Here is a 72,089-nt window from a genome sequence, read left to right as displayed (position 1 = left end):
ATGGAGTCAACAGTTGAGATAGCCTAGGATAGATTAATCCTTGAACCTTGAGAGATAGCATCGAACAACAATTGACTAAGCTCATTCAACATGCATCTTCAAACTTTTGATTTTCTTTTTTACGTCTTTCTTTTTCGGGAGAAAGGCGGTACCCTCCACTAAAATGACGGAAATGTTTTTGATTTTTTTGCTTTTTTTGCATTTTTCGAGTCGCACGATCACATTACAATGCACACACGAGTCATGTACACATTGAGTCATGTCGTGCCATATCACTTTGATTTGAGTCTAACACATGTGTCATTACATCTCGAGTCAGTCAAACATATCGAATAAAGTTTATGCCTTGAGTCGTGTCAAGTCAATGAGTCAAGAAATGTTAAGCCTTAGGTCAACCTAAGATGATTAAAGAAATTGGCAAAGTTCTATAGTCAAAATAAATACAGGTGCAGCAGAACAGGGAAGACCCTATCAAAGCGTTCGGCGATAGAGTCAATTCTTGGCGCCAGAGATATTTCAGCAGCGACAGAGTTCGAAGCCTCTCCAAAAGTAAATAAGTGATCGACTTGATGAAAAGATCGTCTCACTTAGCTTAAAGCGCCTAGGCATTGGCTCAAAAGCAGAAAAGGCACCGACGTATAGGTTCAAAGCAACGAAAGCGCCGACGTACAGGCATAGCGGAAGCAAAGTTCGAGCGAGCTTTAAAGATCGACAAGTGTTGGTATTCGGTAATTTTTTTTGGAATATTATCAAAAAAACTGAGGATGACTTCAAGTAAAGTTATTTTCGACAGCATTCGCTAAGATTGTGGAAGTTGTCACCAAAGATTTTAGAAGATAGCACGAGATGGGCGGTCTTCGACAGCATTCGCTAATATTGTGGAAGTTGTCACCAAAGATTTGAGAAGATAGCACGAGATGGGCGGTCTTCGACGGCATTCTCTAAGATTGTGGAGGTTGTCACCCGAGATTTGAGAAGATAGCACGAGATGGGTCGTCTTCGACGGCATTCGCTAAGATTGTGGAGGTTGTCACCCAAGATTTGAGAAGATAGCACGAGATGGGCAGTCTTCGGCGACTTTTGCTATCATTGGAAAGGTTGTCACTATGATTCAAGAAAAGGCTCAAGATGTAGCAACATTGATCGACGGCGTTCCCTATATTGCAGAAGATCGTCAAAACAAAAAGCAAGATGGCGTTCCCTAGATTGTGGAGGGTTGTCACAAAAAACTAAGAATTATTTTAAGAGAAATAATTTTCGATGATATTCCCTTGGACGTGGAATATTATCACAGCGGAGAAGGTAGTTTCAGGCGAAGCAATCTTCTAATTAGAAGCAGTTACAAGGCGTAGCAGTTTCAAGCGGGATGGCATTCTCTAGCTTGCAGGAGGTCGTCAAAACAACAGCAACAGTAGCAATCGGTTACTTTCAGAGACGTGTGCTCGACGGTGCAAGATACGCGTTTCTTAACTCTTTTAGGATCGGCGTTATAAGATTGATTTAGGATCGCAGAACGTTCCGAATCATTCTCCATCCCTATCGATACTTTGGCTTTCGTTTTCAAAACTTGCGTTTCTCCAAACTCAGTCAAAGTGGGGGCTTCTGTAGACACCCATTTGTGCCTCCCTAAAACCAAACCCAGTGATGAGTACCTTTCACGTCCGAAAGTGTGGAAAGGTCTAGTGTTGCGGAAAGTTTTATTTCTTTTCTTTTCTCTTCTCTCTGTTTTTGAAAACTTTATTTTAAGAAAACAGCCAATCTAGTTTGGTTGGTCCATGATATGGGTCCAATAGTGGTGTAGTTGGATGGGGTTTGCAAAGACCTATCCAACGATATATTATAAGCCCAATTCCGATGAATATTGAGGAAGTTATGGCCAATTTACTAAACTAGGCCCGGTTTGAGCTTTAAGTACGGCCTAATGATCTAGGGGAGGGCCTAATATGATTTATCATTCCTAATGTAATTAGGAACGGTTTTGGTCTTCTAGAACATTCTAGAAGGTTTTTATCATTCTTAATTCAATTAGGATTCTTCAGAGTTTTAATTAGATCAAATAGCATTTTCGACTGAAATTATATTATTTTATCTTCCAGTACAGGAATTTTATCAGAATTTCGAAAACGCGTTGAAATCCAAATTGGCGTCCAACTCAGGCCTTGGCGCCTGGAATCAGGATTGGCGCCAGACGCCAGCCATTGGCGCCTGGCGCTGGCCACTGGTCCTGGCGCCAATGAGCCAAGGCTGGTGCCAAGGTGGTTTTGCAATCTTCAGACTCTGTTTTGATAAATTATCTTTTTTGGATAATTTTCTCTATAAATATCGTATTTAAAAATCCGTTTTGATTCACCAAGAGTCACCAATTCTCTTTATTCTTAAGTTTTCACCAACTATCTTCATCATCGATCATCAACTCTCTTCATTCACAAATAATCCTTTTCATTCATTCTTTCTTTTCTAAACTTTGCTTTTTAATAAAAAATTCCGCATTCACAAGATCTAGAAACACCTAGCAATATTCGAAGTTGCCTTCGCCCTAGACGTGAAAGGTTTCAATTTCTTAGGGTTTGGTCCCAAAAATCTCTTTCAATTATTTAATTTAATTGTTTTGTTTTATTATTTTTCCTTGAAGTTCCTAACGTGTGTATTTTGTTATTAGAAAGAGGTACGAGGCATCCAAGTAAGTACTTTAATGGTTTTAATTGATTTATGATGTAGAAATCATGCTTAAGTTGTTATTATGATTCCTAATGTTATGTTAGGGCGTTTTGATCTTCCTAGTATCATGTCTAGGGTATCTTTAATATTAAGTATGATTAAAAGTATGATGCTTCCTATATTCTTCCTAATATTTATGATTATGATTGATATTTTTGTTGTTAATGATTATGATTATTTATTATGTTGCTTGATATGCATATTATTTTATTTGTTATTGCTTGATCACACCTTTTATTGCATGTTTAAAGAGAATTGGTACTTCAATCACGCTTAATAAGATATTAATAATCTTGTTAGGGTTAATATGATTATAATTTCAAGTGATCGCCAATAATAGTTTATTTGTGCATTAATATTCAACCAACATAGATTAAACAGGTTTAGGGTTAAATCTATTGAATGCATGTTAATCAGAAAGCGCACATGAATACGAGCAGAATAAAGTAAAGGCCTATTATTAGGGCAGGTTTAATCTCTTTTAGGTTGGATTTGTACCATCATCCCCGAACTCTTATTTGGTTCATGACCTTATGGTGTTGACGATCTCTTGGATCGTTAAGGGGTGTAACCTTCACCTCGTGAACGGTTTACAAGTTCCTTAAAAACTTGTTGGCGACTCTTTTGCTCTATCTTCTTCCCTTTTGGACACCACCGTACTTTAGTGTATGATCACAGTGGGGTTCAAGCTAGTGGGATTTTTAAGGCTTGAATTTATTCCCTACACCGGGCAACCCTGAGGAGCAAGTTCCAGGCTAGGATGGATATCTACAAGGAATGCAGCGAATGGAACTCAACCCTAGAACGTTCCCAATACCACGTGAAGGCCAACGTCTTCTTGTGAAGCAGAAGTGATTCAAAGATGAACATCTTTGAGGTAAGTGTCTCGTCTTTGAAGTCTTGATTATATGCATGATAATATGTGTAAAGGTTTCTTGCAGTATTTCTAGTTAAATTTTAGATTTTGTTTTCAAAGTTTTTAAATCAATTTTGTGTAACCTCAAATTTGATTTATAGTGTGAAAAGTATTTTTCAGATTTACAAATTGATTTATTTTTAAAGAATCGGCTTACTAGAAATAGTTCAAGGAACGTATTGTGTAGAATTATGCATATTTGGTCTCTTGGAACCTGGATTACCCCTGTATGGAAACTCAATTCTTTGGGCAAGGTAATGAACGTATATTTTGAATATTTGCCAAAGAATGACCTTATCATGTGTATGTATTATTTTAAATATTTATTATATAGACACATGATGTTTATTGTTAGTAAAGATAGTTGGTTTAACCGTAGTTGTTTTAATTATGGATTATTGACGTCTATTACTAACATGAAGGTACCCAATATATATTGGGTAACCAAAGCCAAAAGATGACTGATTTTGCAGGCTACGTGAGTAGAAACAACTTATCAATAACGATGATCTTTGGTTGTTTGTATATAAGGAATTATGTGCAAGTTCCTCTCACTAGAAAGCCTTTATAAGAGGTTTGTAGTAGGTGAAGCGACAATATGGATAAGTGAGTAAGTCGCCTATACATCTCTCTATAAATATTGGTCATGTGCTTTTGGTATGTATTAATCCTTCACAAATTCCTATTGAAATTCAATTCCTTATTCTTATGAAGGTTATTTGTGAATGGATGTAAAGAGAAGTTGTTTTGATAGTTATAATGTATGCCATGACAAAATAACTTCTCTTCTAGTTTTGTGCAAGTTATTATTGATTGTTTTGTAGGTTTGTCCATATAGATAAATCGGGGCATAAAAGTTTGTTACTTTAGGAACTCAATGCTGAAAGGAGTTGGAACTTGGTGAACATGAAATGATAAAACAGATTAGGGATATAGGAATAACTAAGCTTCTATATCAAGGTGCTATATGAGTTAGAGTATAAATTTCTATTCAGCTTCTTATTCAAGTTCCAGTCAAGTTCCTATTGTTAAAGTTCCCTGGAACAAAGCATTAATTCCTGTAGCAGACTCATATGAAGGATTATGGGTTAAGATGATTATCTTTGACTGCGTGTTGAAGATTCATAATTTCGTTCATGGAGCAACATCTAAAAGGGATATTTCTTACAGGATCTTTATGCTGAAATACTTTTATGCTTTAGGTTTTATCTACCTCTTTTGACTAACCTACTGACGTTTTAAAGGCACAAAGGAATCTCTTGGGTTGTGAACTTTCAGGTTATATCTTTTGAATGATAATATGAGGGACTTTGACAAGGTGTTGAAGAATGTGAGATTAAATCAACATGTTCCTCTACCCAAGATACAACGGTCTAAAGGACCGGATGGACATGTTCGAACTTTATGTCAAAAGGAACATGGAAGAGTTGAAGGTTTATAATAGGAGGGAACTCTCATTATCTCGACAGCAAGGATCCAAAAGAGATGATGATAGCCAAATCAAGGTATCTCTTGCTATAAACCTGCAATGGAAGAACTTTGACTTATAATACTAACACGAAAGGTAAAATTTCTACATAACAGGAAGTTAGTAAGTCAAGTTCCTATCCCATTGCTTGTAACTCTAGTTGTTTTATGGCTTCAAAATGACATCATCAATAAAGAGTGGAAATGTCACATATGAAGGAAGTCAAAAAGGGAACACATCATTTGTGGATCTCAAGGTGATTCCTAACAACAACCTGACATTTCTAGGTTTTATTGAAGATGAGATACCTCTATGCTTCAAACTGTGAACATGTTAATCTTTTCATGCTTGATAAACCTAGTAGGAACTCGATAATAGGTACATGTATATGTAAGTTCCAAACAGGTTAAGATCGAGAAGCATGAGAATGAAACACATGTTACATTCTCTTTCAACATCAGGTAGATGGTAAGCAACAATAATACATTGGATCTTAGTGATATGGATATGTTTACCATGTGATATGTAGAGACTAATTGAAAGAGATGTCTTGTTTATAAGTAATGAAAGCAAATGAATACTTGGTTACTTTTATTAATATAAGAGATGATGAACTGTTTGTTGAAAGTCTTTTCTATCATAGGGTATGTAGCTAAGTGTTCATCATTTATGAAGGTATAGATCTAACAATGGAACCTAGTTCCAATAATAGTTGATGTTTGTTGCAGGAACACAGGATTGACAACAAGTTTCAAACTTTGAATCATGAAAGACACGAAGAAAACAATGTTATATGCTAATGGTCTTTGCAGGTTCTTTGGAATAGTTTTCAATGTCTCTTGCTACATCATCAACACTGAAGCAATAGATCTTTGATGAACAAGACACCCTATATTCCACTTAGGGATGTTTGATGATAGAAGTTCCAAGGCGATTTATCCATAAACTCCTAGACTAGTAAAACATAAAAAGTCTACACTATCATGTCAATGTGCAATAAGTGAACATATTTTGAGACTGACAGGTTTGTTCCCATCAAACAGGTTATAAAAGATGAACTCATGTGTTCTTGAAGAACTAACGGAGTTCCTAGTAAAGAAATAGGTCACTAAGGATAATAGCAAGGGATAGCTACATATGTTGAGGAACTTTGAGATGTTAAGTTCAAACTCATGCAGCAAAGGTCAATGAACTCAATACAAGAAAGCAAGTTCTAACGAAGTTCTAGAGCTGAGATAATATTTGTTTTGACCAGCAACATCTCAACAAACTATGGAACTAAAGTGTCTTTCATGCATATATATATAACCAAAGGGAAAACCTCAACAACCAAGGATCAGAGAAGAGCCCGAGATATCAACCGAAAAAGATGGACTTCATAACTCATAGTTGTATAAAAAATAAGTCTGTTTTTAAGGTTGATGTAAACATGTAATTGGTTGTTATCAGGTTAGATGTGCAGCAGGAACTTAATAAGCTTAAAAGGAAGAAGATGCATGTCACATCCTGAAACTATTCTAGAACACCTAAAAAGGGTCGGAGATCAAAAAGGGTGTTCTGGAAAAAGCTTGTTGAGTAAGGCACGTGAATGGAACAAGGCCAGGTTGGTTCTTAAAGGAAACAACCAATAAAAAGGTATGTATTGTTTTTAAGGAACTTATTGCTCGTGTAGCTAGACTTGAAGGTAATTGAACATTATTTTATCTTGCTGTTTATATGGGATTAGAGTTGTACCACATGGATGTCTTGGATGTCTTTTGTATAACATTTTGTTATAGATGTCTATGTGGAACATACTCTAGGATAGATTGCTATCCAAGTTCCTTCTTGAAAATTGAGCTTTAAAATTATCAATTTTTGTTTTCAAGATGGATTGAGTTATTAGTTGTACTTACTTACACTGATTATATTTTTGGTACAACTAACGAGTCATTGTGCATTGGTTTTTGCTAATATATGATAAGAAAATATATTTGTAAGCATTAACCACTGACAATGGAACTTGAGTTAGAAGTGGAAGTTCATTTTAGATTCGAAATCATCAAGGAACAGAACAACCACTTAAAGAACTCCAAGGTAAACCATCATATCAACCTATGTATTAATAGTTACATCTTTATTGATATGAGACTACATAAGATATAAGTTCCTTTCACATGTTGGCATTAGATGAATTGGATTGATATATCTTTCGTATGGATGTAATATGTGAATTTGTGGATTGATTCTCTTATGGTTGTGTCTTGACTTATCATATTCTTGTTTATTGCTTAATGGAACAAGACTCGATGAAACATAACATGAGTATAAAGTATTTTTCCCTTAAGTTATGTAAAGTTGGGGTTCCTATGCATGTTAAACATAAAGTAAAGAATGTGCGCTTATTGTTTATGTGTCACACTTAGTTCCTGTGTTGTAAAAGACATACTTACTTGCCTAAGAGTATTAGAGGTCTCATAATAGAACTATGGGTGCTGTCAAACACAAAGTTCCTAAGTTTCCAAAGGAACAATGGAAGAAACTTTGATGGAACAAGACAGGTAAGTTCCAAGACCGTTTGTAACTCACTTGTTTAAATTTCAGAGGGAACTAACCTATCTTTTAGCCAACTTTCAAGCATCCACGCCATATATCTTCGATCGCAACATTATTCTACAACTCTAAGTTGTGTGTCCGTGTTGCATATACTTTAATTGTCCCATATTCAGAAATTGAAGATTCTTATTCACCCAATTCAATTCCCTCTTTCCGTTCACACACTTTTACTTCTTATTCTTGATTCCCATGTGCTCTAAGTTTGTTGATCATCTTTATACGATTTGATGAAACATGAAAAATGGTGATTATATGTTGAGGGGAAGTTGAAATAAAGAAAGAAGTAAGTACTTGAAAAGGAAGAAGAACAGTAAGGGACTCAGGGGGAATAAGGTAGGAACTAAGAAATCAAAATGGTTCAAATCTGGTTGTGGAACTCAAGTGTATGAGTTAGTAATATCTTCGTTAATTTAAAATGTATTATTCCAGGAAAGCATGCAAAATTTGTATAATGACACCCTTTAAAAAAATAAAAATAAAAAATAAAAAATAAAAAAAAAAGAAAAAGAAAAGGGTGATCAAATATTTAATTTCCTGGATATCTAAAGGTGAAGAATATTGACTTTTATGTGGAGTACTCGTATACTTGGTGAGCTAGTGAAGGAACAACGACAAACGTTGAAGGAACTTGACTATGATGAAACCGAAATCTATCTAAGTTCCAATATGTAGAATGTTCCTCAAAAAGTTGGTGGTTGAAGTAAGGGAACTTGGTTATCAATTGGCAAGATGAATATGTGTTGTGTTCAATAGGAGATTCAAGAGTTTGAGGTGAAGTACAATGTGGCGTTCCTCATCTCAAAAGGTCTAAACGAAGAGCACAAATTCCACTTCACGTTCCCTCTACTTATTTTGTTTCATATGCTTCTTTATATATCCTTTGCGCTTTCATTTGTCTATTCATGCAATCCATTTCTAACTTTTTAGCTCTGATCTTTACTTGATTTTTAACTTCTTATTTGTCAAGTTCAATTAAGGGTTTTGAAGTTGGGCCTTGGATTGTGAGTTGGAAATTGGTGTGGAAATGGTATTCGTGTTTGAAAAGTGAGTACCTTGAGGCTTTTAGGAACAACAAGTGTTTAACCAGTATATACTTACTTATTATATGGTGGTAGGTGTGACATATGACTTTAAGTGTGTATATTTTACGAAAAACAAACATGTGGAACAATACCCTTTTTGATAATGACAAAAGGGGGAAAAATATGTATGATGCTTATGGTATGCAGTAACTAAATCTAAATTTCTTACATCATGATCGTTGAAATTATATATTGATAATGATGTGTATTACTAAGTTCCTAACTATGTTAAGTTCCTGTGTATGTTCTTAACTTTGTTATATGTTATTTCCTTGAAAAACTAAGGGGGAATAAATGTACAACGATTATCCTTTAATATGTGATAAGCATCATTAGTTTGTCATCATCAAAAAGGGGGAAATTGTTGAGCAATTAGGTTTTGATGATTATAAACTAATGATGATTATCTATCTAACGTGTATGTTAAGTTGTGCATAGAAAGATCAAGTTATGCTTGGAACAGGATACAAGGAACCTGAGTAATGACAGGTATATATGTAAGGAACTTGAGCAATATAGGATAAGCAATAGAGGAAGAAGAACAACGATAAGTGTTATGGTTGATAAGCATGATGATGGCTAAGGAACCATGAAGGTAACTATGTAAACATGTGTTTGCATATGTTAGCTTCATAAGGTAAGTATCCTATACATATATAGGTCATGTATGTGTAGGAGTCTTTTAATTTAGTTTGGTTTTATTTACTGTTTTTATAAATGAAAAAACTAATCTTCTGAGTTACTTTGTTATCCTCAGAAGTTTGCTCAGTTTGTCATCATTAAAAAGGGGCAACTTATTGACCCTTATGAGGTTTTGATGATGATGTTAAGAATTGAGCAAACTTCCATTTAATAAGGATTTTCTAGTGTTGTGATGTTTGCAGGTTCAGTAAGCGTTGAGGGCTGAAGTAGGAACTGAAACAGAGGAATTTTAGAGGATCCATGAGGATACAAGTAAAGTTAGAAGAAGAGTTTCAGAAATGGAACTTCCAGAAGTTTCTTAACATAAACTTCAAAACGGGTTGTAACGACATGGTTTCGGTGCAATGCTGTGGCAAACCCTAAGATCTAGAATATATCAAGACTACAGGATTCGAGAACAAGAGTTTCAGAGAAGCAACATGAAGACAGAGAAATAGAAGTATATTGCTCTAGGATTCATGTAAGTATGTTGGACATAAAATTCGGTCTAGAACAAGTCTATATAGAACCAAGGTGAACTCCAAACAGTCAATGAAATCAGAGTAACTGACTTGTCAGGAACTCAGAGACTGTCAGAGTTTAGGAACCTAATAGGAACTTAAGTATGCACGTCGTTAAAAGTCGATTTTAATGATATATATATTTACCTTATACGTGCATATCTTTTAGGGATTTGGTTTTACTGAATAAAGATATTTATCTTCTAATAATTCCCTTTTGGAAAAAGATAAAATTGTTTAAAAAGTATTTTAAACAGAAAGATAAGTTTTGAATAAAATCTGATTTTATGCTAAGTTTATCTTATTATTAATGACTGTTTTTACTCTTAACAAAAAGATATATTTTCGGAAAACTGATTTTTAGAAAATATCTTTTAAACTTATCTTTTCAGAAAATCTATCTTTTTCAAGATGAAATGAATAATTCGAGTGTACTATAAATATGCTCATATGAATTCATTCAAAGTTGAGGCTGACGAAGTGTAGTTGTCGTGCTTAATGGTTTTATCCTTCACCATGAAGCTAAGTCAGTCCTCCTAGTCAAAGTTCCTATCAGGTTTTTAGTTACAGTACATCTAGTGAGTTCCAGATAGATCTTGAGTGTTCAACATATTATTTTTATCTGTTTATTCATAGAAATGTATTTAGGGATATTCCCGAGTGTGTCTTGGGTTGCACGGTGAGTGAAAGGAACCTGAGAAGTGTCTTGGGTCACCTAGGAAGTGTCTTGGGTTAAGGGAGAAAGGTGTCTTAGGTCTGGCAGGAGGTGTCCTATCATATAGTCAAGTGTCCGTGGTGGAACTTGCAAAGCAAAGGTTTGTGTAATAGGTTGTACTAGGAGAGTTGCCTATTATAGTGGAATTTGTTTATAAGTCCCAATAGGGCTGAGGTTTTACTTCCAGTTAGGCACTGGATGGTTTCCTCGTACAACCTATTACGTTTTGTTTTTAATTTCCGCATAAGTTCCGCGATTGGAACCTACTACCATTCACCCCCCCGCCCCCTCTTGTAGTAGTTCATCTAAAATAACAACTGGATATCCCTAGCACTACTAATGCTTACTCTACTCTTTTAGAGATAATGAGATTGCTGAAATAGTTTCTATCGAGAGTGATGTCCCCCTCAGGGGAAATGATTATTCTTTCATGGAATATGAGGGGTCTTAATGACTCTAGTAAGGTAACTTCAGTTAAGAAGTTACTTTATGAGCAATATATGGATCTTATTAGTATCTTAGAAACTAAAGTGAAAGTGAGAAATAGTGTTAAATTACAGAAAAAGTTTGGTCCTGCTTGGTCTTGGTATTGTAATTACTCTAATTCTCATAGAGGTAGAATTTGGGTTGGCTGGCTACTAGACAAAGTGACTCTGAATATCTCTCTTCTCATGAGTAGTTTATTCATGCTGAAATATGCACTAAAGACTTGCAGCGTCATATTTTGTGTTGTTTTGTGTATGGCTTGCACTCTATTCATGGTAGAGTTCCTCTTAAGACTAATATTGGTAATTTCACTACTATTTCTGCTCCTTGGCTTCTCATTGGTGATTTTAATTCTGTTCTTAATGATGGGGATAGGATAAATGATAACCCCATTACTGATTATGAAATCACACATTTTAAGGACTTTATTGAAACTCTTGATCTTTATGAAATCAAGAGTAAGGGTTCCTTTTACTTTTGGTCTAATAAAGGCCATGGTGATAATAAAACTGCAACTATAAATGACATGGATCTAGATCAAGTTTGGTTATTGAAAGAAATGGTGTCCTGCGAACAAGTGTATTATTCTGAGAGCGGGTTCAGAATTATTAGAAAGCTAATATATTCAACAAGGTCAAGTGATCGGAATGCCTGGGTGGAGGTCGCTTTCAATCAGTAATATTAATGTATAATTACTATTACAGCTTAATCTTGACTGAACCCTTCGGGTCACACCCTAGCAAATATACGAACCGACTTGACGAATTAATTCGGAAGAAATTAATTCGTCGCCCGAGTGTTAAACATTTAGACGTCAGAATTCGAGCTTAGAGCGTCAAAACCGAGCGTCGGAAGTCGAGTCAAAATAATAAAAGACGAGACACGAAAATAATAAATCAACAAGACCAAAATACCCCTAGCATCGGAATGCCCTGAGTAAACCAAGTGCTAGGGGCATTTGGTATAGCATGGTGGCTAGCATGTGCACCAACCCAAGCCTAGGCTGGCTGGTGCGTGCTAGCACACCAATGCTAGCATCGCATGCTAACAGCGCTGGCCAACGCGCGCAAGAAGCATCGGCACTCAGCAGCAGCCCGCATCCTTGATACGCGGCTTGCTGGCCGAGTGCACAAGCAGCCCGCACAAGTCGTGCTGGGCTTGCTGGCCAGCAGCGCCAAGCAGCCTGCACGCTTGTAATGGGCCTGCTGGTAGCCGCACATGGCAGCCCACCTTGGGTGCCTTGGTGCCCAGGTGTGGTTCCATTTGGCGCATTGTAAGAGGAATCTTGAGGGTTGAGATGTCCAGTTTTTGGAGAGGGAATGGGGAGCAAGTTTGGTTCCCCCTCCTCCAAATGGTCCTCACCTAACCTCTCTCATGAGCTTACCACTTGTTGATTTATTACTAGTTTGATTATTTATTTTATTTTAGCTTTAAAATGAAATGGAAAAATCAAATTCTCCTACATTGATGGGAGAGTTTTTTCACTCTCTTGTTTTCCCTATAAATACCAAGTTGGGGTATTGGGAAAATCACTTGAGTGAGAGTTGAAAAAGGCATCACCATTGTGAAAACCTTTGAACTCATTTAATCACTCGGGTTTTGGTCGGACCTTGCTAACTCCAAGGTAGCGGACCTTAAAAGTCGGTGTTCGTCCTTTGTGGGTAGATACCGTTGGAGGCTCGGTATTTTCAGAGCTAAAGCTTTCAAGTAAGAGCCCATTAGGTCGAGCGAAGCACGCGTCAAAGTAAATTCCGATTATATCCTTTTATATTTATTTGTTATGATTTAAGGTTTTATTAATTGCGAGTGGTTCTTTGAGTCGGTGTCATTTCCGCGGTAAGTTGGACTTACCAAACCAGAAATGCTACTAACCAATTTTGTGTAATTCAGGATGCAGTTTTTGCCAAAAAACGAACAGAAATGCTATTTTCGAGGGTTTTTTTCATTTTTACGAAAATTTTAAGTCTTTCTAACCTTGAAAATTAATTGCATATTTATGGTGGTTATGTAATTGGTTCAATACATATTTTATATGCAATTGTAAACCTCTTTAGGCATGGTTACTTTGTAGTAATTTGTGCTTGAATGCTTGGTTTTATTTTTTCACATAATTGCAAACTAATTGCATTAAGTGTGAAATTGTTGTTCTTTGAGGCTTCCAAGTATTAAAGATTCAATCTTTAATTATGTTAAGTGATTGAAACTTTATATTACTAAATTCCATGAATTTTTGTTAAAATTTATTGATTTAATCATTTTCTAGTTGATTGGAATCATAAAGTTTGAAACTTTGTGATAGAAAATTTGTTTATCTTCATATTGGAAGATATAATTTTTCAAGGATTCACAAGTATTAAAGTTGAAGTCTTTATTGAATTTATGTTCATTTTTCCAACTTTCTCTTATTTTGTCAAAAACTCAAAGTTAATTTAAATTAATTAAATTAATAGTGAGTATTTTCCCTATTATTTTTGTTGCACCAAGTTAAACCAATTTAATTAAAGAATAGTTCTTGGAAATTATTTTGGTTACATGCACTTTAAAATTTTTATTTAAGTTAGACTTGTTTAAATTTTTAATTTTGCTCATTAAATTAGTTTTAAAATTAATTTGTAATTAATTGCAATAGTCACGCAAAATTTTCGGATCAAATCTCGAGGCTAATAGGCACGCAAAACAAGGCATGAGCTCCCTTGGCTAACCGGGCTGCATAGTAGCCCGCATGTGGCTGCCAAGGGGCTCCCATTCCCTGTGCGTGCAGCCATTGCGTGGCTAGTGCGCATGGCCGCAAGCAACAGCAGCACAAAGCGACGCAGCACAGCAGTAGCACGCTGCCATGTGCGTGTGTGTTGTGTTGCGTGTACTTAGTGCACGAGCACATGGTACATCGTTTGGGACTTGGTGCATGCATCATGTAATTAGGGGTATGCGTAAACGTTGCTTGCGAAGCAATGTAGTGCAATGAATTCGTTCAACATGGCCATCAAGGGCCACGTTTTTTATGTGTGAAAGTTCGTTGATGTGGGCGGTGTAACGCTTAGCGACATCGGGCCCACTCCCACGTTCATTGAGCATCTAACGGATGTGCGAAATGTAAGCACTCCATGTCTTAGTGCTAGGCACTTAGACATTTTGGACTACGTATTTTTGCTTAAAAATTGTCGTTTTAATTATTTTATTAATCTAATTTGTTTTAATTATTTTAAAAAATTTTGGAGGCTAGGCCTCGGTATTGAGCGGCATTCGCAAAATTTATTTTGACAAATATTGGGATTTACCAGCTTAATTAATTGGATTAATTAAGTTGGATGCGGAATTTAGTGGGAGGTTCAAATGTTAAATTGCGTTTATTTACATAACCGGTTAAAACAACTTTGACTAGTTTTAATTAGGCGTGTTAATTGGATTAACCACCTAGATTAGTTACTAGTTCACGTGTGGTTTTGCATTGTTACTTGTTTATCGTTATAAAATGCATGAGCCATTCACAAATAGTGAATGGATTAATGGAATGTATATTCTCTCACAGGTTTTATGAAATGGAAACTAGTGGGGCCCGATTAGGATAGAAAATACGAATTGCGATCCGTGATGTATTTTTGTAAATCTAAATACGGTCTGCATACCGTTGAGTATTTATGTACCTTAATATTTACATTAGTCCTAATCGTAGATACTAGTAGTTGCATTTAATTATGGTCAAGTCTTGAAGATGGAGTTTCTTCGAATACGTAGCCATGAAGTTGCAAATGAAGACCTTTTGAAGATTTGAAGATATCAAGGGGTCATGCTAGTTGCCAAATGCATCTATATTTATCTTTTTTGATATATATATGTATATGAATTATATGTTAGATGCATGTTTAGGATTTCGAATGTTGTGATGATTAATTAAGTTCACTTAAATCAACCAACATAGAAACCCTGGGTCCCTAAATATTGAGTAAAAACTTGCCATTCCAAAACAACACTTACCGGCCGAACGAGGGTAGTGGTGGGCTACGCCAAAGCAAGACATCACTACCTCTCCAGGAAGTAAGGCATACCGGGTATGCAAGTTTGTTTTGGTTGTACTCAACGATATGAGTGATGGAGTCCTAACATGTCGTGGCAAAGTGAATAAATTATTGAGAGAACATTAGATGCGACAATTTATTCAACCAAGAGTGGCTTAAAGCCATTAGCAAAGTGTTGCTTACCTTAGGAGATTGAGTGTTAAGACAAGCCAAAGCATGCTTAATCACTCTTTGTTTCTTCGGATCTTGGAATCGACTTATTCTCACCAAATTGGGGACAACTTTAAATGTGTGAATAATACGTTTTAAATAAGTTTAATTAAAATGCATGAATTCAATCTTATTTAAATTTTATGAATGGTTTTTCATTTCAAAATTCTTTCAAATGTAGAATCATGTCTTCAACTATCGACAACAATCTTATGTTCCCAGAACTTCCCGAGAAGTTATCATTTAGCTTAAATTTGGTAAACTTCAAGGAATAGGAAGAGGATCTTCGTTTAACCCTCCGCAATTTCTAACTAGAGCATATCTTGGACACTCCCATCCCGAGTTTCTACTCAAAAGGGATTATGAGCGATATGGCCCATGAGGAGTGGAGTTATGATTGCAAAAGAGTCTCTCGACTCATGGAAAACTCCATTCCAGAACAGTGGAAGAAGAAATTCTCCAACTACCTTCTAGATGTATTTCTCAAGGCTCTAGAAGTTGTGGTCAATTTGAGGGTAACAAATAGCGACAAGGGCAACTATGATGGACTCGTGGAAGAAGTAACTAGGTCATTGTCGAACATGAGGATCAAGCCACCGCAAGATGGATGTCTTAGCAAAGAAAGGAAAATAGTATGGCACTACAAGAAAATAACAGAATTGCAACGGACAAACTTCGTCAGAACTTATCCAAAATCTTTCGAAAAAGAGGGTTCCGATGAAATTCCGTCGGAAGCGTCCGTCGAAAAACACTTTGTAGGAAATTGGACGTTTTTCGACGGAATTTCTGTCGTAAAGCTCATTTGCGACGGAAACTACATTGTCGGAAGTTGAATTGACCTTAAACATGGGCTAGGGTCTATAGTGCAAGACTTAGACCCGGGATGCCACCTCAAGCCCATGTGCAAAAGATGACAAGGTTATTTAACCATCTGGAACTGATTGGTAAACCGGTGGAGGATGAGCAAGTGGCTCATATGCTTCTAAGCTCACTCCATTCGTGGTATGTTGCAATTAAGATGCGACTTACCAACAATCAGAACAAACTGTCCTACAAGGAAGTTGTCTGAGAGCTCTAGAAACCTATTCTTGCAAGGCGTCTACGTTTGCTTTAAGTCTCAAGAAAAAGGAGTTCAAAAACAAGGCAAAGATGCGCTGCTTCTATTGTAGTAAGCAAGGCCACTACAAAAGAGAATGTAGCGAGTATCTAGAAGATGAGGCAAGAGGAAAGATAGCCTCAATCTCAAGTATCATCCACACACTTGAAAATAAGCAATTTATAAGGTATTAGATACCGGAAAATTGACTCAATTTATGCTCTTATTTCAGGAACAAAATGAGCGATGTTTTTCAAGTAGTCATGAGTACACAAGTGGAAGATGAAGAAAGTCTATCCAAAGAAAGCTTGTAATCTCATGTATTTTGTCTAAAACTTGTTAAGTTTTATCTACCATACTTTGATCTTGTGACGTTGGACGTCATTTTAAGCCTTGATCACAAGACCTTTTGTTTAAATGTCTTGTTTATATTTATGGAAATTACACCTTTTGTGTGTTTAGACAAAATTGTTTATGATAATACTAAAAGAGCTAAGACCATGGAGTCAAACCAAAATTGCATTGTCGTCTTGGCCACCTTAACATCAAACGCATCAAGAGACTTCTACAAGAAGGTGTTCTTGACTCTTTCGATTTAGAATCGTTTGAGAATTGCGAGGGATGTTTATTAGGCAAGATGATCAAGCAGCCATTCTCCAAACTAGGAGAAAGGGCAGGAGACTTATTAGGTCTAATATACACTGATGTATGTGGACCAATGAGCTCAACCACAAGAAATGGACACCGATATTTTATCACCTTCACAAATGACTATAGTAGATATGGTTATGTCTACCTAATGTCACATAAATTTGAATCGTTTGAAAAGTTTAAAGAATTTCAGAGTGAAGTTGAAAATCAGCTTGGCAAGAAAATCAAAGCCCTTCGATCGGATCGAGGTGGTGAATACTTGATCCAAGAACTCGATGACCATCTGAAAGAAAAAGGTATACTTTCAGAATTGACACCTCCAGGAAGTCCTTAATGGAACGGAGTATCTGAAAGGGGAAATCGAACCTTGTTGGACATTGTACGATCAACAATGGGTCTTAGTGATCTTCCTATCTCTTTCTGGGGACACGCACTTCTAACTGCGGCACTAACACTGAACCGTGCACCATCAAAAGCTGTAGAAAAGACTCTATATGAATTATGGACAAAGAAACCTCCTAAGTTGTCTTTACTAAATATATGGGGATGCGAAGCATATGTCAAGTAATTGATTTTTGACAAACTTCATCCCAAATCTGACAAGGTTTACTTTGTGGGCTACCTTAAAGAAACCAAAGGGTATTACTTCTACAACAAATCGAAGAACAAAGTGTTTTTTGCTCGCGATGGTGTCTTTTTGGAGAAGGAACACCTTTTCAAAATGATAAGTGGGAGGAAAATCGAACTCGACGAAGTTCTTGAGGATGAGCAACAAAATAAGAATGACAGTCAAAGTGCTCAAACAGCATCTGTTGACGTAGGTAAAAATGATCAAAATGTGCAAAGTCAAACCGACAATGCAAATGCTCAATTCATTACCCTACGTAGGTCTCAGAGGCCAAGATCTCAACCTGATAGATATCTTGGTTTAGTATTAACCGAGATATTAGAGGACGTCCTCATTATGGATGGAGATGAAACGGCAACCTACAAGTAAGCGACGGCAAGCACCAACTTTGCTAAATGGCATGAGGCCATGAGATCTTAAATGGATTCCATGTTTGAAAATCAAGTCTGGGACTTGGTTGACTTACCCGAAGGTTATACACCTAACGGATGTAAGTGGATTTTCAAGATGAAAACCGACAAAGATTGGTGGTAAAAGGTTATAGACAAGTTCATGGTATTGATTACGATGAAACCTTTTCACTAGTTGCAATGCTTAAATCCGTTCGAATCCTCCTAGTGATTACTACATATTTTAACTATGAAATATGGCAGATGGACGTCAAAACTGCCTTCTTAAATGGTATTTTGGAAGAAATTGTGTACATGACACATCCAAAAGGTTTTTTCGACCAAAACAATGCTGGGAAGGTTTGTAAGCTTAAGAAGTCCATTTATGGACTAAAGCAAGCTAGCAGAAGTTGGAATCTGCGATTCGATGAAGCCATCGGTAAGTTTGGTTTTATCAAGAATCCAGATGAATCTTGTGTTTACAAGAAGGTCAGTGGGAGTGACATCGCCTTCTTAGTCTTATATGTCGATGACATATTGCTCATTGGAAACAGCATTTCGTTGTTAGAGTCCGTAAAGGCCTGGCTTGGAAAATGTTTCTCAATGAAAGACTTAGGAGATGCTCAGTACATAGTAGGCATCAAGATCTATAGGGATAGATCAAAAAGGATGATCGGATAAAGTCAAAGTACTTATATTGATAAGGTACTTGCTCAATTTGGCATGGAAGGGGCCAAGAGAGGTCACCTGCCGATGTCACATGGCATAACCCTGAGCAAGAAACAGTGTCCACAGACACCTAATGAGCGGGAAAAAATGAATCTGATTCCATATGCTTCGCTTATTGGATCGATCATGTATGCCATGATATGTACTAGGCTAGATGTATCTTATGCCTTGAGTGCTACGAGCCATTACCAATCAGATCCAAGAGAGGCATGTTGGGCTGCGGCCAAGAATATCCTAAAGTACCTAAAAAGGAACAAGGATAAATTCCTGGTATATGGTGTTTCAGAAGAATTAGTTGTTGAAGGTTATACTGACGCAAGCTTCCAGACAGACAGAGACAATTTCAAATCGCAATCTGAATATGTGTTCTGTCTAAATGGAGGAGCGTTCAGTTGGAAGAGTTCCAAGCAGAGTATAATTGCAGATTCTACAACTGAAGCCGAGTACTTAGCAGCTGCTAAAGCGGGTAAGGAGGCTATTTGGATTCGTAAGTTCATTGGTGAGATCAATGTTGTACCCTCCATAAAGGGTCCAATAGCCCTCTATTGTTACAACAATGGAGCTATTGCTCAGGCCAGAGAGCTGAGGGAACATCAGAAAGTCAAACATGTCAAACGGCAATTTCACATGATTCGAGAATGGAAATTAGAAGGTGAAATCAGAATTTGTAAAGTTGGAACGGATGACAACGTAGCCGATCCACTTACTAAACCTTTGCCTCAAAAGAAGCACAACAAGCACGTTGGGGCAATGGGAATCAGGCATTAAGGAGACTAGCTTTGATTTCCATGTTTAGTGTGTTAGTTAAAATTTTGAACATTTAATGTAAGACACTAAGAAAAATCATTCAAGTTTTGGAGTAATATAAATTTCATGCAATATTTTATTACTCTGTTTGCTATTTAATGCGGTGTAGGATTAAATAATGAGTCCATTCGATTCTTGGAATATTCAAAATAGGGTATCAGGACCAGTCTTGATAAGGAAACACCTATTAAGTGAACAATGAATATTATAATCGAAAATTGTCCCTAATCGAGGCCATTTAAACAATGGAAAATTAATGACCAATTGAGATTAGTGTGTAGTATGATTTATAGCACTGTTTCTTGTGCTACGAGAACATGATTGTCATAAATCATTTGCACAGGTATTGGTTTAGAACCATACTGGATCGATCTATGAGAATACTTTAAGAGATTAAAAATCGTCATAAAGTATACTTCTCATTATGGCTAACGGAACTTATTTCCTTGACCATGAGTATTGTGAGTTCTCTTGTTTGAGTACTAGTCCGTTTTGATGTTGTCAAATGTCTGCTGTAATAGGGGATTATAACGAAAACACTCGGGCGGCTAAGTCCTCTCAGTAAGAGGAGCTACATTACAAGACTGGGAATGTCCCCCTACTAAAATAAGGAAGATTTCTTTGTTGTATACAAGGCCTCTCGTAGAGCGAGACTATAAAATGTATGGTCACGCTCTGATGGATTTTAGAAATCATCTGTTTATTGATAGTTGAACTTGCAATCGAGAAACAATTCTGGACGTAATAAGGATGACGAAATAATCTTACCTTATAGTTCATGAAGAAGACATGAAGAGACATAGGAAAAAAGTGATACACTAAATGCTCACTTGTCCAGAAGGACAAGTGGGAGATTGAAAGGAATGGTGTCCTTCAAACAAGTGTATTATTCTGGTAGCGGGTTCAGAATTATCAGAATCCTAATATATTCAGCAAGGTCAAGTGATCAGAATGCCTGGGTGGAGGTCACTTCCGATCAGTAATATTAATGTATAATGAATATTACAGCTTAATCTTGACTGAACCCTTTGGGTCACAACCTAACAGATATACGAACCGACTCGACGAATTAATTCGGAAGAAATTAATTCGTCGCCTGAGTATTAAATATTTAGACGTTAGAAATTCGAGCTGAGAGCATTGAAATCGAGCGTCGGAAGTCGAGTCAAAATAATAAAAGACGAGACACAAAAATAATATATCAACAAGACAAAAATACCTCTAGCATCGGAATTCCCCGAGAAAACCGAGTGTTAGGGGAATTTGGTATAGCATGGTGGCTAGCATGCGCACCAAGCCGAGCCTAGGATGGCTGGTGCGTGCTAGCGCACCAATGCTAGCATTGCATGCTAGCAGCGCTGGCCAACGCACGCAAGGAGCATCGGCACTTAGCAGCAGCCCGCATCCTTGATGCGCGGCTTGCTGGCCGAGTGCACAAGCAGCCCGCACAAGCCGTGCTGGGCTTGCTAGCTAGCAACTCCAAGCAGCCGGCACGCTTGTGCTGGGCCTTCTGGCAGCCGCACATGGCAGCCCACCTTGGTGTCCAAGTGTGGTGCCATGTGGCGCATTGTAAGAGGAAGCTTGGGGGTTGAGTTGGCCGGTTTTTGGAGAGGGAGTAGGGAGCAAGTTTGGTCCCCCCCCTCCTCTAAATGGTCCTCACCTAACCTCTCATGAGCTTGCCACTTGTTGATTTATTACTAGTTTGATTATTTATTTTATTTTAACTTTAAAATAAAATAGAAAAATCAAATTCTCCCACATTGATGGGAGAGCTTTTTCACTCTCCTGTTTTCCCTATAAATACCCAAGTTGGGGTATTGGGAAAATCACTTGAGTGAGATTTTAAAAAGGAATTACCATTGTGAAAACCTTTAAACTCATTTAATCACTCGGGTTTTGGTCGGACCTTGCTAACTCCAAGGTAGCAGACCTAAAAAGTCGGTGTTCGTCCTTTGTGGGTGGATACCTTTGGAAGCTCGGTATTTTCGGAGCTAAAGCTTTCAAGAAAGAGCCCATTAGGTCAAGTGAAGCACGCGTCAAAGGTAAATTTCGATTCTATCCTTTTATGTTTATTTGTTATGCTTTATGGTTTTATTAATTGCGAGTGGTTCTTTGGGTCGGGGTCGTTTCCACGGTAAGTTGGACTTACCAAACCCCAACATTTGTCTGCTTATAGCTCTACTGAAGTTATTTATCTTCTCCTCTATTATCTAATCATAGTCCTGTTAGGGTAAAAGTCTGTAGACATTCCTCTGGGAGAGGTAGACCTTTCAGATTTCTAAACTGCTTGGTTGATCATAAGGAATTTTATCCTGTAGTTGAAGCTAGCTAGAAGCAGGTTTATATCTCTACATGTATGACTGATGTGTGGAAGAATCTTAAGGATGTTAAGCATGGTCTTGTGGACCTTAATACTAGGAATTTTGCTAACATTGCTAAGAAAGTGGACCATGCTAATAGTACTCTTACTTAAATTCAAGAAAAGCTTACTCTGGATATTTCTAATCCTTCTTTGCAGCTTCAGGAAACTGCTGCTATTGAAAAGGTGAAACACTAGATGCACATTCAAGAGAATATATATAAGCAAAAATCCAAGGTTGAGTGGATTAAGTTGGGGGATTCTATCTCTCAATATTTTTTTTTCTATTATGAAGCAAAGGCAAAGTAGAAATAGAAATGATTCTATTTTTACTGATTTTGATATCCTCTTGAAAGATCCTATCCTTGTTGAAAATGAAATTGTTAACTTTTATAAGGTTCTCTTAGGTACTAGAGTTTCCTCCTTGCCTGTTGTTGATATTCAAACTATGAGAGCTGGCAAACGGTTTGATAGGGATGCTATTAACATTCTGGTAGCTGATGTTACTCATGTTGAGATTCATTCTTCTTTAGCTAGCATTGTTAATGACAAGGCCCTTGGTATTGATGGCTTTGATGTTGTCTTCTTCAAAAACGCCTGGCATCTTATTAAGCATGACATCTACGCTGTTGTTACTCAATTTTTTACTCATGGTGTTATTGCTAAGCAGTGGAGTTATACCACAATCACTTTGGTCCCAAAAGTTCAAAACCCTTCTTATGTCAAGGAGTATAAACCTATAGCTTGTTGTACAATGGTCTATAAGCTTATTTCTAAAGTTCTCACTAACAAGATTGCTCAGGTTATGTGTTGTTGAGTAATTAGGTTTTGATGATTGTAAACTAATGATGATTATCCATCTAACGTGTTTGTTAAGTTATGCATAGAAAGAACAAGTTATTCTTGGAACAGGATACAACAACCTGAGCAATGTCACATATATATATATATATATAAGGAACCTGAGCAATATGTGATAAGCAATAGAGAAACAAGAACAATGATGAGTGTTATGGTCGATAAACATGATGATGTCTATAGAACCATGAAGGTAACTATGTAAATAGGTGTTTGCATATGTTAGCTTCATAAGGTAAGTACGTTATGCATACACGAGTTGTATATGTATAAGAGTATTTACATAAGCTTTAAGTTTAATTAGTTCTCTCACTTGAATTTTGTTTATTACAAACAAACTTCAATCTAATGTTTCTCTTAAGTGTTTATGTGAAGACAAGAACTAACTTAGGTGAGTCAATGGGTCGGAACATAGAAGACTCCAAGAAGAACAAGAGAGAATGAATGAACCTAAAGCAGGTTCTCCCACAAGAACCAAACCACGAAGGAACCAGAAGATATTCTCTAACGAGATGCGGAAGGAACCTTTGGCAGGCTTTCCCAAAAGAGCCGGAGCATGTTCCCTAACAGATACATGAAGAGTTCCCTAACAGGAACTTAGTTCTCTAACAAGAACTCTCTAAGTTCCCTAACAGGAACGTTCCCTAACAGGAACTTAACGTTGCCCCGAGATCTAGAATACATTAATACTACAAGATTCCAGAACAAGAGTTTCAAAGAAACAGCATGAAGACGGAGAAATCGAAGTATATCGCTCTAGGATTCATGTAAGTATGTTGGACATAAAAGTCAGTCTAGAACAAGTCTAAAGAACCAAAGTGAACTCATGATAGTCAACGAAATTAGAGTTACTGACTTGTTAGGAACTCAGAGATTGTCAGAGTTTCGAAACCTAATCGGAACTTAGGTCTACACGTCGTTAAAGGTCGCAGGTCAAAATTAATAATATAAATATTTACCTAATACGTGAATATCTTTTAGGGATTTGATTTTATAGAATAAAGATATTTATTTTCTAATAAATCCCTTTGGAAAAAGATAAGTTATATTTGGAAAACATTTTCAGCAAAATAAGTTTTAAATAAAATCTATTTTTATGGCAAGTATATCTTTTGTAAAAAGATATGGTAAGTATATCATTTTTAAAAAGATATGGTAAGTATATCTTTTGTTAAAAGATATGGTAAGTATATCTTTTGTTAAAAGATATATTAGTATATTTGGAAAATATAAGATTTAGATAAAATCTGATTTTATGGTAAATATATCTTATTATTATTGATAGAATATATTCTTAACAAAAGATATATTTATTGAGAACTTATTTTTGGAAAATATCTTTTATTTCTATCTTTTAATAAAACTAATCTTTTACGAAAATAATAATTTTGATGTACTATAAATATGCTCATATGTATTCATTCAAAGTTGAGGTTGACGAAGTGCAGTGGTCGTGCTTAAGGGTTTCATCCTTCACCACGAAGCTAAGTCAAACCTCCAGGTCGAAGTTCCAGTCAGGTTCCAGTTGCACTTCGTCCAGTAAGTTCCAGAAAGATCTCGAGTGTCCGACATATTAGTTTTATCTCTTTATTTATTGGTATGTATTTAGAGTTATTCTTTGAGATCTTGTAAAAGGGAAAAAAGGTTTTGAGTGTTTTATGTATTGGGGTGTGAGAGTTCGTGAGGATTCTCATTATAATTGTAAGAGTGCAATGTGTTGGCTTCTAGGTGAATCTGTGAGTTTTGTACTTAGTTGTACTTTGGCAGTACGTGTAGTACTTTGGTGGTACTAGTGAATCTAAGTGTGGTGCTTAGATTGGGTAGGAAAGGGTCCTATCAAGTAGCAAGTCCAGTGAGGAACTTGTGAAATAAAGGTCCGTGTCTAATAGGTTGTAACTTGGTGTTTTCCCTATTATAGTGAAGTTTGTGTGTTTGAAATCCCTAAGGTAGGGTCGAGGTTTTACTTCCAGTTGGGCCTTGGATGGTTTCCTCGTAAAATCCGCTTTGCATTGTCTAATTCCTAACAGCAATCAGTTTTATATTCCGCGAAAAGTAGGCACTAGGAACATACTTCAATTCACCCCCCCTATAGTAGTATATCATCCGAAATAACAATTGGTATTAGGGCCAATGCTCTAGGTAAAACCGGGTAACTCTGAGGAGCAAGTTCCAAGCTAGGATGGATATCTACGAGGAGTGCAGCGATTGGAACTCAGCCCATGAATGTTCCCAACACCACATGAAGACCAAAATCTACTTGTAAAGAAGAAGTAATTCAAAGATTAACATCTTGGAGGTAAGTGTCTCGTCTTTGAATTCTTTGTTATATGCATGTTATTATGTGTGCGATTTCCTTGTAGTATTTCTAGTTAAATTGTTGATTTTATTGTTAATGTTTTAAAATCAATTTTGTGTAACCTTAAATCTGATTTATAGTGTGAAAAGATTTTTCAGATTTATAAATTGATTTATTAATATAGAATCAGTTTACTAGAAATAGTTCAAGGAACTTATTGTTTAGAATCATGCATATTGGTCTTTAGGAACCTGGACTACCCCTGAATGGAAACTTAATTATTTAGGCAAGGTAATAAACGTATATTTTGAATATTTGCCAAAGAATGACCTTATCATGTATTTTAATTATTATGAACATTTGTTATGTAGACACATGATGTTTATTGTTAGTAAAGATAGTTCGCTCAATCGTAGTTGTTTTAATTATGGATTATTGACGACTATTACTAATAAGAAGGTACCCAATATAAATTGGGTAACCAAAGCCAAAAAGTGATTGATTTTGCAGGCTATGTGAGTGGAGACAACCTATTAATAATGATGATACATTGGTTGTTTGTATATAAGGAATTATGTGCAAGTTCCTCTCACTAAAAGCCTTTATAAGAGGTTTATAGTAGGTGAAGCGATAATATGGAAAAGTGTGTAAGTCGCTTATACATCTCTATGTAAATATTGGTCATTTGCTTTTGGTATATATACTAATCCTTCACAAATTCATGTTGAACTTCAATTACATATTTCTAAGGTGGTATTTGTGAATGGATGTAAAAGAGAAGTTGTTTTGAAGCTTATAACATATATCTTGACAAACTAACTTCTCTTCTAGTTTTGTGCTAGTTATTAATGATTGTTTTGTAGGTTTGTCCATTGAGATAAATCGGTGCATAAAAGTTTGTTCCGTTAGGAATTTGATGCTTAACTAGTTGGAACTTGATGAACTTGAATTGATAAAATAGATTTAGGCTACAGGAATAACAAAGCTTCTATATCAAGGTGCTATAAAAGTTAGTGTACAAGTTCATGTTCAGCTTCTTATGCAAGTTCCAGTCAAGTTCCTATTGTTCAAAGTTCTTTGGAACCAAGCATAAATTCCTGTAGCAGACTCTTATGAAGGATGATGAGTTAAGATGATTATCTTTGACTACGTGTTGGAGATCAATAATTTCGTTTATGAAAACGACATCCAAAAGGGAGTATTCTTACTAGAACTTTATGTTTCAATACTTTTATGCTTTAAGTTTTATCTATCTCTCTAGACTAACCTACTAACCTTTTGAAAGCACAAAAGACTTCTCTTGGGTTTTGATTTTTCAGGTTATATCTTCAGAATGAATATTTGAGGAACTTTGAGAAGGTGTTGAAGAACTTGAGATTAAACCAACACATTCCTCTACCCAAGATACAATGGTCAAAAGGACCAGAAGGGCATGTTCCAACCTGATATCAATAGGAACATGAACAGTTGAAGGGGCATAGTAGGATGGAACTCGTAGTATCTCGACGGCGAGGTTCCAAAGGGATGATGATTGTCAAATCCAGATATTTCCTGCTATAAACCTACAATGAAAGAACTTTGACTTATAAGACTAACACAGAAGGTAAAATTGTTGCATAACAGGTGATTAGTAAGTCAAGTTCCTATAACATTGTGAACATTTTTCTTGTCGAGTTTTTAATGCACTTTTTGGTGTTTAAATGCTTGTAACCCTAGATGTTTTTACGAAATATTTCTATGCTTCAAACTATAAACATGTTAATCTTTTTATGCTTGATAAACCCAGTAGGAACTCGATAATAGGTATATGTATACGTAAGTTCCAAACAGGTGAAGATTGAGAAGCATGAGAATCAAAACATGTTATATTCTCTTTCAACATCGGGTAGATGGTAAGCAACACTAATCCATTGGATCTTAGTGATATGGATCTGTTTATCATGTGATATTTAGAGACTAATTGAAAGAGATGTCTTGTTTATAAGTAATGAACGCAAATGGACACTTGGTTATTGTTCTTAATAGAAGAGATGATGAACTGTTTGTTAAAAGTCTTTTCTATCAAAGGGTATGTGGCTAAGTGTTAATTATTTATGAAGTTGTAGATCTAATGATGGAACCTAGTTCAAGTCATATTTGATGTTTGTTGCCACAGGATTGACAATAAATATTCAACCTTGAATCATGAAAGACACGAAGAGAACAAAGTTATATGCTAATAGTCTTTGCAGGTTCTTTGGAATAGTTTTCAATACCTCTTGCTACATCATCAACACTGAAGTAATAAATCTTCGATTGACAAGACATCCTATGTTCTACTTAGGGATGTTTTATGATAGAAGTGCCAAGGCGATTTATCCATAAACGCCTAGAATATTAAAGCATAAAGAGTTTACACTATCATGTTTAATGTGCAATATGTGAACATATTTTGAGACTAACAAGTTTGGTCCCATCAAACAGGTTATAAAAGATGAACTCACAAGATCTTGTAGAACTAACTGAGTTCCTAGTAAAGAAATATGTCACTAAGGATAACAGCAAGGGCTAGCTACAGATGTTGAGGAACTTTTAGATGTTAAGTTCCAACTCATGCAGCAAAGTTCAATGAACTCAATACAAGAAAGCAAGTTCCGACGAAGTTCCAGAGCTGAGATAATATTTGTTCCAACCAGCAAAATCTCAACAAACTATGGAGCTAGAGTGTCTTATATGCATATGTAACTAAGGCCGAGCCTCAAGACATTGAAGCATTAGAGGATGGAGCTTGAAGGTTAGATGTGTAACAAAAACTCAATGACCTTAAAAGGAAGAAGGTGTTTGTTACATCCTAAACCTATTCTAGAACACCTAAAAAGGGTCGGAGATTAAAAAGGGTGTTATTGAAAAAGCTTGTTGAGTAAGGCACGTGATTGGAACAAGGACATGTTGGTTCTTATAGGAAACAACCAATACAAAGGTATGTATTGTTTTTCAGGAACTTGTTGCTCGTATAGCTAGACTTGAAGGTAATTGAATATTATTTTATCTTGCTGTTTATATGGGATTAGAGTTGTACCACATGGATGTCATGGATGTCTTTTGTATAACTTTCTGTTATAGATGTCTATGTGGAACATACTCTAGGATAGATAGTTATCCAAGTTCCTTCTTGAAAATTGAGCTTTAAAATTGTCAATTTTTGTTTTCAAGATGGACTAAGGTATTAGTTGTACTTACTTACATTGATTATATTTTTGGTACAACTAACGAGCCATTGTGCATTGGTTTTTGATGATTCTATGATGAGAAAATATATTTGTAAGCATTAACCGCTGATAATGGAACTTGAGTTAGAAGTGGAAGTTCATATTAGATTTGAGATCATCAAAGAACAGAACAATCACTTCAAGAACTCCAAGGTAAGCCATCATATCAACTAAAGTTTTAAAATTTATATTTTTACTGGTTTAAGACTACATAAGATATAAGTTCTTGTTCACATGACGGCATTAGATGAATTGAATTGATATATTTTTGGTATGAATGCAATATGTGAATTTATGAATTAATTAACTTATGGTTCTGTCTTAACTTGTCATATTCTTGTATATTGCTTAATGGAACAAGACTTGATGAAACATAACATGAGTATAAAGTATTTTTCCCTTAAGTTATGTCAAGATTGGGTTCCTATGCATGTTAAACTTGAAGTAAAGAATGTACGCTTATTGTTTATGTGTCACACTTAGTTCTTGTGTTGTAAAAGACATACTCACTTGCCTAAGAGTATTAGAGGTCTTATAATAGAACTATGGGTGCTGTCAAACACGAAGTTCCTAAGTTGCCAAAGGAACAATGGAAGAAACTTTGATGGAACAAAATAGGTAAGTTCCCAGACTGTTTGTATCTCACCCGTTTAAATTTCAGAGGGAACTAACCTATCTATTAGCCAACTTTCAAGCATCCACACCATATTTCTTCGAATGCAACATTATTCTACAACTATTAGTTGTGTGTCCGTGTTGCGCTATACTTATTTCATATTTTCATATATTCGAAATTCTACCGACCCTATTTCCTTATCTTTTCATATAGCCATACTTCTTATTCTTAATTCCCATGTGCTCTAAGTTTGTTCATCATCTTTTTATGGATCAATGAAACGTGAAGAATGGTGATTACATGATGAGGGGGAAGTTGAAGAAAAAGAAAAGAAGTAAGCACTTGAAAAGGAAGAAGAATGGTAAGGAACTAAGGGGGAATAAGGTAGGAACCAAGAAATAAAAATGGTTCAAAGCTGGTTGTGGAACACAAGTGTATGAGTAATTATTATCTTCATTGATTTAAAATGTGTTATTCTAGGAAAGCATGAAAAATATGTGTAATGATACCCTATGTTAAAAATAAAATAAAATAAAAAAAAAAAAAAAAGAAGAAGAATAAGGGTGATCCAATATTTAATTTCCTAGATATCTAAATATGAAGAATATTGACTATGTTGATGTTGTGTACTCGTATACTTGGTAAGCTAGCTAGTGAAGGAGAAACATTAAACGTTGGAGGAACTTGACTATGAAGCTAAAATCTGTTTAAATTCCAGTAAGCAGAATGTTTCTCAAAGTAGTTGGTAGTTGAATTAAGGGAACTTGGTTATCAATTCGCAAGATGAATATGTGTTGTGCAGGAGGTTCAAGAGTATGAAATGAAGAACAAATGTGGTGAATCTTATCATCTCAAAAGGTCTAGAGGAAGAGCACAAATTCCACTTCATGTTCCCTCTACTTATTTTGTTCCGTATGCTTCTTTATATATCCTTTGAACTCGCGCTTTCATTTCCTATTTATGCAATCCATTTCTAAATTTTTAGCTCTGTTCTTTAATTGATTTTTATCTCCTTATTTGTCAAGTTCAATTAAGGGTTTTGAAGTTGGGCCTTTGGATTGTGAGTTGGAAATTAGTGTGGAAATGGTATCCGTGTTTGAAAAGTGAGTACCTTGAGGCTTTTAGGAACAACAAGTGTTTAACCATTATATATTTACTTATTATATGGTGGTAGGTGTGACATATATGACTTTACGCGTGTGTAATTTACGGAAAACAAACGTGTGGAACAATACCCTTTTTGATAATGACAAAAGGGGGAAGAATATGTATGATGCTTATGGTATGCAATAGTTAAGTTTAAAGTTCTAACATCATTATCGTTGAAAGTATATATATTATTAATAATGGTGTTTATTGCTCAGTTCCAAACTGTGTGAAGTTCCTTTGTATGTTCCTAACTTGTTCTAATGTTATCTCGTTAAAGAATTAAGGGGGAATAAATGTACAGCGATTTATTCTTTAATGTGTGATAAGCATCATTAGTTTGTCATCATCAAAAAGGGGGAAATTGTTGAGTAATTAGGTTTTGATGATTGTAAACTAATGATGATTATTTATCTAACGTGTTTGTTAAGTTATGCATAGAAAGAACAAGTTATTCTTGGAACAGGATACAAGGAACCTGAGCAATGTCACATATATATATATATAAGGAACCTGAGCAATATGTGATAAGCAATAGAGAAACAAGAACAATGATGAGTGTTATGGTTGATAAACATGATGATGGCTAAAGAACCATGAAGGTAACTATGTAAATAGGTGTTTGCATATGTTAGCTTCATAAGGTAAGTACACTATGCATACATGATTTGTATATGTATAGGAGTATTTACATAAGCTTTAAGTTTAATTATTTCTCACTTGAAGTTTGTTTATGACAAACAAACTTCAATCTAATGTTTCTCTTAAGTGTTTATGTGAAGACAGGAACTGACTTAGGTGAGTCAATGGGTTGGAACATAGAAGACTCCAAGAAGAACAAGAGAGAATGAATGAACATAACGCAGGTTCTCCCACAACAACCAAACCACGAAGGAACTAAAAGATATTCTCTAACGAGATGCGGAATAACCCTTTGTCAGGCTTTCCCACGAGAGCCGGAGCATGTTCCCTAACAGGTACATGAAGAGTTCCATGTTCCCTAACAGGTACATGAAGAGTTCCCTAACATGAACTTAGTTCTCTAACAAGAACTATCTAAGTTCCCTAACAGGAACTTAACATTGCCCCGAGATCTAGAATACATCAATGCTACAAGATTCCAGAACAAGAGTTTCAAAGAAACAACATGAAGACGGAGAAATCAAAGTATATCGATCTAGGATTCATGTAAGTATGTTGGACATAAAAGTCAGTCTAGAACAAGTCTAAAAAACCAAAGTGAACTCATGATAGTCAATGAAATTAGAGTTACTGACTTGTCAGGAACTCAGAGATTGTCAGAGTTTCAAAACCTAATCGGAACTTAGGTCTACACGTCGTTAAAGGTCGCAGGTCAAAATTAATAATATAAATATTTACCTAATACGTGAATATCTTTTAGGGATTTGATTTTATAGAATAAAGATATTTATTTTCTAATAAATCCCTTTGGAAAAAGATAAGTTATATTTGGAAAATGTTTTCAGCAAAATAAGTTTTAAATAAAATCTAATTTTATGGCAAGTATATCTTTTGTAAAATGATATGGTAAGTATATCTTTTATAGAAAAATATGGTAAGTATATCTTTTGTTAAAAGATATGGTAATTATATCTTTTGTTAAAAGATATATTAGTATATTTGGAAAATATAAGATTTAGATAAAATCTGATTTTATAATAAATATATCTTATTATTATTGATAGAATATATTCTTAACAAAAGAAATATTTTTGGAAAACTTATTTTTGGAAAATATTCTTACCAAGTAGCAAGTCCATTGAGGAACTTGTGAAATAAAGGTCTGTGTCTAATAGGTTGTAACTTGGTGTTTTCCCTATTATAGTGAAGTTTGTGTGTTTGAAATCCCTAAGGTAGGTTCGAGGTTTTACTTCCAGTTGGGCCCTGGATGGTTTCCTCGTAAAATTCTCTTTGCATTGTCTAAGTTCCTAACAGCAATCAATTTTATATTCCGCGAAAAGTAGGCACTAGGAACATACTACAATTCACCCCCCCTCTTGTAGTATATCATCCGAAATAACATGGGTTCTGTTGTTAGTGAAGCTCAAGCTGGTTTCATTCCTAGGAAGCATATTGGTGATAATATTTTTCTTGCCACTGAGCTTATTAAGGGGTATTCTCATAAGTTTATCACTCCCAGGTGTATGCTTAAAATTGACTTGAGGAAAGCTTATGACTCAGTGGAATGGAGCTTTTAGAAAACGATTATGGAAGAGACTGGTTTTCCTCACAAGGTGTTTGGTTGGATCATGGCTTGTGTTTCTTCTATCTCTTAATCTATTATGGTGAATGGTTTTCCCTGCAAACCCTTCCCTGCTCAGAAAGGATTGAGGTAAGGTGATCCTTTGTCTCCCTTTCTGTCTGCATCGTGTATGGAGTATCTTTCCAGATGACTTGTTGAAATGACTCGGGATCCTAATTTCATCCTAGATGTGAAAAACAGGGAATTACTTATATGATGTTTGTTGATGACCTTCTTTTATTTGCTAGAACTAATGTTATCTCTGTTCAACTTCTTCTGGGAGCTTTTCGAAAAACTTCTAGTGCTTCTGGTTTATCCGCTAACCTCAATAAAAGTGAGGTTTATTTTTTAGGGTTGCCTGAGAATGAAAAGAATAGCTTACAAGCTATTCTGGGGATGAGTAGGAGTAGTCTTCCCTTTAATATCTTGGTGTTCCTCTATCTTCTAAGAAGCTGATTATTTCTTAATGTAGAACTTTGATTCAGAAGGTTACTGTTAGAATTGAGAGTTGGCCTGCAAGGCATTTATCCTATGTTGGCAGAGAAGTGTTCTCTTTGGTATCCATGCTTACTGGGCTCAAATTTTTATTTTGCCACAGAAGGCTCTTAGGGAAATTGAATCCAGGTTTAGGGTGTTCCTTTGGACTTTTAAAAGCAACTATTCTAAAAAAGCTCCTATTTTTTGGGCTCATATGGCTCTTCCTAGAGCATGTGGGGGTTGGAATATCACTTTTCTTAGTGATTGGAATAAGGTTGTTATCAATAAGATTCTATGGGATTTGGCTCATAAATCTGACAATTTATGGGTTAAATGGGTTCATACTTACTATTTTGACAATAAAGACTTATGGTGTGCTCCTGTTCCTAACAAAGACACCTGGGTGCTCAAGAAAATTATGTGTTGCAGGAATATTATTGATAATGTTGGTGGTTGGTCTTCAGTTATGCATTCTAGTAAGATGAGTATGGCTAGAGTGTATGCTTAGATTAGGCCTCGGGCTGCTAAAGTGAGCTGGAAAAGAATTATGTGTAATAACTCTATTTAACCTAAAAGGATTTTTATTACTAGGTTAACTTTGATGAACAGATTGGTTACCAAAGATATGCTGATTCAATGGAACTTGAACTGTGACCCTGCTTGTTTCTTCTGTTAGAATTGTAATGAGTGTATTTCTCATATGTTCTTTCTTTGCCCTTATTTTAGAAGTATATGGTAGCAGGTACTTGATTTGCTGAAAATTCAGGGTACAACTCATAATTTCCAGTTTGAACAGAGCAATGGATTCTCAAGAATTGCAAGAGAGCTAATAACAGCAAAGGAAGGGTTTACATGATGTGTTTTGCTGAAGTTATTCACAACATTTGGCTTTAGAGGAACAGTTTTATGTTTACTGGCAACTATCAGCCTGCAGACTTAGTTTTTAGAGAGATTATGTATAAGGTGGTTGTTAGATGTACTGATGTTGATAGGAAGTTGCTGTATTTTTTATTGTCTGGTCCTTGGGGTGACAGTTTGTGTTCTATCCCCAATGAGCCTGGTTTTGTGTCTTTTTTTGGGTGTTTCTTTGTTTCCCTCTCCTTTTCCTTTTTGCCTCTGCTTATGGGCCCTTCCTAAAAGGTATTACTTGCTAGTTGGTAAAAAAGTTAAGGAGAGTTAGGGCTTTTAGCAGTTTTGAACTCTTCCTAGAAGGTGGCTTAATTGTTCTTCTGCCTCTTGGGTTGGTTGTCCCTTTCTATGGGCTTGTGGTGTTTGTAGGGTGTTTGTGTGGCCTTTATTGGTCTTGTGTAGTTTGTGTTGGTCTCAACTTAGCTTTTTGTAAGTTGTTTCCTTTCTCTTTGGTAATAACATTTCTTATTTACCAAAAAAAAAAAACAAAAAAACCTACCTTTACAAGTACAAATTTAATAATTTATATACTATATGTTTGGCATTTTTGGTAAATTAAAATTTTATTACCAAAAGGAGAGCAAAATTACAACTTATAAAAGCTAAGTTGCAAAACTCAAAATTACACAAGCCTGCAAACTAGGCACACCAACACCCCAATAGTTCATATTTACAATAGTGTCATCTTCTAGGATGGGTTCACTAATGAAACAAGAACAAAACCTATCCCCCACATCTAACCACCTTCTAGGAAGGGTGCCAGAAAAAGGGGACAGGATAACCACAAAAAACCAAAGGCCACCCTACACTTAACTATAGGGCATACCTTACAGAATTGAAGGATTAGACAAAATAGGCTAATAAACCTAAACATCAAACAAACAATCTGAACACAGCTAAAACAACAACCAGCAGGACTAGACAGCAACTAAAACACCAAAACAATTACAGAAACAACAATGATCTATCATATTCATTACACATGTAAGCAACTTTAAAGACAATATCCCTAAAATCAATTTCATCAGGAACCCAACATCCATTGAAAAGAGTATTATTCCTCTGAATCCAAACACGGTGAACTGTCTCAGCCAAAAATATCAAATGCAGTCTCCCTTTTGAGCTTGATTTTCTGTAAAATTTCAAACTCCAAACAATCTTAGAGCCAAAACCTTGATAGTTTCCCGCAATTTAAAACATTCATCACCATTTGGCAGATTCTTCTAGAATAACTACACTCAAAGAACAGGTGATGAACACTCTTAGCATCTACAAGGCAAAGAACACAAACTGAATCATAATGAATATTCCAAGATAGAAGCATGTCTTAAGAATCTATTCCATAGAGCCAGTCACAGAATAAAAATACTCTTTGGATATGCCTAGTTATTACAAACAGTCTTTTCTACGACACTTTGGGAGCTTGAGGTCTCAAGAGCCTGTAAATCTTCTTAATCTGCACCATAAACACTTTCCTCACATTATCCTAGCCACTAATATCATTTATAACTTGTCTACACTTAATAATTCTTACCAGAACCTAGGAACTCTTCAACATCAGCCTACCAACTGTTTCTATGCTTAGTAGTAGACATGTTCGACAAAATTAACTGTAGTTGTTGGCTATTAACTTATGAGTAGCTGTTAGCTATAGAGGTAACTATGAGCCTGTGAGCTGTCAAGTAGTAGATATTAGAGGTTAGCTGTGAATGTAGTGGTTCATAATATGGGTGTTTGGTAAAAGTAGCAGTTCATATTGTGGTGGACTGAAACAAATAATACTGAGTCTAAATGATAAAAACTAAAAAAAAATACATTCATTAGAAAAACTAAAATTAAAACTAAAAAATAAGGTTGAATGGTACTTTAAAATTTCAAAAGCTATCTTTTTTAGCTTTCAAAAGTTACCTCTACCTCTAACAGCTAGTTAAAACATTACTTTACCAAACACTAATATTATTTTAGCGTAGTGTTTTGACTAGATCTAAAAGCTAACAGCTACCTTAAAAGCTAACGTCAAACATACTCATAAACTAGTATTGTTTATCTCAGGGTATTTTTGGGAATTTATTTAGATTATGTTGGGGGATATTCAGAAGTTCAAACTTTTGCAATTGACATTAACCACAAAATGGAAATTTTGAACCAGCTTCAATGGAAAAATCAAAACTCACGAATAGCTAACGACAAAGACTTATCCTTTAGGGTTGATCATTCCCTTACTTTAATATTACTCTGTATATATTTCTTAAGGTGTTCATTAGATTCAATGTCAAAACCACTGAAAATGGTAGTTCAGGTTAGTTCCATTGAAGTTGCTTGTGAGCTTTCTCTCCTCCATTAAAGACAATATGTTGAATTGACTTTAAACTTTCAACAATTTTAGATTTGCTTCATATTTTATTATTATTGTAAAAGTTTATTTAATGATCTGGCACAGAAATTTGTGCAATTTATTAGTACAAAATTGTCACATACTATGAAGTATGTTTCTTTTCCATTTAAACGAAGAAAAGATCTCAAATCCTTACAAATACAAATTGAATTCAAATTTTTGATCATCAAAACAAGTATAAATAAGGTTCTTTATCTAGATTTATTGAGTAAAATCAAATCTGAAAAAATAAATATACACAAAAGATTATTTGAAAATTAAGAAATTGAGTTCCTTCATTCATGTAAACTCACAATGATAATACTAATAAAATGCTGCACCTTTTTGACCAAAGATGGAGAAATTTTTTACACTTGAAGCAAAATTCCTTCCTTATGCACCCCAAATTCCCACTTAAAAAATATCAAATTTAAATCCAAATTCTAAGAGGCAAATACAAGATTTAAAATTGTAAACAAATCATACACAAAACCCAACCTAATTTCCCCAATTATATAACATACACCAACTTCAATTAGTTGCACATGTTCTATCTTTACTCCTCTTAATTACTTGTTGATTTTTGTTCAAAAGTAGCAAATCATTGAAACAGAGTATTATATAGAAGTTGATTCCAAGTATCAGGCAACCCAGGCAAACACCAATGACTACAATCTTTTCCTCGGCCGCTATATTTAGAAGGATGTGCATCAATTCTGTATTGTGATAGAGATGTTATATCAAGCCAATACACTGGTTTTTGTATTCTACTTATTACTTTCTCCACCACAGCCCATTCTGGCGGGGTGCCCGCCGGGTATTTTGTGCCGGAGAAGGGCTTCGTTTCACTCGAGCATGATCTTGATGGTTCATCCCAATCACTTCCACTGCATTAACGAGTAACATATAATTTTTCATCATGATTTTTTTATATACAGTAATACAAGGAATACCTCACCTATCAATCTATCATACATATATGGGGTGGGGTGAGAATCAAACCCTGATCACACTAGGAGGAGACAGAGGAACTAACTATCCCTCCGTGCACTCCTTTATCCTCTCGTTATCATGATTATTACTACCAAATTACAATCATCATAGAATTGTTACTTTAATTAACGAGAGTATTCAAAAGATGTTACTTATGATTAAAAAAATATTTATTGGTGATTTTGTTGATTTGATAATGATTTAACTTACCTACAATTTGGTGATAAGAGTTTGAAAGGTATTTCCTTTTATTTTAATTTTAATAATTCATCTCTTATAACAAGACTAAATGACTTTTTTGGACTTAAAACTTGTTAACCTCACCTATTGATGGTATTTTCTAAATAGCTTGGGCCTAATATGTGACCACACTATTATTGCATTCAATTTAGTGAAAAATATAAAAATTAAACCACACATTTTTATTTCGGGTGTTTTTTGGATTTCCTCGGATACTGGTCACGCTCTCCTGGCAACGAGACGGTCCACCTGCAAAATAACGAATATTCCGGTAAACGGAATATTCTCCTCCGACGATCAAGTTAGTGATCAGAACGGAAAAGGCTAGAGAGACAAAATGTAGAGAGAAGTTGGAGCTATTTAATGCTCTGTTGTGTATATCAATGTCTTGAAAGAATCCCCCCCCATCATAAATGATTGGGGTATTTATAGGGGTGGGGCTCGTGCCCCTTTTTAGGGTTTGTACCCTAGATTGGTGTGGCGGGATTGGCTGCACAATCAGTGAATGCCACGTGTTGCCCTGGGGGCGCCGTTTTACGGCTTTCATTGGTATCTCTCGGGATTTGGGCCCTGATGTCGCTAGGGCTTTTTGGTGTACTTATTGAAGAGGGAACACATGCCTTAAACACATGGCATCTTCTCATGAAAACACGTGTCACCCTCTGACTGGGCCACGTGTTGCTACAAGATTGGCCTGAGACCTTAAGGGCTCTGAATTGCGTGGCATCTTCCCATGGTAACACGTGTCACCATATAACTGGGCCACGTGTCATTATGGGATAGGTTCACGTATACGAGGTATTTTTACCCTCAAAATTTGCCCCTCAAAGGGGGTGGCTAGTACGCTTACAAGCCGACTCCTTTGATCTTAAATAGCCTTGGTACGTACAGGTGTATTGGGGTTGTGTCATTTCTCTGTCCGCCTGACAACTTTAGACGGAACGTCTATCTATACAAAGGACGTGGACGAAAGTAGGCCGTCTCACTTTTAGGAGTTGCGGCCGTCTTGCCATTGCGAAGGGAGCTTTAGCTCTGCTAACTTTCCTTTGGACGCGTCGTTCATTAGGTCGTCATCTTTTCCGCCTAATTTAACGGAGTCGCTCCTTGTCCCTCCAAATTCTAGGTCACATTTTCAAATTATAACCGTTCAGCTTTGTTTAGGCGGGAAAGATGAATTTACTGTCTTACCCCCATAAATTTTGCCTATATATACAAGAGGTTTGACCTCATTTTGGCACTTTGGAACTTTACATTCTCTAGAGAGAAGTCAGAGCTTCTAGAGAGAGAAAGTGAGTTTTTCTTTAAATCTTCAAGTGCTCCACCGTACAGAGGTATGCCGCCTGAATTCTTTTCTTTGTATTTTTATTTCTTTGTTTATTTAAAATCAGGCTCAACACTCGGCTTCGTCCGGTTCTCCTCATGAGGCCAGACGTTCGCCTGGGACTGAGGAGTCTAGAGTGGACGGAGACGAGTTGTCTCCTTCATGGAGTGGGTCCATTTCTAGTGCGTACCAACTCACATCCACCCATTCTTCTCTGTCCCTGCAGTCGAACATGGCACGGACAAGGCAGACGCATCATCTTTATGCGGCAAGAAATCCAGACGGAAGTCTGGTGAACCCTAGACCTCCATATGACCCAAATAGTTCCAACTTAGAGACTCCTTCTTCCACTCCTACGACCGCTTCCACGGGCACTCATTGCTCGGCCGTGGAAGTAACTTCCTCGTTCGAGGAGCGCCAAAGAACTCAAGACGATTCTGCTACGGGGGGAACGTCCGGGCGAACTCCGGAGTTGAGGTTCCCCCAATATGCCAACTCGGTCATGGAGGGGGCCGAGTTGCTACTCTGTGAAGGGCCTCCTTCCTCTTCTTGGGCGGACGCTGATACGTCCGTCCCAACTCCCTCAGAACTCTTTCTCCGATATGGCAGGTCGGACAGACCAAGAACAGGGGTCTCAATTAATGAACTGTCCGACTTGCCCCCTCGCACAGCCTCTCCTACGGGAATTCAGACGACCGGTGATAAAGGCAAAAGACCCCTTGAGGATATTGTTTCTCCTCGAGGCGGCCATAGTTCTAGGAGCCGCAGCTCAACGGAGGTAGTCGATCTGGACAGAGTGTTGTCTTCCGAGTTTGGCAGCATTCCTCAACGAGAAGAGGATGAGGTTGAGAATGCGGCCGAGGGCAAAGCAGCGGCCGCTGGAGGCGAAGAGGCGATCGAGGAGGATGTTGCCAATATTGACAACTTCAAGGATCCGTTCGCCTGTACGGTGGGTAGCACAGCCTTGGGCTACCTGAACTACAAATTCGAGGATTACAAGGCATTTCTCCACCTTGGGGAGGGATTCGAGATCCAGCCTCTAAGGAAATCCCGCGCTCTGGCCGCTTAGGAGGAAGAGAGGCCGCGCCAAAGATCATTTAGCGTCTACAGGGCGGCCATAGACGTAGGACTCCGCTTCCCCCTTCATCCTTTCGTCCGCACGATTTTGGACGAGTATGACATAGCCCTCTTCCAGCTGATGCCAAACAGCTGGTTGAACATTTTTGGGTACTTAGTGACGTGCATCTGCAAAGGCTTCAAGCCAGACTTTGCAGTTTTCTGTGAGATGCACTCACTGACTAAGCTGGACGCGGATACGGACGGCTGGTTCATCTTGAGCACCACTAGAGACTACATGATGGTGGTGGACCGCGTCTCTAAGTGGCGCGACTGGAAGCACCGATTCTACCGCATCAAGACCAAAGATGTTGAACTTAACTTGCGGATGAATCGGTTCAATGCTGAGCGCATTCAACTTGGACGCGGGGACCTCAAGCCTGATAAGCCACCCGTCCACCCCAGCCAAGAGTACCAGCTTGAATATTTCAAAGTCAAGCGGGTGAGAAGGAACGGCAAAACTGAGCGCGTTCCAAGTAACTGGATCCCTTTATCCAGCTGGCTGCGGGATCCCACATTTATGTCCGCTTATGGCCTGTACAAGAACCTGCCCCAAGGTGGGCGCACGGACACATATACATATACAGATTATTTGAGTTTGAAGAATTTTCTAACACTTTCCTTTTCTCTTTCAGCTGAGGCATACAAGATGCTTGACTCAGAGCAGAAAGGGGAGGTTAACATGATGGAGATTGACTTGGCTCGGTACAAGGCTCGCTAGAAGCTGTACGAGCAATCTAAAGAAGTAAGTATATCCATCTTGATTTCTTTCTTTCGGTCGTGTATGTATTACGGAAGAGATCTTCTTCCTAACTTGGCACGGCCTATCAATTATATTATTTTGCTTCCTTTTTGCTAACCTTTGCCTCTACAGCTGGCCACTCCAACCCCTAGGTCCAAATGGAAGCAGTCGTCCCCTGCGTCCAAGACGGACAAGGACGGCAAGACGTCCAAACAAAGGAAGACGGTCGCGTCCAAGACCACTTCCACTTCTGCGGCCAAGACGACGTCGCGGACTGCCTCTAAGTAGTCCAATAGATAGCAACCCCGACTGAGTGATAGCGGGGCCTCCAAGTCCATAGATCCGGCCGCCAAGTCGGGTCATGTTAGGTCAGAGAAATTGGATGATGGGGGTAAGTCGATCCCGGCAAAACCGACCGGGCCAGAATTGACTCCGCCCGTCCAAAGAGTCAATGAATCTGATTGGCTTGAAGCCAGTCAGTCGGTCGGCGATCAGCCAAGCCGGACGCGTGAAGAGGATGACGAGCCTGCGCCGCCTTCTCCATTCACTTTCAACCTTCCTACCCCTCCAAGCTTCTCTGACGGTCAGTCCGAGTGATTTCGGATTTTATACTTCGTTTCTTCTTTTTTTTTTTACTTAGCTTAAATTAAACTCTTTGCGTCCGCATACAGACATTGCAGAGGAGCTACAAATGAGGCTGCCCGGCCAGTCCCTTAATGGGGCGGACAAGAAGGCTATGCGGGAAGCCATAGCCCGGGCCGTCCCTGCTGAGCAGCGAGATAAGCTGTGGGGGATACATGAGGGATTCCTCGGCCCCATGATCAATTGCAGCGCTGAGGTAACTTTTACACTCAAATGCACTTAGTCAATTTTTTACTCTTACTTTGCTAACACATTTACCCTGTACGCAGCTCTTCCTGCGCCTGAATGCCTTCCTTGAATGGAAGGACAAGGAGAATGAGCGGCTGAAGCATGCCTGGGCCCAGATTCAGAAGACCCAGGATGCCATTACTGGGGAAGCGGCCGTCCAGCGTCGGTATTTAGAAACCCAAATCAACGCGCTGTCCGACAAGGCGCGGCGGCAGGCGGAAGATTTGGTGAAGCTGGGCGAGGCCCTTCAGCAAGAGTCCGTGGCCAGAGATGCCATGAGACAGGAGAGGGATCAGGCCCTGCTGGACTGCCAGCGCCGGAGGAAAGGGTTCGAGGCCTCCGAGAAGCTTCAAAGTGATGTGGACTTGGCCCGAAACCACTTGAAGGAGGCCTTGGACGAGGCGGACGCCCTAAGAGCCGAGGTGGAAAGTTTAAAGAAGTCCGTTGAGGACTTAACTCTCCAATTGCAAACACCTCGAGCCCCTAGTGCGGATGAGGTAGTCCGCATTGAGCAGAATGCTGAAGACAGGCTGAAGAGCCACTTCTGTGAGGCTTTTGAGCTTATGGTGGACGCAGGAGAGGCGGCCTTTTATCAAGAACGCTTCACCAAGCGTCTTAACTTTGTCTGCCTCAAAGAGGAGGCTAGGAAGGCCAGACAGCCTTCACCCGAGCTTGACGTCACGCCAACTACCTCAAAAGAGGAGGAAGACGAAGTAGTGGCGGCCAGCAAAGATGGTGAGGCTGAGAGCAAGGAGGCGCCTGCTGATGACACGTCCCTTGCCACCGCTCAGGAGCCCGGCCCAGGCCAGAGGCCAGCTTCTACTCCGGCTGCCCCGTGATTTCAACTTTTTCTGCCTTTGTTAATTATTTTATTTTTGCTCTGTATCCGCCACCTTTTTGAGCAATTTTCATGTAAAGCACTTTGCCGCCCTTTGAGCGGTCTTTTATTAATTCATCTTTCAGGTTTTGCTTCATACTTTGCAACTTTTACACTTAAGTTTTTGCATTTTCGTACGCATACTTTTTCACGTTTGAGCGATTTTATGTACGCGTATTTTTGTATCTTCGTACAATTGTGGGGTATGCCCCTTTATTAGGCGTTCTCCTAGTCCATATTTTGGGTGGTTTGATTGACTTGGTAGAGTTTATACCCTAGATGGTATGACTTCTAACAAGTTAATCAAATCATAATAATGATTGCCCTTGGACTAGGTGGTACGATGAATCAACACATTAATTAACCGTTTAATTGGCTTTATGTGAGTTTGTCCCTTGAAACTATCACTCGGACGCACTCAGAAAATTCCAAGTATGATCTCAACTTAAAATTTTCATGTTCGGCTGGGCTGGAATGCCTAGGTATGCCCTTGCCCCATTATATGGGTTTCACAGGGTACCTTACCTTTTTCGTCCGCCTTAATTAAGGGCGGACGTATTCATATGACTCGGGATCAAGTTGCCCGTTCTTATTTTATTTAATTTACTTTTGTTTTGCGACCGAGTTGCTATGTTGCAAGCAACCTACTCGCAAATTTCACGCGGCATATCCGTATAAGTTATGACTGTGTAAATAAGCATAAATTTAATGGAAAAAAAATTATAACAATGTTTGACTTTTCATTAATTTGTCAAAATTACATTATTGTGGCAGTACGGCTTACATTGCTCGGTCAACAGACCTAGCTATATACACAGCTTTTGGCTAAGTACTTAATATCTCTTCAGATTGTCAGTGTTCCATGTACGCGGAATGGGTCGGCCGTTAATGGCTTCAAGACGGTAAGTCCCATCTCGGACCTCTTCCCTGACTCGATACGGCCCTTCCCAATTTGGGGTCAGCTTCCCATCCTTATTTGCTCGTCCCACAGCCTCCATCTTCGTTAAGACCAGATCTCCCAACTTTATCGGCCGCTTTGACACTCGGCGATTGTACGCCCTTGTCATCCGTAGATGATAGATTTCGTGTCTAAGTGTTGTGTTGCCCCTAGCTTCAGGAAGGAAATCTAGGGCGGTCTTCATGGCTTCCCAATTGGCCGCTTCATCATATAGCATCACCCTAAGTGTGGGCTCATACATTTAAATTGGAAGGACCGCCTCGGCACCATAGACTAAGAAGAAGGGAGTTTCTCCTGTGGAACTCTTGGCCGTGGTTCATATGGACCACAGCACATTGACTAACTCATCAGCCAATAAGCCGCCTGCTCTTTCAAGCTTGCGCTTAATTCCATTGGAGATCAATTTGTTGTATGCCTCTACCTGACCATTTGCTTGTGGTCGGCCGACTGAAGCAAAGCAGTGAGCTATGCCTTGGTCTTCCAACCATTCTTTTAGTTGAGGCGTTTTGAACTGGGGTCTGTTGTCAAACACCATAGACTGAGGAACGCCAAAGCGTGTACTGATACTCTTCCATATGAAGGCGGAAACATCCGTCCATTTGATGCCCCGAACAACATCGGCCTCTACCCATTTTGTGAAGTAGTCTACTGCTACAAACACATACCGCCTTTGGCCGGACGCGGGTGTGTACGGTCCTAAAATGTCCATCCCCCATTTGGCAAAGGGGAGCGGACTACTGATGGCTGAAAGACTGTTGGCGGGTCGGTGAATTAATGTTGCGTCTGACTTTAAGCTCAGCCACACTTCTTTACCATTTCCATTGCGTCTGACTTTAAGCTCAGCCAGTAGTAACCCAGGCGGGCAGCCTTTTCAGCCAAAGCTCGTCCTCCAATGTGAGAACCGCACTGCCCCTGGTGAAGATCATCCAAGACATCATGCCCTCTCTCAGGAGTGATGCATTTCAGGTACGGTTTTACAAATTCCTTTTTGAACAACTCTCCTTGCTTAATTTCAAACCAGGCCGCTCTCTTTTTCATCAGCCAGCTCTCTTTAGGATCGGCCGGGAGTAATCCGTCCTTTAGGTAAGATATGATCCCGTCCATCCAAGTGGAGCTTCTATCAATGGCATGTACTGGTTCAGCGTCAATACTCCTCTTTTCTTTCACTTCCCAAAACACTGACCTGGGAGTATCACATGATGCTGAGGATGCTAACTTAGAAAGGGCGTCCGCCTGATGATTGGACGAACGATGGACCTGCTGAAGAGTAAAATGATCTAGGCTCTTAGCCTTCTCTTTTACAATCTTCAAGTATTTTATTATGGCCGACTCCCTCGCCTCGAAGTCTCCATTCACCTGGCCGACTACAAGTAGGGAGTCCGAGCATACATCAATTTTTGTCGCTCCTGCCGCCTTACACATTCTTAGGCCGGCCAAGAGGGCTTCGTACTCGGCCTCATTATTAGAGGCTTGAAACTAAAATCTCAGGGCGTACTCAAACTTATCTCCCTCAGGAGACTGGCATATAACACCTGCACCACAACCAGTAGCTGTTGCGCTACCATCCACGAACACTTTCCAGATTTGATCTCCGGCCGTCTGAAGATCCGGTCGAGTCATTCCAGCTAAAAAATCAGCAAAGGCTTGCCCCTTGATTGCTTTTCTTGGCTCAAATGTAATATCAAAGCCTCTCATTTCCAAGGCCCATTTAAGCATACGACCACTTGCCTCTAGAGTTGTAAATGGCTTCTTCAAAGGTTGGTCGGTGTAAACCACAATTAAATGTGCCAAGAAGTATGGCCGCAGCTTTTTGATGCCATGTATAATGCCAAGCCAAATTTTTCAATGGGAGGATACCTTAGCTCAGCGTTATGTAGCACGTGGCTTATAAAGTAGACAGGGATCTGGCGGCCGTCCCGTTCAGCAAGTAGGACGACACTTAAGGAGTGTTTAGAGATGGCAAGATAGATGAATAGCTTCCCGCTCTTAAGTGGACTGACAAGCCGAGACAATGTATGTAGATGGCCTTTTAGTTGTACGAAGGCTTCCTCGGCCTCCTCTGTCCACTCAAACATGGCTTTCTTCTTTATGGTTTGAAAAAAATAGCGGCACTTATCCCCTGATCTTGACAGAAATCTACCAAGTGCGGCCAAACAGCCGGTCAATCTTTGGACTTCTTTAATTGTCCTTGGTGACTTCATGTCCATGACGGCTTGGATTTTTTCAAGGTTGGCCTCAATTCCACGTTGATCAATTAAAAATCCAAGAAATTTACCGGACTCAACACCAAAGACACATTTCTTTGGATTTAACATCATCTTATGCCGCGTGAGTTCGGTGAAAGTTTCTCGTAGATCATTCAAATGGTCGGCTGACTCTTTTGACTTGACAATCATGTCATCAATGTACGCCTCCATATTCCGGCCGAGCTGATCTCTGAAGACTGTAATAACTAGTCGTTGAAAGGTAGCTGGGGCATTCTTAAGGCCGAATGGCATAACTTTGTAACAATACAACCCCTGCTCAGTCACGAACGCTGTTTTCTCCTAGTCTTCTTCCCATAATGGAATTTGATGGAATCCGGAGTATGCGTCCATAAAACTCATCAGGGCATGCCCGGCCGTCGAATCAACCAGGCGGTCGATTTTGGGCAGGGGAAAGCTATCCTTAGGGCATGCCTTGTTTAGATCGGTGTAATCCACACACATTCTCCAAGTTCCATTTGGCTTCTTCACAGGGACCACATTGGCCACCCATTCTGGGTAATAACATTGCCGAATGAAACCGACGTCCAGAAGCTTCTTGACTTCTGTTGCGGCCGCTTGATTCCTCTCTTCTCCATGATTCCTTTTCTTCTGGCGGACAGGTTTAACGGCCGGGTTTACAGCCAATTTATGCACGGCTAGGTCAGGGCTTATACCTGTCATCTCGCCGACATCAAATGAAAATACATCCTTGAACTCTCTCAATAATTGACTTAACTCATCCCCAAGCACACCCAAAGCTATTGTGCCTACACTAACCGTCCAACCTGATTGATCGGGGTCAAGCACTATATCTTGGTGGCTGCCGGCCGGCCGAGGTCGTAAATCCTCTAGCCGACCGACAGTCATTAATTGCTATGCTTGCTCTATCTTGGCCGCCTTACGCTTTTGGCCGACCTGCTGTGTTGGGAGTGAGGTTCCTTCTTCTTTTGGCTCGGACGATTTTGGTCCGCGCGTTGTAGGCTTAACTGCCAACTGATTACATTCTTTTGCCATCTTCTGACTTCCTTGGATTGTGCCTATTTTCCCGTCCGTCCTCTGAAACTTTAGCAGCAATAAGTGAGGCACAATGACTGCTTTTGCTGCATTCAGTGTAAGACGGTCGAGTATGACATTATATCCAGTCAGTTCTTTCACAACCAAGAAGTAGACAACCATATCTCTTCCTTCCCCTTTTTGCCCGAATCGGACAGGTAAGTCTATCCGCCCCACTGGGTGGATGACATTCCCCCCAAATCCAACCAACGGCTGAGTGATGTCCTGGAGAGCATCCTTTGGGAAGCTTAGATTCTTCAAGGCGGCCAGGCTGATGATATCAGTCGCGCTACCCGTGTCGATCAATATTCGTCCGACTTTCAAGTTGGCTATCTTCATAATGAATACCATGGGATCATTGTGCAAGGCTTTGACCTCCCCCCGATCGGCTTCACTAATGATTACTTCGGGGAAAGGTTCGGCCTTTACTGAGTCCATTTGCATCACCTTACCCAAGTTGCGGGCGTCCTGCTTGATCCCTCTCATAATGGGACCGCCTGAGGCAAATCCTCCTGATATCACAGCCACAAAACCTGAATCAGTGATGTTGCCGTCATCTTCCTTATCTTTGTTCTTATCATTCTTCTGTCTTTGCTCGGACATGTTGTTTGTCCGTGTGTAAGTGAATTTGGACTTCATCACATACGAATTTAGCATGCCCTTCTCGGCTAGCTTGTCCAGCAGTCTCTTCAAGTTGATGCAATCGTTCGTGTCATGTCCCACATCCTTGTGGTAATGACAATACTTGTTCTTGTTCCTATACTGAGCCCGGCCTCTCAACGGCTGTGGCTTCTCAAATTCAAACGTATCCTTGATTTCCATCGGGATAGAATAGCAATCCTTGTTGAATTCAAACTGAGGCTCGTACGCCTTGACCTTCTTGGACTTTTGCGGCAGGGCATCAGCCACCCAGACTTCCTTTCTCTTTTTTCCTTCTTTCTTTTGGCCGGCCGAGTCTTGCTGAGAAGGTTTTTTCTCAGCCCCCTTGGCCGGCGCTTCTGTTTTTGTGAGCGAACAAAAGTCCGTCGCCTCAATATAAGCTTCGGCTTCCCGCAGAACACCTGCGTATATCCGAATCTTTTTCCTTACGAAGTCAAATTTAAAACCATTGTGCCTTAATCCCCGGAGAAATTCAGAGTAAGCCATTTCATCGGCCAAATTATGAATTTGGGCTTTTTCTTGGTTAAATCGCTGGACGTACGAGGGTAAGCCCTCATTTTTTCCTTGGACGATTGTCGCCAAGTTAAGGCTAGTCTTTCAAGACAATATGTTGTATGAAAAATTTCCCACGAACAGCAAACTAAGAGTAGTAAAACAATTGATACATCCGGCCGGCAAACTGTTGAACCAATCCTGCGCCATACCTTTCAGAGTGGCCGGGAAACATTTGCACCAAGTAGCGTCATCTACGCTTTGCAAGTACATCAGGTTCCTGTACGAGGTGATGTGCTCTTCTTGGTTGCCCATGCCATCATAGGCTCCCACAAGTACACTCTTCACCTTTGGTGGCTGAGAGGCATTTAAGATATCTTGCGAAAACGGGGGCGGCTTATCTCCCAGGGTAATTAGGCGCATCTTCCAATCGATGGGTTGCGGTTGCACGGACGGTTTAGTCAGATAGGGACCCTGCCCGTACACCTGCCCGTATGGCCCATATTGTCCGTATGCCTGGGGGTTCGGCTGCATCATGCCATTGAACCCCTAAGGAGGCTGATATTGCAGTGATTGGGCTATAATAGGAGTTGGAGTATGAAAGACTGGAATAGGAGTTGGGGTGCGGACCGCCTGACTTCCGCTGCATCAAGAGAATGATGTGGGAAATCATCCAGCATAGTTGGGGTTGAGGCCGTGTCTGAGTAGGCGGCGCGCTCCCGCTGCTTATGCCGAAGGTAATCTCTTGCGTCCTTCCATCGTCTGGACGGCTCAGGCTCCTCTCTTCGAGGCTGCCTACCCCTCCCCCCAGCCGACTGCGTTTTCGCCAGCAAGTCAGAGAAATTAGTCCTTGGCACTCTCGGGGACCTTCCAGTCGGCCTTCGAAAAGGAGTGTTTCCAGCGTCCGTTGCATGGACCGCTTTGCTGTGCGTCTTCTTTGCAGCCCTCTGCTCCTCTCTCCTGGGCGGCTGCCTAGAGGTAGAGGCTCCATTGTTTTCAATCTCTTTTCTGAGTTTGTTAAGCGCGGCCTTAAGAGAGGTTGCGGTAACAGGAGGGTCATCAGCTTCTTGAAATGTGGCTATTAGAGGATCGCTAGTACGGATTGTAGGGATTAAATCCTCCACATGTCCATCCTTGCCTGGATTAGGTGTCTGATCGTCTATCGCCATAGCGTACGAGTATCCTCACAGACGGCGCCAAATGTTTTGGGTGTTTTTTGGATTTCCTCGGATACTGGTCACGCTCTCCTGGCAACGAGACGGTCCATCTGCAAAATAACGAATATTCCGGTAAATGGAATATTCACCTCCGACGATCAAGTTAGTGATCAGAACGGAAAAGGCTAGAGAGACAAAATGTAGAGAGAAGTTGGAGTTATTTAATGCTCTGTTGTGTATATCAATGTCTTGAAAGAATCCCCCCCCCATCATAAATGATTGGGGTATTTATAGGGGTGGGGCTCGTGCCCCTTTTTAGGGTTTGTACCCTAGATTGGCGTAGCGTGATTGGCTGCGCAATCAGTGAATGCCACGTGTTGCCTTGGGAACGCCTTTTTACGGCTTTCATTGGTATCTCTCGGGATTTGGGCCCTGACGTCGTTAGGACTTTTTGGTGTGCTGATTGAAGAGGGAACACATGCCCTAAACACATGGCATCTTCTCATGACGACACGTGTCACCCTCTGACTGGGCCACGTGTCGCTACAAGATCGGCCTGAGACCTTAAGGGCTCTGAATTGCGTGGCATCTTCCCATAGTGACACGTGTCACCCTATAACTGGGCCACGTGTCACTATGGGATTGGTCCACGTATACGAGGTATTTTTACTCTCAACAATTTTAATACTTCCCCTATCCAAGGAGACAAGATTGCCCCAAATTCACTTTATTAAGGAGAGACAGGGTTGTAAATTTACCTTGTAAAAACTACTCCTAAAATATAAGGTAATTGCCCCGTCAAAAGTATATATATATATATATATATATATATATATATATATATATATATATATATATATATATATATATATATATATATATATATATATATATATTATAAGGTAATTACGTAGCGTAATTTTTTATTTATTTTTTTTTTTTTTTTGAGGGAAATTGCGTAGCATATTATTCTTCATAAAACATTTTTTTTATTAAAATGATGTACTAAATATTTTACAAATTAGAAAATATCTAAAACGGTAAAAAATTACCCTAAATTGGGCCTAACCCTTTTTGTTATGAATGACCCTAACCCTTTTTGTTTTGGTTTATAATTTTTTATTATAAAAGTTGCCAACACTTTTACTTTATTCCATTTGTATTAAACCCCTTTTGCTATGTTATTTCTCCTAAAATACAATATTAACACCTTAAAATCAATTTCTCTTACTGTAAAATTGTAAATGCATATGTTATTTTTATTTTTATTTTAACATCTATCCCTTTTTAACACACGCTTTATAAAAAAATATTCTGTTACAACCACTCACATTATCAAATACTCTCCAAATGGAGGTAATAGTAAGATATGATCACAAAAGTCAATTTGGCATATCTAAGAGACATTAAGATTTATATATGTAATCATGTATACAGTATACTTTATGATCGAATTTTCTAATGATAAGTTAAAGAATAGAAAAAGGTTGGATAATGGTGGAAAAAGAAAGAAATTGTGGAAAGAACTTACAAATCATGTGAAGGAGAAATGCCAACGAAGAAGACTTTAGTCTTAGAAGGATTCACATTGAGATTAACCCATCTAGCCCAAGTTGTTAGGCCTTTATAATAAGCAATCATACGATTCATATCTTTATATAACTTGTTCCCCACTTGAATATAGTCCCACCTGCGTCATATATTTCTGTTAGATGATTGCTTTTTTTAATCAAATTACCATCAAAGTCATAATTCTAAAACATGCTTCATGAAACAAGATTGAAAGCTCAATGATGAGAATTAACTCCTTTTGCTTTAAAAATTAACAATTTAACTTAGAAGTTAATTGTATGGAAGACATAATGAGGTCACAATGAATATGATATGGACATACTACCGCAATCTTTTATGATATACAACTACGATGTACAAAGTACAAAATACTATGTCAATCTATGCTACTAAAAAAATTATTAAATGTATCTAGGATCACCAAACTAGTAAACCTTGTTGATTAAATGCTTAAACCATTCACATATTTTCGTTATTATATGTGCAAGCTTAGAAATGAGTTTAGAACAGGTCGATCATGCATTACTACGGAGTATTGCATTAAGGTAAAACAACTCCATTTACAATAACTAAAGTCATTGTAGAAAGAGTCTCAGAATTGCATCATGAGCAAACTAATACTAGAGCGAAACACAAATAAAGAAAAAACAGAGATGGAACTAATTGAAGTATGGACTATGGAGATGAGAGAGGAGGTAGGAGGTAGGAGGAACATACGGCTGAGCTCGGCCGGTGTGTGTCCACCAATGCCATGAATTGAAGATAAGCATGTCCATTCCTTTCCACACATTACCACTGATAGAATCAAGCTTCAATACTCGTCCAATTTTCTCATTCACAAGATCTACTAGAAATGGTGTTCTATACAACATTATAGTCACTCCAAATTCCTGTGCATTAAAGTTGCATCAAAGTAATTAGATTATTTCCCTTTACAATTTATAAAATTACGCATATATTGAAATGATGATTTATGTGATATAAAAGGATTATTAATGCACTGAAGTATTTTGTACAACAGAATTAGCAGTTAACACAATATAAAGCATGTTATTCAGTTTACTTCTATATTAGCTTGTGTATAATGTTTTTACTCCTTTCATGTTATTACCCCGTTTTGACCAAGTAAACTTTTCTTCAATTATTTAAATTGGTAAAAGAAAATGAAAATTTCATATCCGACTTGTTTGTGTAATCTTTCAGGACCCACCTAATCTACCAATCTCAGGTCACAGATATTTCTTACGACAAATGAGCCAGGAAGTTGCAGACTGACTAAATCATGTTATAACCACATTTTGTGTAATTCTATTTCCCTAAACAAAGATTCAATGAGAAACAAGTTTTAGTTCAAGTTTTACTTTTTGGCACCCTTCTCAATTCTCATAATCGCAGTTATTTCAATTCTCATAATCGCAGTTATTTAATTATTAACAGATTTTCGAAACATCTATGCAATTGGACATAGTCAATGCTTAAAATTTATGTGTGCAACTACATTCTCGTGTCATCTAGTCTCTTTACACTTTTTTTTTAATTAATGCCGATGAACCACAAGGACAAGACAAAATGGGATGAGGGGTCTTGAAGTTTTGGCCTATCAATACACAGGCCCTCGGTCTTAGCCACTATGCCTGAATCTAATTAGTTAATCTCTTTGCCTTTAGTTGTTAACTAGTGTAATAACTCTTCTCTTCCACTATCAGTGTAGTTGAATTTTTATGCTACGAGTAGGCTTAATTGCCTAAAGACTTGCTAGTTTTTCTTACAATTAAATAAATGCGAAGTAATACATAAGATACCACGCGGTTTTATCCATGGACTTGTAATTAGTATATGATATGATTTGAAAAAAGTGTTAGTTCATCTCATACAATTTTTTCTTTTTTTAAATTTGAACAATCAAATATACAAATGTAATGGACGACTTTTCAGTTTTCTAATTTCACAGCTAAAATAATTTAACATCTAGTTGCCAAAAGGTAACTTTCGTTCATATTGAAGTCTTACAACTTTTAAAAGTTGAGAAACTTAATTTAACTTATCTCAAAAGTTCAGGTCCTCTTGATTTAATACTACTCCTCAAGGCATTCTAATTATGTGGTATAAGGATAAGGTAAGGAAATCATGCATTTTTTGTGGGAATTATATAATCACCGAAGCCAATCACAACCCCCCAAGTCTAACATTTCGACAATTATAATTGTCTATATGCAACCGACATAAAAGTTGTTTTATTGTCACAGTTGAAATAACCAGCAAAAGAATCATTCATTTTTCAATAATGTAGCCTATTTGTTTGTTCGTTTCTTCTCAAACCATGATGGAGACAAAACAAATGCAAAAATTAAATAAATACTCGTATAGTACTAAGTAATTAAAAGCCTAGCAAGAGTTTTAATACATGGGCCACAATAAAATATATATATATATATATATAGTCTAACTCGAATTACCACAAACATTATTAATTTAGATTGAGTTACTCTATTTACGAAATAAAATTGATTCATTCATGATACACTATTCGGCTACAGATCTAAACATGATCGTATTCAAATTTGATGAACTAAAAGGGTGACCACCTAAACTAAATTGGTTGGAAACAAACACAATTTGAATAGTCCTATAATAGACAAAAAATAAAAGAAAATGGTAGACCATATTGGGCTTAAAAGTCTTTAAAACCTATTGAAAAATCACTATTCCTTTTAGACCATCTCAATCAATAATGGAAATCAAAACAAATGGATGAGAGCTTGGTAGATATTAGCTTGTAAATTATCAACTGCCAAATGAGTGGTCATTTTTTTGACACAAATTTTGCCGTGCAAAAACTGCACAATTTTGTTGAGATTTTACATGTGATTGTCTTAATTCACTCCATAGATTTTCTGCATTATCTTTATTTTTATTGATTTATTTATGTATCATATAACTAATATATAAAGCTAAACTTTTAGCCAGGCGACGAGATAGCCACACTTGGCGTTCCAATTTTTCGCCAAATGTCAGGCCTTCTTGGATAGATTTTAATAGACTTCATATATAAAAATCGCCAAGTGTCGCACCACCTTAGATATATTTGGATAGATTCATAAGATAGAAAGTTAATTTAGAATAAGATTATTAGTTTAGAGTTTTATTTTCGATAAAATACCAAATAATAAACTTATAATTAGGTCACAAGACAACATCATTTAGTGTTTTAATTTTTCACGCACCAAGTGTCGTACCACGTTGGATAAATATAGATAGACTTTTAGCAAAAAAAAATGTAATTTAGAATTCTATTTTCAATTAAATTGAATCATAATATACTTTTATCTTAAAAGTTCATAAACAACCCGAGCATCGCACGGGTCACAAAACTAGTTTACATATAAACTTATACGACAGACTATAGTGGTCCACTGACATAGTCAAGTGTTTAAATCTCAAGTCTGAACATTTTGATTCGCGCCAGGTCATCAATCCGGCTATTTTTCTAATGTTTTCAATGTCTTCATTGCAAGTATGTGGTTCAATTTGTACATTTGCTCATAGTTTGTTAATTTATACTTTTATTGTGGAAACAAAACTTTCAATGTGGAAAAGACTATGGCCCGATAATCTAAGAATTATAATAAAGTTGTAACATAATTTAATTCCTAAATAATTAAGATCCAACCATTTCAATAATGTAGCTTAACAATATTGGTTAAGAACAAATACAAATAAGGCCATGTTCTTTTGAGCTTCTGGAAAGAACAGAGTCGAGCAGAGCAGATTTTATTATTATTATTATTATAATAGTAATTATTTATTTATTTATTTATTATTATTGTTATTACTATTATTAATATTATCGCATTATTATTATAATCATTAAATTTTATTATAAAATATTAATAATTATTATTATATTAATTATAATTATTATTATTAGTATTATTAAATATTATTTAATTATTATTTTTATTATTATTAAAAATTAATAATTCGTATTATCTTCAAATATTAGTTATTATTTTAAATATTATTTTTTATTAAATAAATCAATTATTATAATAATTAATATTATTATTATTATTAAATATTAATTTTTAATAATATTATTATTATTAAAAATGATTTATTATTATTATTATTATTAAATATTAATTTTTAATAATATTATTATTAATAAATATTAATTATTATTATTTATTTATTATTATTATTAAATATTAATTATTATTATAATAATTTAATACTTGGTATTATGTATTATTTTTAAGAAGATCAGGGCAGATTGAAGCAGAGCAGAGCAGATTTCAACATAGCAAAGCAGCTCTAAAGAACGGGGCCTAACATTATTATCGCACCCAAACCCTCTTGCACCCAAACCCTCTGTGTTACTAGAGTTGTTAATCTGAGTAATCTGAGCCGGATCAAATTCAATTCATGTCAAGTCACTTAATCCAAATTAGGTCCAGGTTCAAGTTGGGTAAAGTGTAAATTAGTTATGTTTGGCTATGTATCCTTTTGGGTGTAAGATGCGTAGGTTGAATTTGGATTGGAATCAATCCAGATTTGGATTGTATCAAGTCATATATGTTTGGAATAGGCTCATGGCTAATTTTGGATCACTCTTAGGGCCTGTTCTCATTAACTGAACTCAGCTGAACTGAACTAAAATGAATATTTTATAAGAAAAGGAAATTAGAAACTGAAATGAGCTGAATTGAAAATAAACATATGAGAACATGCCCTTAATTTTGGCTCTAGGTTAAGTTTAAATAGGATCAAATTCGAATCTATATAGTTAGGCCTTCCTTAATTTGTTCAAGAGTAATGAATATGCTCTTTAACTTGTATAATTATGAGCAGGAGGTATATGATATGAGCAAAATGTACCCAAGATTAATATGTTGCTAAGACAAAATTAAAGCATATATTAATAAAACAATCTACAATTTTATTGTTGTAATCAAATTAAACTCAAGATTAATTCTTGTTGAACCAGTTTCAATTGGGTAATGAATAGGTAAAATTAACATCTAGTTATACATTGGTTTTAGTCTGGTGAATGTGTTGTAAGGTTTTGATGATTGTGAACAAATGATGATTATCTAACTAATATGTGTATTGAGATGTGCATGAACAAGTCATGAAGCATGAAGATGATTGAGTACATGTTAGATCATCATTGAACATGATTCCCTACATACAATGTATGAACACAAAGAGAAGAAGTCTAAACGTTCAAACTTATTGTTAGACTTTACATGCAGTTCCTAAGAAGAATGAGAAGATGTTCTTTGCAAGGAATGAGCAGCAGTTCCTCAGGAGGAACAAGTAAAGAGAAGTTCCTTCATGGGAGTACAAGCTTCAGAGTAGAATTTTCATCAGAGAAGAGAAGTTCCTTTGCAGGAACAAAAGTGTCGAAGTAAATGCTTCACCAGAGAAGAGAAGTTCCTTGACAGGAACAGAAGCATCGGAGTAGAAGCTTCATCAGAGAAACATGAAGACAGAAAAATAGGAGTATATTTTTCTAGGAATCATATAAGTATGTTGGACAAGAGAAATTGTCTGGAACAAGCCTAAGGAACTACATTGGAACTTCAGTCAGTAAGGAACTTAGTGTTGATGACTAGTAAGTTCCTTATTAGTCAGTCTAGAATTCGTTTATAGAAGGAACACGAGTTTGCACAACACTAGAAGTCAGTTTTCCATGTTAAATAGTCATTGCATTATGTTTGCCTACTTTATAGGAAGTTAGTTTTGACTTGGTATTAATATTTATTATTAGATTTTATTTTATAAAAGATAAGTTTTTGAAAATAAAATTTAATTTTCTCTTAGTAAAAAAGATAACTTATTTTCCTAGTTTCTAGGGATTTAGTTTTCAAATAAACTAATTTATAAAATGATTTTATTTTATAAAACAATGTTTTATAATCAAAATCTGATTTTATTGTAGTCAAAGTCGTGGGAAAAATATTTTCAAAGTGGTTACCTTAAAAGTAGGAGTTCAGTTGAGATTTTGTTTGTTAAGGAACAAAATGAATTTGGTCTATATGTGAAGTTAAATTAATGAACGAGTGTGTTATTTTAACTTATCTTCTTAAAGAAGTCAGTTTTAAACTCCTATTTTTTAGCACAAGGACTTGGTCCCCAAGGAACTTGTGGCTGGTATTTGCAAAACGTGCTGATTGCTTTCCTAACAAAAAGGAAGTTGTTGAGAAAGTCGTGGAGCAACTAATTGACCCATTATTGTTGCTTATAATCAGAATTAGTTTTCTATTCGTGGGCCTAAAGATTTGGACCACTTCTGATCATAAGGAACATGGGCAATTAGTGGGTTTTCTAATCTTCTATAAATAGAACGTTTTTAATTCTTTCAAAACTGTCTGACTTTAGAGAGTCATTCCATATATGTCTCACTTAAGTGGAATAGTTTTTCATGAGAAATATATTATGTCTTCCATGTTGGTGAGTCGGTTCCTTTAGGTTCCAAGTTCTTTACATGTCTCAAAGTGTCCAACATATTAGTTTCGTACATCTATCTTTCATATGTATTTGAGAAATGTTTAAGGGTTTGAATGAACTCTTGTATTGGGTAATTTGTAAGGGTTTGAGTGAACTCTTGTATTGGGGAATTGGTAAGTTTGAGTGAATTTCTATTTGTGAGAAAGAGAAGAGAAAGAGAAGTGAGAAGAGAAAGAGAAGTGAGAAGAGAGAAAGAGAAGAGAAGAGTAACAAGTTGGGTGACTTGTTCCTCGGGGCTTTGAACTCGTTGAGGAACTTGAAGTTAGAGTCTTTAGTTTGTAATAGGTCATTGCCCTATTCTAGTGAAGATTCTTTTCCTAAAATCCCTTGTGGTCGTGGTTTTCCTCTTTGATTAGGGCCAAGGAGTTTTCCACGTAAAAATCTTTCTTACACTTTTAGTTCCTTTAGCTTACTTAGTTTTATTTCCGCAAAAAGTTTGACTAAACTGTCATACTACAATCCAACCCCCCTTCTTGTAGTATTCATTGAAACAACAATTGGTATCAGAGCCGGAGCTCTTGATTAAGCAGGCAACCCTGACGAGCAAGGTCTTGGCTAAGATGAGTACGTACAAGAAAATTCAAGGAAGGAACTCTACCCTACGTTGTTCCTAGAAGCAGATGAAGATTAACTTTTTTCTGGAGAAGTGAAAGGTATTCAAAGACTCATACTTTTAAGGTAAGTATTCTGTCTTTGATTTCTTCATTGTAGGCATACATTGGTGTAAGCATGTTCCTCATTGTATTTTTGCTTGATGTCATGTTAATTCTTTTGAATTCTTTTATCAACTTTGGATAAACATTTATTCTGATTTTTAGTATGTTTAAAAGTCAGTATGTTAGATTTCAATTTTGAATTTTATTCACAAAGAATTGATTGATTAGAAGTAGTTTAAGGAACACATCTTGTGGAACGAAAAACTTGGATTCCTATCAAAAGGAACTTTATTTTTCCGACTTGGTAATACACGAAAATTTTGAGTAGTGTTAGAGAAATAATATCTCTTCATGTATCTCGTGTATATTGAATATCTATTGTATAGATACATGTTGTTCCTTGTTAGTAGGAGTAGTTTTCTTAATTTTGACTATTATTACTAATTGGAAGGAACCTAATTTATTTTGGGTTCCAAAGATCAAGAGGCAATCGGATTTTGCAGACTCAATATAAGAGGAAGCAACCACGTAGGATGGTCGCTTGTATATTAAGGCACATATACAAGTTCCTCTTAATATACGTCTTTATAAGAGGTATGTGAAAGTAAAACTTTTTACACATGCTAATGGGTAAGATAGTTTTACATTTTCTTATAAGTAGTTTTTGTTAGTATTTGTTTGACTTTTGTTTTATTTAATCTTTTACTTAATTACGCTAAGCTACTTTCGATATTTCAATTGCATAATTGTGATAGATTATGATAGAGAAGTAGATTCACTATGGTTTCATAACTTCTCTTCAAGTTTTGTGCAAGTTAATAATGAGGGTCTTGTAGGTTGATACCTGATGTGAATAAATGCATAAAAAGAAAGTTTTTGGATCAAGGAACTTTAGACGTTGATCTGAAGGAACTTGGTGAATTTAAGAACGTAGGAAGGAACCCACAACATGGAAGTAACACAACTTTACATTAAGTTTTCTCGATATATAATATACAAGTTTCGGTTCAAGTTCCTGTTGATTTTGATTTCCAAAAATAAATCATAAATTCCTTTTTCAATTCTCTACGAAGGATGTTGGTGCTATATAATGACTTCTAAGCAAAGTATTGGAAGTATAAAAGTCTACTGCTAGTCTTAAATATGGGAGGACATTCTTAAGGGAGTATACTTAGTTGGAACTTTATGATTTGAGTTTTTTTATTTCTTGTCTCTATTCACTAACCTACTATCCTTGAAGATTGCACAAAATCATTCAACTGGGTTCTTGAATTACAGGTCTTATGCTTATGAGAAAGATATGAGGATCCATGGTTGATATGGTATTAAAACATTGAAGATCAAATCAACTCATTCAATTCCTCATAATAAAAGAACCCAAGAGAATGTGGAATGGTCCAAAAGGACCAAAGGAACATGTTCCAGTTTGAGATTAAGAGGAATATGGAAAAGAAGACGATATCTAGTGAGGGGGAACAACTCGTGGTATCTCGACAGCGGGTGCTCTTAACATGTGATAGAAGGCTTGACAAAAATTTTCTCACTAGTGGCCTACGATGGAGGAACTTCAGTTCAACTTTTGGGAGTAACTTAAAAGGTTGGTAAGTTAAGTTCCTTCTCCATTGTGAACATTCTTTCGAGATCATGAAGCACATTACGATGTTTTCAAAGTTTTGTAAATTTATTTGTTTTACCAATAATAGTTCATCATCTATAAAACTAGAAGTATCATATTGAAAGGGAATCGAAGAAGGAACTTATACTATGTATGAAAGTCACAATTTGGTTCCTTACAATAACCTGACATTTCAAGGATTTATTGAAAATGAATTCTTTTGTGTTTCAAACATATATTTGACTTGTTGGTTTTCCATACTTGATAAACGTTAAGGAACTTGGTTGTTACTTTATCTTATATCAAGTTCCTTACCATAAGTTTTTGAAGTATGAAAAGTCAGTGATTTTGTCTAATTAATCTTCTTTCAAGATAAATAATGATAAGGAACACAAACCTGTTGGACCTCATTCAATTGGATTTATGTGAATCCTTGAGTATTTAAAGTTGGGATTGAAAGAGATATGTCTTGGTTATATTTGATAATTGTTATTCAATCACTTACCTTAGAATGTAACAAAGATTATATTTTTGTTATCTTTTCTATGAGGGATTAAGTGATTAAGCAGTAACCAAGTGTTATATTAAAGATCTAACCATGGAACCAAGTTCCTTTGAAGTTTAATGATTCGTGCAGGAATAAAGTGTTGATTACAAGCTCTCAATGTTGAAATCACTACAAAGTTATCAATGCTACTTGTTACATCATATACAATGAAATGGTTAGACCTTTAAGAATCAAGACACCCTTCATTTGAAAAGGGAAGTTTGATAATAGAAGTAGTAAGGTGGTGTTCTTATGGTGCACCTCCACGTGTGAAACATGTACATGTTACAACAAGGTATTAATGTGCATTGAGTGACTATAAATTTTATGAATCTAACATGTTTATTCTCAGCATGCAAGTTTAAGAGAATTTAGTGTAGAACTCATTAGTTCCTTTGAAACTAGTGGAATTTCTACATAAGTATGTCACTCTATAAAGTAGCATCAATCAGCTACATTGTCCTGTAGTTCCTTAAGCTCTAACGTATCATAAAGTGTTAGTTCCTTGAAGGAATTTAGAGCATATCTTGACCAAGGAACACATGAAACCTTCCAACAAGGTGTAAATGAATTAGCTAAGGTGCACAACCATGAACTTATTCAGGAATACCAAAAATCATTTGATAAGTGTTTATGAATAGATATGAGCATAGTTCCTACATCAAGGAACTTTGCCAGGTTCATATTTTTATAGCTAGATAATGAGTTGATTGCATATATTTTATTTTGCTACTTACATGGGAATCAAGTTGTTTGTAATAGATGCCTAATATGAATTTTCTAAATATTCTAATTAAGGATGTCTATGAGGAACAACCTTTAGGATTTGAAAATCTTAAATCTTTTTTCCATACTTATGAACCTAACAAAGCTCTTTAAGTGTTGAAGCATGTTCATACTCAATGGCATAGGAGATTATTCAAGTTCCCTCTTGAAGCTAATGTGAAAATTAATTGTTTTATTTTCAAGAGGAACTTATTGATTTATTAGTTGTACATACTTATATTATTTTTATCTTTGGTGCAACAAACGAATCTTTCTGGAAGGGATTTCTAACCTTGTAAAAGCATGATGGGGAACTCAGTTTCTCTTTGGATCAACATCCAAAATAAGAGAAAGGCATGGTGGTCTAATCGACAAAAATACGACAAGGAACTTTCAAAGAAAGATGGCCAGTGACATCAAAGTCACTTAATGAGTTTCAAGTCAAAAGTGATTGTTCGCATCGGATGTGAGTGCATCAAGAGGATGGAACAAATCCTTGAGGAACTCGTAACTTAGCCATCAAATTTCGGTCCAGTGCAAAATTATTGTGATACATGGTGAAATATAACTTGAGGTATGTCCTCTTATATTCACGATATTGCATAGTTCTTGAGGTATGTCCTCTTATATTCACGATATTGCATAGTTGATGTTTGAATTGAGTGTTGTATTTATTAAGGAACTTGCAATATGATGTTTGAATATGTGGAATCTCTTTCTTATGCTTTCACCTAATTAGTAAAGTATGGACTGTTTTAAGGAATAAAATATGTTGAAGTATGGCATGAGCATCTATACATATTTCTTTCTTATAATTGTTAAGTGTGGTTTCTTGTGCACATTATAAATGAAGTAAAATACATACATACGCTTAAGTGTAATGTGTCACCCTTAATTATTGTGTTGTAAAAGACATATTCACTTGCCTAAGAGTGTCAAAGGTCTCGTTGAGAATTATGGATGTTGTCAAATACAAAAATCCTAAGTCGTCAAAGGAACAATGGAAGAAACTTTCAGGACAGGTACATTCCCAAACTATTCTCATATGGTTATATATTGTAGAGGGAACGAACCTATCTTTTTGCCAACTTTCAAATTATCCACACCATTCTTCTTCGAAAACAACATTATTCTACAACATTATGTTGTGTGTCCGTGTTGTGTTATGGTTTGTGTTTATTATTTTCGTATCTTACATATACATAATTTCGAAGATCCTTATTCATTATGTTTTCCTTAGCTCATTCATATCCTCCCACTCTATTTTCACATAACCCATGTGCTCTAAGTTAAATTCATCCCTTTTTATGGTTCAATGATACATGAAAAGTTGGATGAATACATGTTGAGGGGGAAGTTGTGAAAGGACTGAAGTGCATATGATTTATCATTTGATGTCTTGGAGGAAGAATCAGCTTGAGGAATTTCTATAATAAATTCCAAGATGAAAAAGAATGATAAGGAACTAAGGTGAAATAAAGGAGGAACCAATTAAAGTGGTTCATATATTTGGTGTGGAACTTAATAGTATATGAGTAAGTTCTATCTTCATTACTGTAAAAGAAAATTTTAAAAGTGACCCAAAAAAAAAAGGTGATTATTGAATCTTTAGATGATGAAGGATTTTATTCATGAATCTTGAGAAAGCTAAGGAACATAAGGAGATATTGAAAGAACTTGATCATGAATATTCAAGTTTTACTTATGAACATGTTCCTTAAGAAAGGTTAGTGGTTGAAGTGAAAGGAACTTCGTAAGTACATATATACCAAGGTAATTATGTGTGTATATTGTGTTTCGTTGAACATTCAAGAGTGTGAGATGAAGGAAATTAAACTCTTATGATTGTTAAGAACCTTATCTCAAACTTTCTAAACTAAGAGCACAACATTTGTCTCAAGTTCCTTCTACTCGAAATATTTCCATTATCTTCTTTCATATCTTTTGAGCTAAATATTCATTATCCTTTTCTCTAACAAACTTTCAAAATCGATCTTTGCTTGATTTTGTATCTAATCTGTCAAGTTACTTCATTGGTTTTGAAGTTAGGTCTTTCGATTGTGAATTGGAAACTTGTGTAGCAGCATCCTAGTTTGAAAATTGAGTATCTTAAGCTTTCAAGAATACCAAGTGTTTAACCATTTTTATGGTGATATGTGTGACATTTGCCCTTATGTATGTATGCATAAATGATTAAAATGAATTAATAAATGTTTGCAAGAATACCATTTTTGATAATGACAAAAGGGGGAAGAATATGTGTGCATGTGATGCTTATTATGTGATGTGCTTATTGAAATGATTATTGCATAGTTATTCATGAGTTATGCTTATTGAATAATGTAGCTAAGATAAGTCAAATTGATGTACGTCCATACAATGTACTTCAAATTACATGTTATTATCCTTTTATAAGTAGTTCCTCATCGTACATGTATGAGTTGTTCAATAGCTCCTAATTCGCATGATTAAGGGGGAATATATACACATCTTCTGTTATCTATCTTGTAATAAGCATCATTTGTTTGTCATCATCAAAAAGGGGGAAATTGTTGTAAGGTTTTGATGATTGTGAACAAATGATGATTATCTAACTAATATGTGTATTGAGATGTGCATGAACAAGTCATGAAGCATGAAGATGATTGAGTACATGTTAGATCATCATTGAAGATGATTCCCTACATACAATGTATGGATCGTGCTTGAGTTCCTCAAGGGGAATACAAAGAGAAGAAGTCTAAACGTTCAAACTTATTGTTAGACTTTACATGCAGTTCCTAAGAAGAATGAGAAGATGTTCTTTGCAAGGAATGAGCAGCAGTTCCTCAGGAGGAACAAGTAAAGAGAAGTTCCTTCATGGGAGTAGAAGCGTCAGAGTAGAATTTTCATCAGAGAAGAGAAGTTCCTTTGCAGGAATAGAAGTGTCGGAGTAAATGCTTCACCAGAGAAGAGAAGTTCCTTGACAGGAACAGAAGCATCGGAGTAGAAGCTTCATCAGAGAAACATGAAGACAGAAAAATAGAAGTATATTTTTCTAGGAATCATATAAGTATGTTGGACAAGAGAAATTGTCTGGAACAAGCCTAAGGAACTACATTGGAACTTCAGTCAGTAAGGAACTTAGTATTGATGACTAGTAAGTTCCTTACTAGTCAGTCTAGAATTCGTTTATAGAAGGAACACGAGTTTGCACAACACTAGAAGTTAGTTTTCCATGTTAAATAGTCATTGCATTATGTTTGCCTACTTTATAGGAAGTTAGTTTTGACTTGGTATTAATATTTATTATTAGATTTTATTTTATAAAAGATAAGTTTTTGAAAATAAAATTTAATTTTCTCTTAGTAAAAAAGATAACTTATTTTCCTAGTTTCTAGGGATTTAGTTTTCAAATAAACTAATTTATAAAATGATTTTATTTTATAAAACAATGTTTTATAATCAAAATCTGATTTTATTGTAGTCAAAGTCGTGGGAAAAATATTTTCAAAGTGGTTACCTTAAAAGTAGGAGTTCAGTTGAGATTTTGTTTGTTAAGGAACAAAATGAATTTGGTCTATATGTGAAGTTAAATTAATGAACGAGTGTGTTATTTTAACTTATCTTCTTAAAGAAGTCAGTTTTAAACTCCTATTTTTTAGCACAAGGACTTGGTCCCCAAGGAACTTGTGGCTGGTATTTGCAAAACGTGCTGATTGCTTTCCTAACAAAAAGGAAGTTGTTGAGAAAGTCGTGGAGCAACTAATTGACCCATTATTGTTGCTTATAATCAGAATTATTTTTCTATTCGTGGGCCTAAAGATTCGGACCACTTCTGATCATAAGGAACATGGGCAATTAGTGGGTTTTCTAATCTTCTATAAATAGAACGTTTTTAATTCTTTCAAAACTGACTGACTTTAGAGAGTCATTCCATATATGTCTCACTTAAGTGGAATAGTTTTTCATGAGAAATATATTATGTCTTCCACGTTGGTGAGTCAGTTCCTTTAGGTTCCAAGTTCTTTACATGTCTCAAAGTGTCCAACATATTAGTTTCGTACATCTATCTTTCATATGTATTTGGGAAATGTTTAAGGGTTTGAATGAACTCTTGTATTGGGTAATTTATAAGGGTTTGAGTGAACTCTTGTATTGGGGAATTGGTAAGTTTGAGTGAATTTCTATTTGTGAGAAAGAGAAGAGAAAGAGAAGTGAGAAGAGAAAGAGAAGTGAGAAGAGAGAAAGAGAAGAGAAGAGTAACAAGTTGGGTGACTTGTTCCTCGGGGCTTTGAACTCGTTGAGGAACTTGAAGTTAGAGTCTTTAGTTTGTAATAGGTCATTGCCCTATTCTAGTGAAGATTCTTTTCCTAAAATCCCTTGTGGTCGTGATTTTCCTCCTTGATTAGGGCCAAGGAGTTTTCCACGTAAAAATCTCTTTTACACTTTTAGTTCCTTTAGCTATCTTTCAGTTCCTTTAGCTTACTTAGTTTTATTTCCGCAAAAAGTTTGGCTAAAGTGTCATACTACAATTCAACCCTCCTTCTTGTAGTATTCATTGAAACAACGGAATGGCAGGTAGTGTTAATATTGATGAGTCGAATAAAATCGGATTATGGGTAACTGCGGGTTGGGTCAATAACATGTTAAGGTCTGTTCTCTTCAACTTATTTTAAGTTCGGTTCAATTCAGCTCCAATCAGTTCAGTTTAGTTTCTAATTTCCTTCTCTCATAAAATTTTTAGATCAGTTCATTTCAGCTCTAATCAGTTCAGTGCAGTTTAGTTCAACGTAATAAATCAGAACAGACCCTTATTAATCGATATTTTATGTTGATAAGGTTGGTTGCCAATTCATGTGATGTAAAGTATGGTTAAGAACTTAATATCAAATCAGCCAAGATGCAGACCTAGTCATAGTATGAGTCGAATTAATTTCATAACATAAAAATTTAAAAATTAGTACTTATAATTAAATTTTATACGAAATATATTTTTTTTATACAAAGTATACAAATAGTGCAAATCAAACTATTGCAATTACTTATAAAAACTCAATGGCTATCCACTATTTGCGGTGAATGTACAAATTTGAAAGCAAAAGCTCACCCAGAAAACGTGGTAAGAAAACCAAATTACTGTTAATTGAAAAAGTAATCCCCTTAAAGACAAGCATTGGAGGTCCCAAACTCCACTATTTTTTTTTTTTTAATAAAGATTTTTATGTTTTTTTGTAGAAAAATATGCACACCTTGCACCTAAGTCCTTATTTCTTTCCCGCCAAATACAACGCGCACAACAAACCAAAAAAATAACAAAAAAGTATTTTTTGGGGTGTCGCGTAAAGTACGGAAAGGTTTGAAATTTCTAGGTTTCATATTAATCGGAATGCTTTCATTATTCGGTTATTCCCCCTTTCAATTGGAGTGTTCTCTTTAAATGAATTATTTGACTCATCTTAATTTGTTGTATGTATAAGTTGGATTTCGTTAGTCATTACTTTTACTATCTCTCATTAATGTAAGGTTGAACATTACGGTATCTAAAGATTTTAAACATAATGATTTGAATTTAAACTTACTTGGAACTAAATTTAGTTGGTTTCAAAAAAAAAAAAAAAAAAAAAAAAAAAAAAAAAAAAAAAAAAAAAAAAAAAAGAAGAAGAAGAAGTAAATTTCATTTATTTTCGAACTACTTCTATTAGTGGTTCTAAATTTATCAAGTCGAAACTTGTTATACCGTTAGTATGAGTTGAGGACATTGAGGAGTAATTGTCCCTCATAATTAATATCTTCTCATATTTAGATTATTAAGATATCATGTAAAGGTAACAATTGGGTTCGGGTTTAAGAATCTATGTACCAAACATAGAATCTATTATGTAAGGTCAGCCATTTATGGAGGACAAAGAATAGGCAATCCTACCATTCCTACCTTATCTTCAATAAGTGATCTGTTCAAGTACCTTAGTCTATAGACTAGAGGGGGCCCTCATATCATTTCTAATCAAACTAACCAAATAAAACTAAGTAAAAACTGAGATGCGAGGAATTTCCTTATTCCTTATTACATGAAAACTTGACCATACAATATAAAAAGCCTAAACCTAAGTTTACATAAACTTCAAACGAAAAGTTAAAAAGAAGGCATATACATAGGGTACTTCTTGATGCAATCATGCATCAGTAAAATAAAACAAATTAAATTGTCAAAAAACACATCAAAAATGCCAAAGATTAAAAGGCATGCATACTTTTTTTTCTTTTCCAAATAGCTGGAAAGATGGAAATTAGTCAAATGACCTATGCACACATGCATTAAACCCCATAAATGACATGTTGAAATCATCAACCCTTTTAAACTAAAGATTCCACTAGCCTATTACACAACTATTCCTCCTTAGTATATATTGTTGCCTACAACGGTGCAACCTCTCACAAGAATCCCAACTTATTTTTCAGTGTTCTAAATACTTACAAAGTCATCATTATTGTTAAATAACAATATGTATTTTACCAAGTAATGAGTTGAAAAATTGTTTAATTATACAACCTCACTTATACAACGATAGGTCCATAGTATTATAACGAACTTCCTATTTTATACACCTACTTTTAAGTTTAAAAAAATTAAAAAATTGCTCCAACAAGATTGGATATTGGTAGATATTTTGGACCACCCAAAGAAATTGTAGCACCCCTACCTATAAATTGATAAATACGGGTTGTTTGGAAAAAAAAAAAAAGTGATTAATTGTATGTAGTAATAATAAATTTATTCAATCTACTAGTAGTATCTTTTTCCATTTTTCCTAAAAAAAATAGTATCTACTTCCATAGTTGTAAAACTCTTATTAATTTTCTTAGTAAATTTCATTAAAATTAGCTTAAGTAATCTCAACAGTAAAAAAATTTGCACCGTACAAGAATGATTGATAAATTTGGTCCCTTGTGTCAAAAAAAAAAAAGATAAATTTGGTCCCTACTCCATAATTAGTCTAACAGTTGTACACCATAACACAAGGAGCAATAAATTACTACTAGCCTACTTCGTTAAAAATAATAATAATAATGATAATAAAAAGCAGGGGAATGAACAGTCAGTGTACCTGAAAAGTTAGAGAACGTAAAGCACCTCCTCTAATGTATGAAGTCTTTGTATTTGGAACCCAAGAATGAATCATACAAGCCAATGATTCAAATTGATTCAAACTTAGTGAGTCACCTACAAACATTATCTTCTTTCCCCTCCATTTCCTTAGTAAATATAGTCCATTGAACCTACAAACATTAAAACAATCACATTAGTATCATTCATACTTGAAATATGGGATCGAATTCTATCTACATCAGTATGGGACAGTTGAAACTCAACCAAATGGTTGAAGTTCGGGATTGGTTTTTATTCTCTATCAAACACGAGAGTTGAAGAAAAAAAAAAGAAAGGGAGAAGAAAGGTACCTTTTTAAATTGCAATTATAAGGTTGCCATCTATACCTCTGGAACATTTTATCAGGTCTAGTATGACAATTAAATTCAAGGTCTATGAAAGGGCAATTAGAAGAAAGATACGGTGGATAAGAAGAATCAAACACCCATTTTCCTAGAAAAAGGTTGCATCTTCCTCTATTTGATGCTAATTCATGATTTACAGAAGTAGTAAAATTGTTCCCTAACTTGGAGAAGTTTTGGGCTTTAGCTGTATTTTGTGAAAGTAGTAAAGTTAGCAGAAAAAGAGAGGATAAAAACATAAAATAATGTAAGATAGTACCCATGATGTTGGATCTTTATGTCCAAATAAAAGCAGAGGATGGGTGTTTAAAATGTTAGCAATACTTTGGTTTATATAGGCTTGATGAGAGAGGATTTCAACGGTGAATTGGGCTGAGGTTAAAAACTAAAAGGGTTTTTCTGCATGATACCCTTGAATTTTTGAGTTTTCTACCTTGTACCCTTTTAAATTCAGATTTCTACAAGGTGACCTTGAGTTATTAGTTTATTTTACATTATACCCTTGAGTTTTTAGATTGTTCTATAGGGTACCCTTGAGTAGTAATATAAATGGCTCTAAATTAATTTGACTCAAACCCACACCACCTAAACGACTTATTTAGCACCATCAAATACACAACTAACATGTTTATTGCTAAAAAAAAAAAAAAAAAAAAAAAAAAAAAAAAAAAAAAAGACAACTTGAGTCCCTCTAAAACAAGCTCTTTTAGTTAAAGTATGAGCAAAAAAAAGTTCTTACCTTCCATCTCAAATGATCATACAAAAGTTCCACTAAATAGCAAATAATGAAGATTGGTGATTCCTCCATCTAATATAAATATAGAAGTGGTAAATAGATCATTTAGATGGTGTCGGTTTGAGTCAAATTAAGTTAGAGTCATTTAATTTACAACTCAAGGGTACCATGTAGAAAAACCCAAAAACTCAGGGGCACCTTATAGAAATTAGGATTTAGAAGGATACAATGTAGAAAACTCAATAACTCGGGGGTACCATGTAGAAAAACCCAAACTAAAAAGTGAAAGCCATGGTTAGAGACAATACATGTATTGGTCAATGTGTCAATGACATAATCTCAATATATCCTTGTTTTTATTTTTATTTAAATTTATTAAGAATTCAACTTTAGTACTCAACTAGCATAGGGCCCGTGCGATGCACGATTTATAAATCAACTTATTGATTTTTTGAATAAGGTATTATTAATCCCATAGGGAAAAAAACTAACATAATTCAATTAGTAATAAAGGGTTCATTTTTACTAACAAATTAATTTTGTCATTTGGATTTATTTTATTTCTTTTTTTTTATATAATGTTATTTATTTATTTGAAAAACAAATGAATAATACTCACATAATTATAAGAGATATAAACTAAATCTTTCCTACCTCCCATAGATATAAACTAAAATTTTCTTAACATAAGCAGCTATACAATCGAATATTTGTTTTACTCGTTGTATTCACCAAATTTTAGACACAATAATTACTTACCTTATATTTGACCCACCACTATATACATTTTTCCTAAGCAAATCATTGTGTCAAAAACAATTACAGAGAACATAATATCCATACAACCAATCAATAACTGATAGAATATACAACACAAATATATAGATATGGATTTGGTAAATTTTTATACGAATGAAAGATATTTATTAAGATTTTTTAGAATAAAAGACAAATTTCATCAACTACCCAATCATGTATGTAAATATATTTTTTTTATGGATATGTATTCTTATACTATAATTATTTAAATTTTGAATATTAGCATTAAATTAGTAAGGAAATATGAAAAATTAATGGTTATAGAAAAATAATATTTTAAAAGTGTGCGAAATCTTTAATTATTATATATGCGTAAATTTTTGGCATAATTATTGTTAGGAAAATATTTTTTAACTCTTTTTTAAGAAAAAGTTACATTAGATATATATTTTTAATCTAAGTTAATTTAATTTCAATAAATTGTATTCCCCCTAAAAAAGTTTCAATAAATTGTATATTAACAATTCATAGACTCTACATTAATCTAAAATTAAATTATTAGATATATATTTTTTTAATCAAAGTAAAATTATTTTATTCACCATGATTCTTTAAGAGGGGTATGGTCAAATATCATAGTGAATTTCATATTGAAGAACAATATATTAATCTTTCCATAATATAGATATATAATATGGCCTTGAAATGAAAAATATAAAGACATATATGTTATGACTATGGCTATTATTTATATAGATGATAATACAAAAAAAAAAAAAAATTATTGTATCTTATTTTATTATTTGAATACTATGATTTGAATTGAATATTTTAAGAATATTTTATTATTAATGTATTTTTTGAATATTTTATTTTTACCGTATCATGCTACCATTATATTTGTAGACTTTTTATTTATTTATTTGAGAAATAATATTTCTAGACCTTACTATAATATATGTTCTTACCATTATGCTCGTATTATGTAATATGAAATACTTGTATAATTCTTTCCTTTGTTCATTATGTCACAATAATATTGCTAGACTTTACTATAATAGATGCACTACCATTTTCACGACCATCTATTATAGTAACTGATTACATTATAACTAATGAGCAAAGAAATATCACTCTATGCTAGTATGCTATTAATAAAGGCAATTCCCAAAAATAATCCTAACACTATATATTTTAGAAATAATATTGCTAGACTTTACTATAATAGTTTATGTAGTTATTTAGAATATTTTTTTAATATGGAAACATAAATGTATAATAAAAAAATTAAAAATTTAAAAAAGACAGCGAATCATAAAGAGACATTTGTCAGTCTCACATTGAGGCGCTTGTCTTTTAGTATAATATATAGATATAGATTTTCAATTCATCACTTGCAAAAAAATAAAAAAATAAATAAAAAATAAATTGTCTATCCATCACTTTTTAATGGTTACACTATTATTTGGCCCGGGCGATGCCCTGCATCTATACGTTTAATATTCTTCATTTTGTATTATTGCTTTATGTATTATGATAACCATAAAAACTTTTATTATAGATTTAGTTGAAGAAATTAAATTTGTACAAAAAAAATAAAAAAATAATAATCCTTGAGCCATATATTAACAATATTTGAGAAGAATTGATAAACAAAAGTATTAAATAGCAAAGTTGGTATGACTTCTTATTTATTTTCTCTGGACCAGAGTTCAATTCTTAACATACACATTTTTTTTATTGACATGTACCAATTCTCCATGGTGATGTGGTATTTTCTTGATGGAAAAAGAGGGGTGACATGTGATGTGAATCCTTCATTAGGAACACTTTTTAATAGATAGTACTGATATATAGATTTATTTACATGGGATTAAGAGGGGAAAAAACTGTAAGGTATTGTTTAGGAGCGTATACGTAAATTTGCTTTGGGAGTAAGTAAATATTTTGATAAATAAGTAGGTCTTTTGATGTAAATATTTTGAAAAATGAAAATAGTTGCATTGAAAGTTGGTAACGTGAGTGTAACTGTGCAAAGTGAATAGGGAGTGTAAAAATATGGGGTAAGGGTCTGTTCTCATTGACTGAGCTGAACTGAACTGAACTGAACTAAAGTTATTAGAGCTGAACTAAACTAAACTGAACTTATACTGAACTAAACTAATTAGAGCTGAACTAAACTAAACTTATTAGAGTTAAACTGAAATGAAGTGAACTGAATTGAACATATAAGAGCTGAGCTGAAATGAACTAAACTGAAAATAATCGTATCAGAACATACCCTAAATGTATAAAATTGGTATCCTATATTAGTAATTATAAATTTAGAAATCAATAATCTATACGTTTGATACTAAAAAGTGGTCCTTTTCGCACTACCATCTTACCACATCACCACTTAATAACCTCTTTTTTGCATGTATCGTGTCACGTCATCACTCAATAACTCAGGGAAG

The 72,089-nt window shown here is 35.9% G+C and overlaps 1 protein-coding gene across 1 annotated transcript; it reads right to left on the bottom strand.

Moving 5' to 3' along the window:
- Nucleotides 1–36,521: 36,521 nt before the first annotated feature.
- On the bottom strand, nt 36,522–68,501 carry LOC110710928 (protein trichome birefringence-like 39). The gene is made up of 5 exons (XM_021889266.1): nt 68,088–68,501; nt 67,736–67,907; nt 51,269–51,441; nt 50,511–50,669; nt 36,522–37,141 (listed from the first exon to the last, which is right to left on the bottom strand). Exons 1-5 carry the CDS (start codon nt 68,399–68,401, stop codon nt 36,856–36,858), a joined length of 1,104 nt encoding a protein of 367 aa, XP_021744958.1. The 5' UTR covers nt 68,402–68,501; the 3' UTR covers nt 36,522–36,855.
- Nucleotides 68,502–72,089: the final 3,588 nt, after the last annotated feature.

The sequence above is a fragment of the Chenopodium quinoa genome, unplaced genomic scaffold, assembly GCF_001683475.1.
Source record: "Chenopodium quinoa cultivar QQ74 unplaced genomic scaffold, ASM168347v1, whole genome shotgun sequence".
Taxonomy (NCBI): Eukaryota; Viridiplantae; Streptophyta; class Magnoliopsida; order Caryophyllales; family Amaranthaceae; genus Chenopodium; species Chenopodium quinoa.
Note: the sequence above shows the minus strand (reverse complement) of the source record. Positions and strands in the feature narration are given on the sequence as shown.

Bases quoted from the DNA above. Each gene is read 5' to 3' on its own strand.
- LOC110710928 (XM_021889266.1), bottom strand. From the start codon at position 68,401: ATGGGTACTATCTTACATTATTTTATGTTTTTATCCTCTCTTTTTCTG. The intron at 51,442-67,735 runs GTACACTGACTG...TTTAATGCACAG, and splicing joins TACGTTCTCTAACTTTTCAG to GAATTTGGAGTGACTATAAT. The intron at 37,142-50,510 runs GTAAGTTCTTTC...TCGTTAATGCAG, and splicing joins ATTTCTCCTTCACATGATTT to TGGAAGTGATTGGGATGAAC.